The 72,089-nt window shown below is 42.0% G+C and overlaps 2 protein-coding genes across 5 annotated transcripts; one reads left to right on the top strand and one right to left on the bottom strand.

Annotated features, from left to right (window-relative positions):
• The first annotated feature begins 8,174 nt into the window (after nt 1-8,174).
• GOLGA7B (golgin A7 family member B) lies at nt 8,175-18,610 on the top strand. Its single transcript, XM_063306133.1, has 5 exons — nt 8,175-8,360; nt 12,396-12,521; nt 13,557-13,709; nt 14,071-14,172; nt 16,020-18,610. The coding sequence occupies exons 1-5, from the start codon at nt 8,349-8,351 to the stop codon at nt 16,122-16,124; spliced, it is 498 nt and encodes a 165-aa protein (XP_063162203.1). The 5' UTR covers nt 8,175-8,348; the 3' UTR covers nt 16,125-18,610.
• Nucleotides 18,611-35,184: 16,574 nt separating this feature from the next.
• Nucleotides 35,185-70,564, bottom strand: CRTAC1 (cartilage acidic protein 1). Of its 4 annotated transcripts, XR_010068194.1 has the most exons (16): nt 70,402-70,564; nt 64,190-64,392; nt 57,060-57,256; nt 54,879-55,009; nt 53,612-53,768; nt 52,432-52,566; nt 51,685-51,830; nt 51,081-51,217; nt 50,341-50,423; nt 49,447-49,547; nt 49,150-49,318; nt 47,345-47,493; nt 40,044-40,086; nt 39,688-39,831; nt 36,904-36,993; nt 35,185-35,886 (listed from the first exon to the last, which is right to left on the bottom strand). XR_010068194.1 is itself a non-coding variant. In XM_063307001.1 (15 exons), the coding sequence occupies exons 1-15, from the start codon at nt 70,453-70,455 to the stop codon at nt 35,843-35,845; spliced, it is 1,893 nt and encodes a 630-aa protein (XP_063163071.1). In that variant the 5' UTR covers nt 70,456-70,564; the 3' UTR covers nt 35,185-35,842. The 4 variants fall into 4 exon arrangements, 3 of the variants coding, with proteins under 3 accessions (XP_063163071.1, XP_063163070.1, XP_063163072.1); XM_063307001.1 differs by lacking the exon at nt 36,904-36,993; XM_063307000.1 differs by lacking the exons at nt 35,185-35,886; nt 36,904-36,993 and adding an exon at nt 38,096-39,118.
• Between the last annotated feature and the right edge of the window lie 1,525 nt (nt 70,565-72,089).

Here is a 72,089-nt window from a genome sequence, read left to right as displayed (position 1 = left end):
GCCACACTATTGCTGCTGCTAGAACTTCAGCAGTCACTTCAGATTTTGAACACAAGCCCTAGCCAACATGGTCAATGGGCAGTAATGGTGGGAGCTACACTCCAACATCTTCAAAAGGACTGCAAGATACCCCCCATCTAGTTTTAACCATAAGCAAACAGAAAGTTTCAGGTTGGAAATAAGATTGTAATTACGGGATCCACATTATTGACTACAAAGCTTATGTAGGTATGGTGATTTTCAGTCTTGTGAAATCTTTTTTTTCCCCTTAAAATCCTAACATTCATCAGATGGATTAGAAGGATTAGAATTTATTTTGCATTCTGACACTGGATAAATTTATAGTTCTTTCACAGAAAAATCTAAGTTTATTATGCCATTTTTTTTTCATTTCAGTAACATGTCATGAATTTTTTTGCTATCAGTTTTAAGCAACTGGTAATTAGAATCCTTTGCAGATTTACTGCAGTACACACAATAGGGCCTTTCCCCATTGCCAAATTACAGTTCTCTGTCCATCCTCAGAAAATTGCCCACATAAAGTCTGCTGTCCCAACTGCCAATCACCATCTTTACTCTAAAGCATCTGTTCTGATATGTCACTGAATGGTGGTGTTCTGATTTAGGGTGTGTAGAGAATGTTAAGGCCATTGGTTAAAACCCTCCATTCTTGCTGCTGTCCCCTTCCTCAAGACTGCCACCTGAAGGGAAAACATCTGCTACTCACTATTCTGCGTGATTGGCAGTTGGTTTTGTTAGATGGTTTAAACCTACGGGTTTAGCTATCTCTCAATAGCCATTATCCAGACAGCCAATCGGCCAAGTGGTGAGAGCTGATCCTGCTGTTCTGGGCAGCCTTCCCCTACCCTGAAGATCAGACTCTGGCCAAATGAGCCAAATCCAAAGTATCACAAATACTGTATACCAGGTAGAGCTAGATTTGGCTCATTCCTTCCTTCTGAATATTGCGGCAGACTCAACTGAAGGACATCACTAGGCTTTATTAGCATGAGGTGAAAGTTAGGAGAGGCACATGACATGAAAACAGTCTAAGTATTTGCCTTGGGGTTCACATTTGTCTGACAACAGCAGATGGATGGGGACGCAAGAATTATTCAAAATGCTTTAAATCCATCTGCTGTTGGAAATCTGACCAAAATTTCTTTTGCGTGCCCTGATAAATAGTTCTTGCAATGGATTGATGTCCTGGCTGTGTCCACAAAGTTCATCTGCATGTGACTTATTTTTAAATTAATCTATCCACTTCTGCTACTTGAAAAATGATTATATAAACAAAATAGTACTGGAATTAGTGAAATACGGACACAAAAAACATTACAGTACTCTTTCTTTCATAGCCCTATGGATGGTTTAACTCATGCTTGCTTTGTAGTCATTGATGTATAGTAAGTGATGGATGGAATAATGAAATGAGCAATAACTCTGGTTAGAATACAAAAGTTCCCAGAAGAGACTTTAGCTTGGGATAATTCATTGATAAATATTCACAATGCTTATGTTTCACTGGCTTTGAGATAATATTCTGTCTCAACAGATTGCACCTGTTTTAGACAAGAACTGGTTATTCAGTGTGGCTAAATAGATTCCCACCAGTCCTGCATCCAATTTTTTGGGAGGAAAAAAATGCTGGTGAAGCTTTTAGGAAGCAACAGAGTGATTTTTCTCCTACTGATCTCATACACACTGATTCTCAAGTTTTTTATTAAAAGATTAAGAATTGTGGGTTGTTTTTTCTGTGAGAAGCCCAGATAGTGGAAAGACATATATCAGTATATTGCCTTGCATGTAGAAGACCCAAAGTGGGGTTTCTGGAATCTCCATCAAAAGAATTAGGAAGAGCTCTGTCTCTGAACAGATAATACTAGTTTTAATAGCCCAGCTGTCTGAAGTTGGCATAATAGCTTGATCTGTTCAGATGCAGTTCTATTCTCTCTCCCCTGAGTAGAGGCTGAGATCACCACTTGGCCCAGCTAGATGGTGAGAGGGAAAATGCACTCTACCATCTGCCTGCCTGCCTGCCTGCCTGCCTGCCTGCTACCTGCGGCAAAAAGTTTCCTCACACATTCAGGCCTTTGATTGCATGCTTCCAGCAGAGAATTACCCAGGATTGCATCAGCTGCTAGAGCTCAAGAGATCAGCCCTGGTGGGCTTGCTGCCAAAATTTTGCTCTAGAAAGAGCTGCCCCTCTGGGTGGCCTTGGGGCCAAGTGCACCCCACTTTTTATTTCTGTATGCTTATGTACATGTATTTTATTTAAATAAATATGACCTGGGGTCAGGTTGTTTGTGGGACTGCCTCTCTCTGAGGGAATCTGCCCATTCTACTGGGTTAGACAGGGTGGGCACACTCCAGGTCTCTTCCCTTAAATGTTGCCATCTGGTGGGTTGGGCCTTCTCTGTGGCTGCCCCTACCCTTTGGAATAGCCTCGCCACTGAGATTCAGAGAACCTCCACCCTGTTAGCCTTCCAGAGGGCTGAGAAGACCTGGCTCTTGGCCCACACTTGTAGCTAGGATAGGAGTGATCCCAGCAAATGCAAGGGTGTGTAGAGTTTATGGGATATTGCAGTGCTGTGGTTGAGAAGTATGGTTTGGTTGGTTTTATTTATTCTGCTTTTACTGATTATTATTGTGAGCTGCATAGGATTATCTTGTATAAGATGGGCAGCCATATAAGTTTCTAAATAAATAGGAGAGTACAACTTTGCCCCTGCAGAAGAAGGGGAGCAGTCTGATGGCTAGCTTCACTTCCTTTCAGGTTGTAGCCTAACCAAGGAAGTCAAGGTGACAATGATGGTCCAACTTAAATGGTCCAACTTAAAAACAAGGTCAGTTGCTGGTGAAACATATTTTATCCGAGATTTAATCCTGGATGATAGTGCTGACCTGGTGTGTATTTCAGATGCCTGGTTGAAAGAAGAGGATGGAGTTCAACTCTGCCAGATTTGTCTTCTGAGTTATTTTATAGTATGACAGGCTAGCAGTGAAAGGTTTGGAAGTGAGTGGCCATAAACTATAGAAATTCCATCTTGCTGACAAGATGTTTGATTTGGCAATCTGCCAAATGCTGCTCTGGGTGGGTAGGGTAGGGTAGGGTAGGGTAGCACTGAGATAGCACTGCAGTCCTGGATATGCAGCCCTTATCAATAAAGAATAGGCTCACTTTTCTTCTCCTTGTAACAAAGTTTCACGGCAACGAACAAGCAAGGGGCTAGGAACTAGATACGTGGGGATGGTGTTTTGTACAAGTCATTTCTTTCTCCTCCTGGAAAAAAAGAACTCAGAAACTGAATGACAGAACCATATTTCTGCTTCAAGAAAGGAGTTGCAGACCATGGTGAGCGTGTTACTGGGAATCTCTTATTCATGGATCCAAAGGCAGAAGTGTTGCTGTAGACACCACAGAGCATATCCCTTTTTCCAGCTAGAGAAGACTTGTGGTTAACATCATGGATGGAATGACCGACATGTGGCACAGGAATAGATGTGCTCAGTGTGTCTATGAGATTGTTATAGAAAGAGAAAAGGGGGAAACCAGGTAGCTTTTGGTGGCTGCATTGGCACAACAAGCTAATTAAACTAGGGTATCCCAAGTACCCCAATTATTTGGGTTTGTAGAACACATGGAACCACATACCAGCCAAACACATTTTACAAAGCATAACAAAATCCTAAAATTAGCAGAGTTGAACAACTGAACATTTGGGGCTCTATATAGATTATGACCAGCCCTGCAAGGTATTACTAAAGCAAGAAATGGCGAACTTGTTTCAGTCCAAGGCCCAAATTAGCTTATAATGTTTATTGCTTTGGTTGGACCCTAGTCCCAAGTGATACTGGCATCAGTCAGAAAGATGAGTGTTACTTTACAGGTGAGATGTATAAACTTGTTCAATGCTTATCATCTTAATAACAAATATTGCACATATGCGTACTCTGAGAAACTCCTGGACCACAAATAGTTTCTCGTTGCCCTTATTCTTTTTCTTTGCTAGAGTTCCAATGATCACTGCATTCTTGGCTATCCTAGAGCTATGTAAGATTCCTTCTGTACATTCTATGAGAGTAGCTGCAATGAAAGTGTCTTGTAGTAGCAACTATAAACTAAACAGTGTAGCTTGAGCGCATTAGGCATAATTACTTGCTATAAAGCACTGCTGCTGGTAGATTCCCCTTTCCACTGAGTGCCATTGATTTGTGAGGCATACTTCCCAAAGGCAGCTTATATCCTACAGGGAAACTTGTTTTTAAACAGAAACATCTCTGGGGAAATGGTAGCAGCCAAAGAAAAGTCTTCTGGGTTGACTTTAAGTGTCCAGTGATCTGAGCTGCAAGAAGATTTAATTCTTGCCTAAACCATAATGGCGTGACTTAAGTAATAAAGAACTTATATAGCCTCTTGCTAAGTATTTTCCTGTATCTCTATCAGACAATACACTTCCTAGGGTAGCAACCTATCATTCTTATGTTGGTCTCTGTCAGTGAAGAATGACTGAAAGTTACCTGACATAAGGTATATAGCAGCCTGACATATATAACATATAACATAAAACACAATAGGGTATATAACATAAAACACAATAGGGTTCTGAGTGTCCAAATGATAAAGATCTGAAAACCATAATCAGTAGTATAAGGATTTTCCTTTCTCATTCTGCATTCCACTGAGTGTGCATTGCCCACAGGGCCTGTCCCAGCAAAACCTTTAATAATTGCCTCATAATTAAAACACACAGTCTTTCCCTATGGCTGTTCCCAGACCAGTTTTCCTTTCATGAGCATCCACAGGGATAGGGGGTATGAGGGATGTCATGTGCATCATCATACAAAGGACACAAATTATATACTGTACATCATTTGCACCATGATATAATTCATTCCATTTGTGTGATGATGTCATGGTGCATGTGACATCACTGTAGCTTCTACTGTGCACCCATAATAACTCCTTTCCACTGAGTTCAAGAAGTCCCAGTCGACCTATTTCTCCCTTTGTTCCCAAACTCTGGTCTCTGAATATGTCCTTTAAGTCCAGACTTTTTTGTTCTGCAGTTTTCTTGGCAACAGCAAGGAAGCAGTTTGCCATTGCCTTCTTCAGGGATTGTTTTACTTCCCAAACTAGCCTTCAGCTCTACCATACCTTGGTAGTCTCCCATCCCAAAATTAACCAGACATGATCCTGTTTAGCTTCTAGGCCCAAAGAAGGCAAACCATTTGTGGCCACCAGCTGAGATATAGCTAATCTAAAATCTTGGCATTAGTCTGTACTACACAGCTTCACATTAACTTTCTAAATGTTTAACTTTGAAAAATAGCATTAGATCTGGAGATGTAAGCTGCACTGTACAGATTCCTGCCCCAGAACTGGTAATGTTAAAATCTCTCCTGAGCAAAAGTACATCATTAATAAATGGAGATTTCAATCCTCAGGTAACTCTTGCTTTGACCAGACATTGCCAGCATCTACTCAGATAAACACAGGATTCTTTTCATGCCTGCAAGCAGTTGGATTGCCATTGGCTTAAAAAATCTTCTCTGTTGATGGAGAAATGAAGAATTCATTCAAAAGTGATAGACTTCTCAGCAATCTTTTTTGCTTTTTGAACTGACCTGAATTATAAGGCCTCTGAAGTAATTTGTCATGTTGCTTTCCTAGACTGGTAACTAGGAGGCAATGTGTGGAGAGAAAGAAAAGAAAGCTGAGTGGCAGATTTGCTTTCATGCTGAGGCAAGAAGCATGTTCTAGGCTTGAGAACTGGTTGAACTGTTTCTTGAGATGTATATTGGATTGAATGAAACATGAAGCTGAGATTATTTATGTAAATATGTGTCTGTGTTTAAATATGTACAATTATCTAGAACTTCAAAAAGCCACATAATTACCTAAAATGGTTAGGTTCATCATATTCTCTTTCTTTTTTCTCAAAGTAACATTGCATATCTTGCTTACTCATGCAATATACATACAAATCATAATGTAGTTTTGATTTGGTTTGGTTTAGTATGTTACATGGATGCCATTGCAATTATTATTTAGTGCACTGTGCAATGTTCACCAATTGTGGCATATTAAATAATCCATAGTTAAATTATGGCTTAACAAGATGTGTGAATCAGGCTGTAATGTGATTGGTTTGCATCTGACTTTGTGTCTCTCTCCTGGATGCATCAGAGTCGCCTTAATACTGGTGTAAGAAGAGTATCTTTTAAAAGCAGGCTGAGTCCAGTGAGTTTAGAGCCTGGTCAGATTTGTTTTTGGTTTATATATAAAACAGGATAAACAGGAAGGAACAAAAGGAATAGAAGAGCAGTTTTAGAGCAAAGTTCTCAGCATAAGAAATCAAGAGAAAGTTAAAAATAACATACTTATACATTATACTCAGAGTATGCAACATGTGGCCCAGGGCCATAAGCAGCTCATAGGTCCCTATTTTGTGTCCCTTGAAGTGTCTCCTGGCTATGATTGCTGCAAATCAGAACATCTACTTTCTGCTATTTTGAGGCAGAAAATACATGAAAACCATAGCATAGCCTCTAAATAAAGTTTAACAGATTGAAAATCAACAACAGTTCTTTTTCAACTATACAAAAATAGAAGACACAAGTCTCACTCACATGTGCGGTAAAGCCCTCCCTTTGTCCTGCCTACTGCTGCCCTTCCTTTCTCCTTCCCTCAAATGTTCAAGGTCGTCCTTAGCCATAGGAAGCTTTTCTGCCTATGCAGAGAACTTCTAAAGCCTTTCTTTGGCATCACTCACTTCATAGACAAGGTGGAAGCAGAACTCCTAATGAGATGTACAGTACATCTAGCTTACATATTAATAATGTGGTGCCCTGCCATAACTAGTCAAACAACTATGAGATTGTGGAGTCCTTGGTGCTCTCTGAACTTCGTTGTTTTCTTGCAGACATTTTATTGCCAGACTATGCAACATCTTTGGTGCCATCTTTTGCCTAGTCTGGCAATGAAACATTTGCAAGAAAACAACAAAGCTCAGAGAGCACCAAGGACTCCACAGTTCAACCCTGAGCTACAAATATTCGCTTCGATTGGTAACTATGAGATTTTAAAACTCTCAAAAACATCCTATATTTTCATAACAGAAGTCACAATAATTTAAACAGTTCAGTGTCTGTGAGGGAACAAAATGAATTGCTTGACTAGACAGAAAATGAAAATAGGTAGAAAGAAGTATATAAACCTTATGATACTAAACAATCGCAGGGAAAAAAGTGTGATGTTGAATGCAGATTTCCACTTTCTGAGAACCTCAGTTTTCATGTTCAAAGAGGGAAAAATAGTCCCTTTTCATGTAAAAATAAAACTTAGAAAACAACAGATAACTGATGAAAATTCCAAAGCCATATGGAGGTTACAATGAAGTTTAAGGGAAAGAGTCTTCAGTATCATACACAACTATTATTCCATTCCACTGTCTGCAGAATAATTATGCAAACTAAGCAAAGACATTAAAATCACTTAATTTGCACAATTTGTATAGACTGCAGAATTAATCATCTTGTCTTATGGAATTTTGGTTTCCTTACTGTTTCTGTGTAAGCTTAAGACACCATACCTTAGATATACGCTAGCCCAGCAAATTAATCAATCTGACATTCTTTACCAGTTCTTCTTTGGCAGTGAGGGCAGCTATGCGTCAGCGGGTAGAGGGCTTTCATCTGATCAAAAAAGAGTTCTGGAAGTGGAAGCAGCCACAGCACCTTCCAGAGAAACGTTGCAACCCAAAGCCTTAGAAATAAGGGTGAAAAGTGCTGCCAGGTAGCTTGCTTGCTTGCAAGCTCCTGCAAGGCAAGCAGGAAATGAACGTCAGCCGAGCTCTTTTCCTTGCTTAGTGCAGCTCCGCCTCTCACTGTCCCTCCCCTGAGTCAGAGCTGGATCTCGTCCTTCCAGCGTGGGGGTGCAGGGGAGGGGGGGTGCAGCTCCCATTTAGAGCTGTTGATCCCCTCCTCTTATGGTGCCACTAACTGAGCCTGAGCAACGAAGCTATTTACTGGGGGATCAGCTTAGGAAACGGGTCGTCAACTCTAGAGGAGGTGCTTGCCTCCAGCTCGTTTTTCAAACACCAAGTTTCAGGACCAAGGGTAGCACCACACGCTCTGCGTCTATTTCCCACCACAGGCGCCACCTCGACGCAGCAGACGAGATTCCGCCCCCGCTGGCAGCAGCTTCGGGATTTGAGCGCCTCCTCCCCTACAGCACCAGGGACAGCGCCTTTCCTGGGAAAGCAGCCTTCTTCCTCGCCAAAGTGCTACCGCCGCAGCTTCAGTCTCCCGTGTGGAGGAACAGCATTGGGCCACGTTGGTAAAACATGGCAACCGAGGTGAGCAACGCCTGCAAGGTGGAACACACATGTACTGGAGGTGATGGCTGTGTCGAATAATTGGAGCTGCAGCCAGATTTTCCTGGTCTGTGAGTGTTTGTTCTCCCAGATGAGGCAGGAAGCTTTAAATTAGGCTCCCCAATGCTAGCTGTTATTGGTTGTTGTAGCCCCATGTTCCTTGGTTTGTTGTGCTGAGGGCCCCTTGCATTTTCTGAGTTTCCAATTTTTGCAGCAATTGTACAGGTTAAAGAAAGGAAGTAAAGAAACCTGAGGCTCTTTGAAGGCTAAGAATGCCATCACTCACTCCAAAGCTTATCACCTGATTTTTCCTCCTTACCATGGAATTGTTCCTGTTCAGCAGTCCTGGACAGAAACCAAGGCAGGCTATTGTGATGAGGGGCAGGTGTCCTTTTGCTCAGCTGTGAATCAATGGGTTTCCCTGAACACATGGTAATATTCACCAGGGATAGACAGACAGGACTGGGGGAGCACTCCTCAGCTGGACCGTGCTAGCAGCTTGACCAATAGTCATGCTTGTGGGATGATAGGTATTGTTGTGTTATGAACCGGGAGAGAACCAGGTTGAGTAAGGCTGCCTTATGTCTTGTGCTTTGAATTTGGTTTTGTGAATAGAGAAGAAAAAGATACATGTGCCATGATTTTCTAGAATAAATGAGGGCTCCATTATTCAAATTGATGAATTACAGACTCATAGGCAGGTCCCCAGAATGATTTATTGTTTGGTATAAGGTTAAAAAATACAGAGGGTGGGGGAGGAAGGGAAAGAGATTTTGCAGTGTTTTCTCTAAAGGTGCCATGTCCTGTTTTCAGAACTCTTTCCAAGTCAGCCCCTACCAAGAGCACCATCCCTCGGTGATTTTGTCACAATCACTGTTGCTCTTGCTCCATATTTCCCACCTTCCCATCCCAGCCAATAAGATCCTGTTTGTCAATAGAAGATGCTTCCTTGAGCAGGAAAATCAATCTTAATCAGAGCAGAAATAGCCAAAAGCTTGCTTGTTGCTAAGGGAAGGGCAACAGTTCCTGGGGGCATGTGGGGGGGTGGCAGGGAGAAGAAGCAGCTTGTTAAAGACTCACATCCTTAGACTATGAAATAGGAAAAGCGCATAAGTTCGTGAAGCACACTGAATTCTCTCTCTCTCTCTCCCCACCCCTTACAAAAGAATAGGCAAATGTTTTTACAGTCATCTACTTCAAACTCTCTTCCACTCCGAAAGAAATTAATTGCAATCTTCAGTTGATCTTCGAAGATTTCCATCTAAGCTCAAAATAAGATAAACATTAGGTCCATTTCCTATTGAAGGAAACCAGGGTTGCTCTGAAATCCAGTACATCTGCTAGTTTTCTAAATACCTCAAAAGTTTTATTGAACTGGATGACCTCATATTTAGACTAATAAAACTTGTTGGAACTTTAAGAGCATAAAAATAGCCTTCCTGGCCCATTTTGATCCAACATTATGATCTCATAGGCTTTTATTTTATTTTGAACCACCTCAACTTCTAGGAGGAGACAGCATATACTTTAATGTAAGAAATAAATAAATCAAAAAGCATTATGTCTTCAAAACTGATAGCTCTTAAACTGTCCTCATGAATTGATTAAATAGCTTTTTAAAACCACCTAAAATATTACCCATCATATCATGGTAATGCTGATGAATTCTATACAGTTATTATCAACTTGGGGAAAAATAGTTGTATCTGTTCTAAATCTCTTTCCAATCATCTTTGCTGAATGTTCCCAGACCTTAACATTATGAGACTCCCTGTCCACTTTCTCTATACCATGCCTGTGGGGGAGAAGTCACACCACAAAATTCCATAACAATCAGAGTGATTTGTCCATGACAAGGGACAAAGTTCAATACATCCCACTTTCAAATCACATTGCATGTGCTCCAAGTTTTTTATCATCCACAAGCTTAGCCAATTCAATGCTTTTAATGCAGCCACAAGCTAAAGGGTCTTATTAAGTGAGCTCTTGCAATGCAGAAGTATCCCTTTATGGATGATGGGAAGTAGTATAAAAGGAAATAAGGTTTCCCCTTGCCTCTAAATAAAACTGACAGCTGACTGGAAATGATCAAGTAAATGAAATGTTACCCAGCTTTTGCAATAGAGCAGTATATCTTTACAGCTTTAGATCTGGGTGAAAGAATTCCTGAGCTATAAATTTGGGCAGCTACAGAAGTTTGGCTCGTTGGAATTCCTCAAACCTAAGTTGGAATCAATGGGACGCATACTGAAGTGTAGATGCATTCTATAGTAATTAATTAACAAAAAGAAAGAAAAGCTAGTGACAAATTCTGCCATTTCTTGGATTATCAATCACACTCCTCTAATACTGAGCAAATCCTGTTTGGTAGTTTGCAAGTTATCTGCTTTCATTTATCACTATAGATTGTTTTTCCTGTTCCTTCAGTTTAGGCCACTATCTCTGTGGTGTGATCTTTGATATTTAGGCTTGTCCTGTTTTAATCCTGATTGTATTTCAATAAATTGTACTCACTTGAAAGCAAATATATACATAAATAGACAAAAATATAGCTGTCTTTATTTTTTAATGTTTATCAAAAGTGAAATATCCAGTAACATCTCATCTTCTATAACATAATGCCTGAACATCTTCATTCAGCTTACTAATTTATTTTCTGTTGTGTGACATTAGTTAAGCAATGAACCCTCCCATCTTAATAACAATATACTAGACTAAATGTAGTTAGCTAGTGCATGAGCCAGTGTGTTGTGAGAACATGATCTTTACATTGGGCCCAAATATAGATAACTGAGATTGAAATCCAGTTGTGTCCCCATTTAGCCATGATACATACTGGATGACTTGGGCAAGTCATACTCTTTCAGCTTGACATACCCCATGGTTATAATGAGAACCACGTTCTGATGATCCAATCAGGACTGGAATTGGATCACTCTGTGCCTGCTATTTGAGAAAGCTAGAATTAAGGAATCGTGGGATCTGGTGTTCTCTTTCACATAAAGGATCTTTTAATGCTTTGGGGGGGAGGTGTAGTATGGAAATGTATAATTAATCTGTTAGCCAAAATGTACACAGTGGAAGTAGTCTAATTAAGGAGGTATTTCTCTAAGTAATTAGATAGTAGAGTAATATTTTTCATATAAAAATGTGCAGATTCTCCTCCTCCTCCTAACTGAAGTACATACTTAAAAGCACCTGCAGATAGCAGTCACAAAAGGTATCCTTGCTTATATAAAAAGAAACGCCACTTTGAAGGTGGTGCCTACAGTGACTTATGAAACATCATCTAAAAACCGTTTCAGCTTTCACCCATATCCCAATTACTATTATAATTAATATGCATTTTAGTGCAGATGGTGCTAGTTAGAGATGGTCCCAATCCCAATTGTCCCTACTTATATGCAGTGATCAGTGACTGTGTAACTGGGATACAGTTGAATGGCCATCCATCTGAGCGGTGCTGGTGGTGTGAACCTTCTCCATGGAAGCAGAAACCATTGCGTCTGCTTTGTTAGGCCACATACACTTTTTCCTAAACAACTCTGATAATTAAGTAGCTTCTCAGTGGCTTCAGCAATAACTGATGATTCTTAAATGGTTGAAATGTATAAGATTAAATGCTCTAAGATGTCTTTAATTGGATAACACCCTTACTCTTTTGTGATGCTGTCCATATTGCATTGCTCCCTTACTATATTATAGAACAGCATGTTTCCCTTGGACTTGTCCATTTACTCTTTAGCATTTCCCCTCTCAGACAGCAAACAAAACAAAACAACGTATCAATGGATAAATTATCTCGGGCAGGACTTTAGTGTGCCATGTGATCAGGGGAAAGTTATGTCTTGTCTCTGTGAGAAATGAAGGGAAGTTCACAGTGAAGCACAGAGCAACCCAGGAATGAAAAGAAGTTCATGCATTTGATCTGCAAGTGCCAGGATACAGTGGGAGCTCCCACCACTACTATAGCAGGGTTTTCCCTTGTTGTAACCTCCTGCCTTTAATTTTCTTCAGGTTCACCATCTCCAAGAACTGCGGCGGAGTGCTTCATTGGCTACCAAGGTTTTTATACAGCGAGACTATAGTGATGGGACCATCTGTCAGTTCCAGACCAAATTCCCTCCTGAATTGGACAGTCGGGTACCAACTGTTATTTCATGTGGTTCTCATGGCTCACACTCCCATACTCTATAGCAGACTTTTGTATCAAACCAGTATCTAGACTGGATGTCAGATTAAGCTATGATGTCCCACTAATGTTCTATGAGTGTCTCAGTGGCTTTCTAACTTTATGTAGTTAAAGAACTTATATGGCTGCCTATCTCACCCAGTGATCACAACAAGCCATAAAAACACATTGTACCCTTCCCACCAAGGGGCCATAATCATCCATACTACTGATGCCCTGACTCAACTCCATCCTAGCCCAAAGTTTGGGGGAAGAGCCAGGTCTTCATGGCCTTCTGGAAGGGTACTAGGGTGGCACCCCCCCACACACACCTCAGTTGGGAGGCTATTGCAAAGGGCCAGAGCAGCTATGGAGAAGGCACACCTCCAGGCCCCACTGGACTTAGGTGTACATTACTTCTTTGTGGAAGGGCTGAAGTGACAAAGTAGGAACCGAAGAATTTCAGACCAGACAAGACTGTTGCGTATGCAGGAGGCAGGTTACCTCCACATTCCAGTCCGAGAAAAAGAGCAACAAAATCTCTGTTGCCACAAGAGTTCTAGGATTTAATCCCTGGGTACGTGCACCCACACATTCACACAAGGTTGGATTTCTGAATTCTGTAGTAGTTGATCTTTTGCATAGACAGGGTGTGTAGTAATGTTCTTATCTAACCACACTGAGTCCTTGAAGTTCTGCTGTTAGCTAGTAACAGAGTGCAGGGGGTGGGGCTGAGTATCTGAAGAGTTGCCTGACACTTGGAGGGATTTCCCCTAACTTGTTAACTGTTGCAATCATACATTAACTACACAGTAGCAACGCAGTTTGTTTCAAAAGTATGAATGCTCACACAAACATGAATGCTTTTTGCAGCATGTCTTCTTCTGATCTACCAATGTCTCTGTTCTCCCTTTTGGCATTTGCATGAAGGGAAAACACCAGTAGTCATTAAAACGACATCCTGCATCTCACTTTTATGTCGCTTCTTCTCTTTTCTCTTTCCAAAGATTGAGCGGCAACTTTTTGAGGAAACAGTGAAGACACTGAACAACTTCTATGCAGAGGCTGAGAAAATTGGGGGCAGCTCCTATCTGGAGGGATGTCTGGCATGTGCCACAGCCTATTTCATCTTCCTTTGCATGGAGACCCACTATGAGAAGGTTTGGAGGACATAATAGAGCAACTACAATAATTAATATCATGTTTATTATGCCATATTAAGGGGCCCCAATGTAGGGAGATGTAACAATATGAAGATAACTATTTAAATTTTACAAAATTATTGAAATCAATAATGCACAGTGGCATACTAAAAGGCTGAAATAGACATGATACAGGAGCTCTGTGATTAAATCTATCAGTGAGCCAGGAATTTTTTTTTCGTTCTTATAATAGTGCACAATCTCTAAGGGAACTTGTTTAATATATCTTCTTCTCAACTTTGTACTACTACTTACAAAATCTGGGGACATGAAATGGGCATTCAGTTGGTTGTGATTGGCTCACTAATTATTTCTTCAGGTTCTGAAGAAGATCTCCAAGTACATCCAGGAGCAGAATGAGAAAATCTATGCTCCACGGGGGCTTCTGCTGACAGACCCAGTGGAGCGGGGCATGAGAGTTGTATCCTTCTTGGTTGATGTCGGAAATGAAAACAGAATACATAAGTGCCTAAAGGTAGCTAGCTAACTAACTCTGATTTATGTAGCAGACACTCATTATAATCTATGTGCTTATTTTTCTATCCCTACTGAGATTTGGAGTCATGGTGGATATTTATTTATTTATTTATTTAACAATCTCTGTAAAATATTGTGATGATTTTAGTGATTCTCAAAGGTGCTCACAATAGGACAGATCAATGTTTCTCAACTTTAGCAACTTTAAGATGTGTGGACTTCAACTCCCAGAATTCCCCAGGCCAGTGTTTCTGGCTGAGGAATTCTGGGAGTTGAAGTCCACACATCTTAAAGCTGCAAGGGTTGAGAAACACTGGGATAGATGATGTCACCAACACAACAATGTCTGATGTAGTGGTCTAGGAATGGGGAATCCTGGGTTCAAGTCCACCCTCAACCATGGAGGCTCACAGGGTGACTTTGGGCCTATCACACATGCTCAGTCCAAGCTCTCACAAGGTTGTTATTGTGGGATAGTTAAGGAAGGTCTCCATGTAATCTTCTTTGAGCTCCTGTAGGAAGTGGCATAGAAACCTAGCAATTAAATAAATATTGTTCAATCAGTAATGCCATAAAATGCATAGATGTGACACTGGGGGAAGACACATACAATAAGCAGGAGACAGAAATTACTCAGGTTCCAATAGAAGAGGATATCTGTAGTTCAAGGCTGAACTGTGGAGTCCTTCATGCTCTCTGAGCTTGGTTGTTTGCTTGCAGATGTTTCATTACCCAACTAGGTAACATCATCAGAAATTACTCAGGTTTTTCCTATAGTTTACCATGCATTCCTCAGGCCTGATTAAGAGTCTAAGTGGGACTCTTCGGTTTGGAAAAGAGATGGTAGGGAAATAATGAGAGGTTAGGGTGGTTGAAAACATTTTTGTCACTTTCTATCATTTTAGTATTTAGCATCTTCTGGGTGAGCAAGACTATAACTTTCATCACTATAAGCAGCCTTGCCTGGCTATAGAGGCTAACACATCTGGAGGGCATGATATTGGGAAGGGTTATTTCAGAAGAAGGCATCTGTTGATGCCAGATAAAACATATAATGTACATTTTCACACAGTGCACAGCTGATCTGAGTAACTATTGCCTAATTTACCATGAAGTGAAATGGAGTGTTGTGCCTCTGAAAGATTCAGGATTGGCTTATCTTTTTGTTTTCACTATTCTTGCCCCAACTTGGCTCATATCTCCCTTGCACAATACATTTAAGTTGGTTGCTGAATTAAATTATTTTCAGAGTTTGCAATAAAGTTAAAACTAACCAAGGTTACCAAACTGTGTGCATGCAACTGCTAAGTCTTCAAATATGTTGTGTAAATCCAGAGGTTGAGTTCCTAGGAGCTGGACAGACTACTGTAGTTCTGTAGCTCTTCCCACTCACCTGCATACTGAAGAGCAAGGCAAAGGAAGACGGACTCCATGTTGACTGAAGACTTAACTGTGCACTGGCTTGCCAACCTTGGGATTTGGCTGTGATGTGTGTGTGAAAAGACACTGACCAGCCAGGCTTGGAAACAGAAAAGAGGTAAGGGGATCTGCTCTGCTCTGCTCTGTGTGAGTGTGTGTGTAAGAGCAAAAGAAAAGGGGGATGAGAAGAGAGAGCACAGTTGCATGAATGACATAACGTCTCCATACCTGCTTAGGCAATAACTTAATTTGACTTACTGTAGCTGAATTCCAGTAGAGTGAGTCTATTTGAGGGACAGTCTTCTTGGCTGAATATGGGGTGGAGCAGGAGTTTCATGCATTTGTTTGGTGTCCTTATCTTCTTGCTCTCAGATTGAGATTTCTATCTATGAGGATCGTTGCAGCAGTTCCAGCTCAGGCAGCACCAGCAGCACCAGCAGCAGTGCTGGGGGAGGTGGGGGACCAGGGGGCCGGTGACTGGCACACAGTCCCGGTAGGGACTTGTACTGCCGGGACGATGGAGTCTCTGAGATTCGCAGGCTGCGCTATCAGAGCACCCGTTTCTGAGCTCCTCCAGGGGGTCGGGATGCCAGCAAGGAGTATCATGACACCCCTGGGATCTACAATGGCTGGTGAGGGAAAAGTCATTCCCAGGGGATTCCTGACTTTGACTTGAGTGGCTGTTATCCCTGAAGGAGCTCACTTTCTATGGCTGAGTCCTTTATATCCTGAAATACTGGCACTTCCTGTGAGTTCAGACATGATGGCCCCTGATTTTCCCAGATAGATAATTACTTAAGTTCTATCCTCCCAAATGATGGGTGCATCATCCAGATTGGTTACAACTGCTAGCTGAAGGTCACATGGTCAGCAAATAGCAACCCAGCACAGGGAGGTGGGATGGGGTGGACTGAAGGAACAGGAGTGATTTCAAACCATGTAATAATCCTCTCACTGAGTGTTTCTGCCTTGTTCCTTAACAGGCTACCTTAGCTCCTGTCTTTGGGTGCTATGTATATTCCTTTCCTGAACTTCAGGCATACTATATGCTTTGAATATTCAGTGTCCACAGTGCTTCCACTTCAGTTGCCTGCATCCTCTCCTATACCTTTAGTGCTGGTACTTCCAAAACACGTCCTTTCACAGATGCTAGGATGGCTTCTATTCTTGGAAACCATAGAACATGCCTTATGCTCTATTTCTTTCAGGGCACTAGAAAAGAACATAGAGCCACAGAATGGAGCAGCTACTTGGTCTCTTTCTCTGGGACAGTAGCATGAATACTACTGGGGAATAACTTCTTCCAAATTTGGAAGACTGCGCCTCATTGACTCTGGCAAACTCCAAAAGATTTCAGTACAATGCTGGGATCATGGAGAGCACTAAGATATTCTGAGGCTTTAAAGGTGCATTGTGGGTAGAGGGGTGGGATAATGATTTATTTGCTTAACTTTGTCCAGCCCAAAAAGCATATTTTGTAAATATCTACTATAGCGTTAACCATCTAAGCTTCATGCCACCTCTTCCCCTGAGTTGGTACACAAAGTCACAGGAAGGAAGAATATTTCTCCAAGGCTGATACAGTAGGTGTTTTTACCTACAACTCTTAACTTACTTCCCAACACTGGTGTTCTGCAATGTCACCTTATCACTCGTATGCATAAGTTGTTCCTTGCGGCATGTTTCTCATCCTGTATATAGCTGTTTGGGTCCTATGAATATTTAAGAACCTCTGGGTATTGGTGCTTCAGTGCCACTTCTCTGAGTCCCCTGGTGCCACTCTGTGAAACAAGATAGACAGATAAGAGGATGCCAGGTTGTCCAATGAACCAGTATCCAAATCATGGATGAATTTTGTCACTACCTCCAACAATGAACAATAGATCCTTAAATACTTCCAACTTCTCACGTATCACACATCTGTCTCTGTGTGTATTGTACGCATATGTGTGCTGAGATCCTCAAACAAATTGTACACATATCTAAAGAGGGGAAAGTCTTGAGCCGAGTGCATACTAGGACATTATTATTCACTGAATGCTTGGCCTGAGAAGCTTTGCTATAACTTACCTTCATTGCTCAGGGGCATGGTGGGGCATCTGCTGAAAGCCCAGGTGCTAATAAAGACACATTGCCAATCATGCCATACCAAGCATCAGAGCCCTGTCTGGTGCTTCTGCAGCATAGTTCCTGCTGCATCAATAACTGTTTTTCCACTGTTCTCATCCATTGCTCCCCTTGACTCTCACACTTCCTTGACCCAGTGAACCTGCTTCCCCCCATCCTGGTAAAGTTTGAGCCATGCCAACAATGGCTGCTTGCTGTCATTGCTCTCAGTCACCCCTCTCTGAGTGTGCTGCTTATTATGGATATAGAATGATGGTGAGGCCAGGCCTGTAGCTTGTCCTAAACGTTGGGGGAGAGGACAAAAAAAAATTGGGAGAAGCTTATATGGGCTTTCAAAACTAAGATAAAATATAGGCTACAGGATGGGATGGAAAGATGCCACATTAACTTTCATACTTATTGTAAGTACTCATGAGGCACAAGAGTGAAGGAGACCTAAGGGAGTGGGGGTGGCCATGAGTAACCATCAGTGGGGCACCATACAGAGACACTGATGATAGAAGTTATAGGAGATACGGCAACAGCATTCCAAGTTGAGACAGGGACTCTTTAGCAGTGCCGTATTAAGGGTCCACTAACATCTGGAGTCAGTCTTTTTATTAGTATTCTTACCACCTTGATTTCAGGATTGGATTTCCTTGAGTGTGAGAAAAGAATTGGAGATTGACCAAACCCTGTTCTGTGGGACTGAGAACTGCAGAGGCTATGGCAGATGCATAGAAATTAGGTCAGATGTATCCAGTTGCCTCCTCATGCCATATGTTGGGTATCATTTTTGCCACATGAATCTGGTAATAACTCAACCCACTATGTCTCTACATGGCAATTTCTAACAATAAATGACAAGTGAGAATTTATTTGTGTTCTTTTCTTTTTATCCCTCACCTTTAGAAACAGTATATTAATTCCCACATCTATGGCTAGTTGTTTCATGCACAGTCATTCTGTATCATCATTGTGTTTAAGTGTGTGCATGACATGACTACTTAAATGAGCATCAGTAGTAGGGCTGTGTAAAGCATTTAAACAAAATGCTTCATAAAACTTAATCAGCCAATATTCTATTAACCTGTTGTCCAAATTGCCTGTGCTGGTATATAGCTACCCAGGTCATCTTTCCAGGAAGGAGAACAATCTTCCATATGGAAACGGTCTCACCAATGTGACTTGCGCACACACAAAAGTTGCTGACTAGTATGGAAAGTCCTGCAACCTACCCTCAGGAGCACAAATGGGTATTTATCTGAATCTCAGTTCACATTAATCTAGAAATTATGAATTAGTCTAGACAAAACTTGGTAATTTTTTTCAGAGGCAATCAGAGTTTCAGGAGGAAAAAAAATCTCCTAATCTATCCTGCCCTCCAATATTTGCAACGCCTGTATGGTCCCTCCACCAGCTTCCCCCTTCTTCCTTCAATTTTCTTAACTTGAAGCTGCAGGGTTAAACCAGAAAAAAAGGGAAGGAGTCTTATTCCCCTGTCTCCTCCTCCTCCTCCTCCTCCTCCTGTTACTTTTGGTGACAATTTGTTGGGCTCTGGAAATGGTGAAAGAGGTACTTTAAACAAGGAAATGGATTGTGTAGATTTTACTTAATAGTCACAAGGCATGAGCATTATGGATTACTTGTATTTTACATGTCTGAATGAATCTACACTACTTCCTTTTCCCCCACCTCAAAGAGATGACTAGTAATAAACCTGATACCATTGACTATGGAGAATGTGTTCATAGAGTTGCTGCTTTCCAGCCACTACAACACACATGAAAAATGGGGATCAGTTCCCTAATGAGATATAGATTAAACCAAAGTAGAAACAATCTAAAGGTGAGTTTAAACAGTCATGTAAAAACAAACAAAAATTGATTTCTAATTTTGGGGTTATAAATCCCTACAACCTCCTGAGATTCGTAATTGTGTAACAGCACCCCCAAGTGTTCAAGTGATGAAAGAAATATAATTAGAATGGGATGTCCACCTTCCCTTTAACTCTCAAAGCAGAGAGATACTTGAGTCAGATTATGTCATGACCCTGTGTACAGGGTCTTCCACCCCTCCCTCTTGGTGTGGGGGAGATTTCTCTATTTTTACATGGTATATATCTTGTGTAGTGTTTTCAGATACATTAACCACTAGGAGGCACCACGGGACCAATTTCATCTTTTTTGGATTCATCAGACATGAGCAGCCAGATGATGTTCCATGAGGCTCAGACCTTTTGCCAGGATTTGAACTCATGGACCGTTGCACTTTAGATGATCATATACAGTGCATTAGCTTGTCCAGATCGTACTGCTCAGTGGTTTTTGGAAGGGATATATAGAAATTCTCAGGATGGTATACAGTCCGCCTTCTCTTAACTACTCAGAGCACAGAGCTGCATATGTTGCATCATGTCATGGCGCAAGCCCCATCTGCATATACTGTACATGGTCATCTGAAGTGTGAAGGTCAGTGAGTTTCAGTTCCTGGTATAGGGTTTGAACCCCATAGAATAACATGTTGCTTCCTATGTCTGATGAATCCCAGAAAAGAGAAAACTGGCCATGTGGTGCCTCCTGATGGTCAATGTAACTGATAACCAGAACTAGGTAATATGCAGGATTTCTGCAGGCTGCTGTACTTGGCATAGGATGAAGTTCCCTTATAGTTACAGGTTATTGTACTTTCAGAGTTACATGGGAAATATCTACCTCTCAGAAACCAAGAAGAAAGCTGAATAATATTTTTAGTAGCATGGAATGAAGGGGAATTTCTATTTTCACACACCCTTGCTACTGTAGCTGGAACAACCCTAGACATCTCATGATGGAAATTGCCCAGCAACACCCTTGACTAATCAGCTGGGAGCTTAATTTGCTTTTTGGGCAGATTTGAAGCCTCATCAGTAATGCCTGTAGCGTTGTAGAAATCTGGCTTTACTTCAGACAGACAGAAGTGCCTAAAAAGGTGCAGAGCCTTCCTAATGTAGCCAAGAGAACATCTTTAAGGAATCTTTTGGTTCTGCCTTCAGATTCAATGGTAATATTTAGTGCCATCTGCTAAGGGAAGCTGTTCTGATGTTCAAAGAATGCCATAGTGCATTTAGAAGATGGAAGAAAACAGACAACATCTGTGTGATTGTCCCTTGCAGAGAAAGGGAAGGGTTGGATGGGACTTTGGTTTGAGACTCATCACTCCTGGCATCCTGTTGATGGAATGCTAGCAGGAGACTATAACATGAATTGAGTTAAGGATTAATTGGAACTCGGCCCTTTCCCCACTGCTGTATTAAAGGGCTATCCACCCATCCGTGAACCACAGAAAACTACTTCAACCTGAAATTTGCTGGCCCCATTTCGAATCTCCATTACGCCTTTATAGTCTCTGTTCTGAGCCAATACTGAATGGTGCGGTCGTGATTATGTGTGTGACAAATAAAGCAATTAATTGGTTCTTCTGAATTTACTGGGCTCCTGCTTCACTGATGGTATGATTCACAGTGGGGGTCACATGTTAGATCTGGTTTTTGTCTTGGGTCAGTGGCAATGTGGTTTGGAGTTGGGGGTGTTGTCATCAGTCCCTTATCATGGAGAGGTAATTTCCTGTTAGCCTTGGGAATTTTCAAGGACTGCCCCTTATTACAGAGGTGAAGGACCTATTTGAACAGTCCACCGTAGGTGTCTGATGGACCCTGAGCCATGGTTAGGAGTGCCTTTGCACAATTACATCTTATACACCAGTTGTACCCATTCCTGGATTGGGAGGCACTACTTTTGATCACAAATGCCTTAGTCACTTCTCAGCTGGACTATTGCAACATGCTCTACGTGGTGCTGCCCTTGAAGAATATTCAGAAGCTTCAACTGGTTCAGAATGCAACAGCACAGGCAGTACTCTCATTGAACACTGTTGCTTCATGAGCTGCACAAGTTCTCAGTAGGCTTCCAGGTGCAATGTGGTGGTTGTCACCTTTAAAGCCCTACATGTCATGGGACCAGGTTACTTGCAGGGCCCCCTTCCCTGATGGTTTCTACCCATCCCTGCGGATCAGGAAAATTAGGCATGGTCTGAGTCCCACCAGTGAAGCAAGGTTGCTTGGTTGGTCCTTGGAAGCATGCCTTTCCTGTCATGGTGCCTGTCTTGTGGAACAGTCTCCACCTTGAGATATGGATGGCCCTAAACCTGCTGGCCTTCCTTAGGCTGTAAAAGACCTGGCTACTCCTCCAGGCCCTGGGGCCAGGGTGTTAATGGTGCTCTGGTGTGGGTGCAGGTCTGTCTGTCTGTGAGATGTTTTAGGGGCCTCGACTACTCTTGCTATTTCATTTCTATGCCATTTTTTACTGTTATGGATTGTGATTTTTGTTTTTATTTGTTTGCTGCCCAGAGTGTTTTGCTAGATGGGCAGCCATATAAATATGTTAAATAAACAAAATAAATAAATGTTGCCAGCTGATGGCACTGCAGCAGTCCTGGGGTGGGTCAGGCTGCAAGGTTCTCTCACCTCTAACTTCTTCCTGTGCACCTCCTCTTTCACCTCATTCTTGGCTTTCATAACCTAAGCTGAATAAAGTTAAAACCCAAAACAGATCAGAGTCATGAAAGGAGCTGGGCCACAAAAAGCGCTTTTCTTTAGGATTTCTCTCCCCTTTTTCCCTTTCTTTATGTAGATAACAAATACTCAATTCCAGATTCCTCCAGTTTCTTTTCAGGAGGGAAGGATCAGCTCTATCATTTCAGGGTTATGTTATTTCAACCTGTTATATCATTTCAGGCTGTTCACTGGCGCACATTTCAAGCTCCAGCAGGTAGTTTTCTCTCTGCTTTATGCTGGGTCCAGTGCTTTGAAAGACAAGGTGGCCGATAAGGCTGACCAGGCGCTGGAGGGAAGGGATAGGCCCACTTCAGCCTGAAATGGCCAATGCGTCTCTTTGTTCCCATCTAGTGTTTCACTTCCAATTTAATGGCTGGTGGAGACCATCAGATTTTATACTTTCTACAGCTGACTTGGTATTATCATTTCATTTTGACACCCGTGCATCTAAGTATAACATCATAAGCCTTTCTCATCACTGGCTGGATATAAAATGATGGCAATGTTACACAGACCCAGCAGCAGGTCTGGTTTAAGGAGTTGGGGGACCCAATCATCAGGTTCGTAGCCCCCCACCTCCCAGCCCTAGATTAATATTGCAAATGGATTCCTGCGAACTAAATTGTTAAAACACTGCATTCAGAATGAAATACAGAACTTTGAACTAAAAACTAAAGATGTACCTAGAAGAAACCTATTGGATTTTTAAAAAATCCTGTTTATTACCTTGCTGACCCAAAATTCACTAACCCTTAGCTGAACCTGAATAGCTACCACCAATTCCTTTTTACTATTAAAAGAAAAAAAAGGAGAAAAGGTACAGAAAATAAAGAAAAAAAGGATAGTTAAAGAAGCGACTTCTGCCCTTCTTTACAGCAGTTACACACAAACTCATTATCCCTCCTTAATGTTATAATAATGCCTTCAGCCCCTTATTCAGTCTTTTTTCAATCATCAACTCCAGAAATCACCATTTCACTTTTTTCCATTTTCAGCAAAAAGTCCACAAAAGGTTTCCAGTCTTTTATAAAAGTACTTACTGTTTTGTCCCTGACAAAACAGGTCAGTTTTGCCATCTCTGCTAGTTCTGTCATCTTTACAATCCATTCCTCCATTGTAGATATTTCAATATTTCTCCATCTTTGTGCATATAAAATCTTGCTGCAGTTACCATATATAAAATTTGTCTTCCATAAGTCTTTTCGAATTGACTACCCACGAATTCCAATAAAAAGAGTTCTGGTTTCATCTCAATATTAATCTTCAAGATTCTTTATATCATCATATGTATTTGTTTCCTTTTTCTTTTCTTTTTTCTTTTTCACAAGTCCACCATCCATGGTAAAATGTCCCTTCACGTTTTTCACATTTCCAACAATGAGTAGAAGTACCTTTATGCATCTTAGATAATTTCTCTGATGCCATATACCAATGATACATCATTTTGTAAAAGGTCTCAAACTTTAACACAATGTGAATTTCAGTCCCTTTGTCCACATTCTCTCCCATTGATCCATCTGTATGTTGTAACCAAAATTCCTAGCCTATTTTATCGTGCAATCTTTAACTTGTTCTTCTGTTTCAAATTTCAACAAATGTTTATATGTTTTTGCAATCATATGTTCATCATTTGTACACAATTCATTTTCAAATTCCATCTAATGTTGTTCAATCCCCATTACCTTTTTATCTATATTAAATTTTCTCTTAATTGTGCACATGAAAACTATTGAAAACTAAATCCCTCTGCAGTTAATTGTTCTTTTGACTTCATCTTAAGCTGTCCATTTTCTGTATTAATGAGTCTTGATACGTTAACCATTTCTCTTTGCCTGCTGTATCTTTTCTATAAAATACTTTCTGTGCTGAGACCAGTAAAGGTATTTTTGGGCACAACCTGGGTTTATATTTATTCCATATCCTTAATATGGCACTTCTTACATAATGATTTTTGAAATCTTCATTAACTTTAACTTTATCATGCCATTAAAAACCCATGCCAACCTTACATTGGATACTAGAAGGGACTAAAATCCAGGCAAAAAAGAAAAAAACAGCAACTTGCCTTTAGGATTGGGATTTACAAAATGACACAAAATACTATAACATTTGAAATATTAAAGGAGATCTTTGAAGAATGGGGCCACAAATTAGTAGCCAAATGTCAACAATATCAGTAATGATGTCTGCTTCTATGGATAGATTATGTCTAAAAGATGTTAATGAAGGAATGACAGATGTGAAACAAATTTTGCTTGATGCAGAAACAGTGGAATCAAAAATAGTGGATAAAAAAAAAGTGTGGATTACGAAATAGACAAGACATTCAAATTGGAAATACAAATGAGAGGAAAAAGTGTGGATTACAAGGTAGAGAAGAGCCAAGAGAACGACTCTGATAAGGACTTTTTACTGGATACACAAAAGAAGTTGGTTAAGGCTTTGAAAATCAAAGGGGAAACACAATGACTGAATAATGACTTTCTACTGGATTTACAAAAGAGGTCTGTTAAGCCTCAAAGAAGTCTTTGCACTGGGAAAAAGAAAAACATCTGAATGAATTAAAGATCAAGATCGTTAGAAGTAAAAAAAAAAGCAAGATAAAGTTGGTTTGTTTGATCAAGATTAAAACAAGACATGTTTTTATAAAGCTCTGATAACCCTTTACAGACTTTTGCTGACACCAGGACTGAAAAGTTATTGATTCATGGTTTTGCATATAAAAGGGATGGATTATGGGAAGAAGAAATACATGTTTGTAATGCTATAGGGGGTGATGAATTACTAAATTTGTTTCTACTTGTGATGAAGACTGGAAGTCACTTCCTTACATATTTCTTTTCTTTTTATTTATTCTACTTCTTTGTTCTTTCCTTTGTTCTTTTTCTTTCTTTACATTTTTATTCTCTTTTTCTTTTTCTGAGTTTAATTTGTATTTGCTTTTACTATTGTATTTAAAATCTTTAACAAAAAAATAAAGTAAAAAAAAAGACCATGCCAACCAAACCTCAGGTTGTGTTCTTCTAATTCTAACATTCTTTTATATCTCAGCAAAACTCATTCTTTCATCCAAATCAAACAGCAGGCTGCAAAATACAATTTAAAATCAGGCAATCCTAATCCTTCTCTTTCTTTTGCATCTTGAAGAATTTTATATTTAACCCTTGGTTTCTTACCCTGCCATATAAATCTGGATATGTCTTTTTGCCATTGCTTGAAAGGTGCATCATTTTTCAAAATAGGTGTTGTTTGAAGGAAAAACATCATTCTAGGTAACACATTCATTTTTACCACAGAAATTCTTCCAAACAGTGATAATTGTAACTTTTCCCATCTTAATAGATCTTTCTTAATTTGATGTTTTATTTACCTTGACATAATTATTTTGAAATAACATACAATTCATATTAGTCATAATAATGCCCAAATGTTTTACTTTTTTCTCAATCTGAAAACCAATTTTTGCAATCAATTCTTTTTTGACCTTCCTTCCTCATGTTTTTTGTTAACATCTTTATTTTCTCTTTATTAATTTTAAGTCCAACTAATGCACCAAATTCCTTTAATTTTTGCATTAATATATCTATTCCTTCCATAGGATTTTCCAAAATTAAAAACAAATCATCCCTAAATGCCCTTAATTTGTATACTTCTCTTTTAACCGTCACCCCAGCTATTCTCTCATTTTGTATTATATCTCTATTCAAAACTTCAAGTGCCAGAATGAACAGCAGTGGCAAAAGTGGGCATTTGTCCACTTTCTGTATTTCACAGGGTTTTGTCAGTTCACCATTAATTATAATCTTTACCTTTTGTAAAGTATATATCGATTCCACCCACTTAATAAAATTTTCTCCAAATTCCATATTTTTCAAAATTTTAAACAGGAAAATCCAGTTCAAGTTGTCAAATGCTTTCTCTGCATCAAGAAATATCAATCGAGCTGTTTTTCATTATGATGTTCCAAATATTCTAATATGTTAAGAATATTTCTAATACTGTCTCTTAACTGTCTTTTAGGGAAAAAGCCACATTGATCTTCAAGTATAAAATCTTGCAAGACACTTTTCATCCTTTCAGTTAAAATCATAGTAAATATTTTATAATATTGTTCAATTTAATTGTTTAATAAAGATATTGGTCGGTAATTTTTTTGATAAAGTCAGGTCTTGACCTTCTTTAGGAATTAATGCCATATTTGTGCCTCTCCAACTTTCTGGTATCCTTCCACTATCCAGAATCTAATTAATCATTTTTTGAAGAGCTTGTAACAGTTCATCTTCAAAATATTTATAATAGCAGGCTGGCAATCTGACTGGGCCAGGATTTTTCCCTATCTTAGTCTTTTTTATGCCTCACAGACTTCCCTTATTGTTACAGGTCCATTCATCATCTGCTCTTGTTTATCCATTATCGCTGGTAAATTTTGTTTCTTGAAATATTCGTCCACTTTTGCCGGGAAAATTTCTCCTCCTTTATAAAGTTTTGTATAATACTGATGGAATATTCTTTGCATATTTGTATTATCTGTTACCATAGCATTCCCATTTTGTCATTTTAATATCATTTTCTTCTCACTTTCTTTTCTCAGTTTATATGAGTTTATATTATGAAAGCTGGCTGGGTGACCTTGGGCCAGGCACACACTCTCAGCCCAACCCACCTCACAGGGTTGTTGTTGTGGGGAAAAGAGGAGGAGGAAGGAGTATTAGGTATGTTCTCTGCCTTGAGTTACTTATGAAAATAATAAAGGCGGGATAGAAAAAAATAAAAAATATTAAATATGCTAATCATTTTCCCAGATTATTTGCTAACTCAAAATTCTTCTTTTTGCAAAATTCATTTTTATTTCCATTTCTTTGATCGTTAACATAGAAAGCTGGCATTGTAAAAGTTAAATTTGCTGTGAGATAACTTTTCCTTCCTGGAGATCTCTTTAATTCCTCCTCTTTAATTTTTATCTCCATGCTGCCACCAATTCCCATTGGCCTGATTGAACTCTTGGTTAATATGGAGCTGTATCAACTAAAGGGGAGACTGGCCCACCTGAAACTGAATCGAACAGGAAGTGTTCTTTCAGGCTTGTGTATGAGAGGCAGGCACCTGTACAACAGTCTCCATCCCTTGCCATAGCCCACTTCATCAGCAACTTTGCTTAGAGGGCCCAATGCAGCTGAACATGATGTAATCCCCCTTACACTAGACCTGCACAACTGAAAACAAGATGTTGCTGGGGCCTATTTTTAAAGGCATTTAGATTTGTATCATGGCAAGAATCATCCAGAGTGAAGAACTAATTAACTATACTGATTACATGTTGCATAGCAATCAGGGGAGCAAGGAAGCATCTTTTTGATCTGGGCTTTTCTCGGTGCATAGAATGTACATATAAAGTACACTTTTACTTTGGATCTGTTTTGCTACACCTCCAGAGGACTGTTAAAACTGACCTCTTGCTTTGAATCTATGGTCCTATTTGCTTTTGAATCAAGTAATTAGCCAAGTTCTTAAACTCACTGGATTCAGCTTGCATGTTTATTCAGGCAGTCTACTAATAACTCCCCCCTGCCACCATCCTGAGACAATTTCAAACTTTTCAATGAAAGTCTGGAATCTGGGCCCAGCAAATCAGGCAGATAGGAGTTGTCCCTATGAGCTTAGGATCTGTTCCTTCAGATTTTGAGCAGGAAGTCTCTGAAGAGCCTCTAGGCTATGGGAGTGAAAGTATCACTGGGTAGAGAATCAAAAGGAGTTGCAGTTGCTGCTGAGTAGATTCTCATATTGGAAGGAATAGATGAAGAACAGCTGCATGGAGGATTATAGCCTCTGGGATTTCAAAAGAAGCTAGTGCTGGAAATAATATCTATACCTTGTAAATTCCTGAGCTGGGCTTCCTGGCATTCTTCCTGTTTTTTACCTTATGACAACATTTTGGGCTTACACTTTGATGTGTATTCTTACCTCCTTTGGTTTGGGGGACTTGTGGTTTGCTGTTTTTCCACTCCATTCTCTGGTTGCTGCTGATTGGATAAGAGAAAACTATAACCTAGCAGGCCTCATTGAGCCCTTCACATGAGATAGGGTGGAATTATGCAGGGAATTATGGGAGTAGTGTGTTTTTGAAACTATAGGGAAAGGAAGCACATCTAGCATCACCATGTAATTTTTATGCAATTGACTATGATACAATCACAACCTTTCTGGAGATATATTACATCCTTCAACACTTCACACTGATGGGATGAAATATGACAGATGAGATGGGTACCTTGGGCAAACATAAGATAACAAATGACTCTGTCATTTTGTAAACACAGTACAGGATTTACTGCTCCCAACTGCTCTAAGATGCTAAATTAAAGCTATAGGATCATGTGACATCACTGAAAAGATATTAGCATTATAAGCCTGCATTGATCTGATCTGAGTTGAGAATCAGATCACTTATCCCAGTTAGATTGTCTCAGCTTCATCTATTTACATTGATTTTAGGTGATGACTGACATCAGATTAACTCCAAATATTTTATCTTAAATATATTATGTGTGATAACCACTAAATTTTTGACATCATGACAGTTTCTGTGACCTGATGCCATACATGAAAGACCTAACAGTGGTGTCTTAATTTAATATGGTATCACCATTAAGTTCCAGAAATTATATAATTTTCATTGATTCACATGCAAGCTTCAATGACTAATATCTGCCATGTGTAGGGAAATTACAGTGGTTGCCTGAGGAGAAAAAACATGACAGAGATTATTGTGCTAAATATATTGTAATGTGATATGCTTGTCCTGTCTGAAGTAAAGGCCGTTATGCTTTTAATAATGTGTTTGATTTTTATTTCTCTTTTTTGTTTGTGGGGTGAAGCTCTTCTGCCTTCAAAAACTGCATGACAGGGCAAGTTGCAATACCATGCTAATGCCACTTACTATATAACATTAAGAAGCAACGTATTCATTAAACAAAGTCAGTTAAACATAATAATGATTTTATATATATATATATATACATGTGTGTGTGTGTGTGTGTGTGTGTATTCAGGAAAGTATAGCTATAGATACTTTTGTATTTATGATATTTTGTATGGGTACTGTATTTGCTTATGTATTTTTTATATTTTTTTAAAATAATGCTGATGTTAACAATTAAAGCAGCAACTCATTTCTCATTGCCCCCCAAAGCATGGACTAATTGCAAATTAATCAGATAAAAGCAGAGATGTCTATAAAATAAGAAACTATAGGGGCATTTGAATTTGCAAGGTAGTTCTCAAAGCCAGTGTTTCAAAAACATGTTGAGTGTTTTATAGTTGAGATCCTGTGCTAATGGAAGTTAGTGCATAGGGATATTCCCCCTTGCTTCTGCTTTACCACAGATGTATGCATGGCTAGGGAATTCTGGGAGCTGAAGTCCACACATCTTCATGTTGCCAAGGTTGAGAAAAACACTGGATGTATGTATAATTTCCCTCCTTCCTTGGCCACCCAATTCCATTTGGTAGTGCAGTGCTGGCCATGTGGAATCAGTAACAGTAGGTTCCATGACCAGTCTTTTCAATAGCTTCCCTCGTCTGTTTTTTGTATTGATGGGAAATGATGGGAGAGACTATATCATGGTCTTCTAATTAGCAACTAGCGGTCAAATGAACATGGAAAGGCATGGCTGGATGATATGAAGTTGTCTGAGCAAAATGTCAGGAAGCTTGCAGAGATCAGAGACCAATAATTAATCAAGGCAGGCTATCAGGCAATGCAAAGGTGAGGTCAGCATCACCGGAGAATTGCTGTCTCTGCTGCAGCATGGACCACTACTGGCACAGGCCAGAAGCAAGCATCCTAAAGCCTTCTGCTGACATCACTTTGAATTTCTCCTAAAATACAATCTTGCAGCATTGGAGTGCCAGGTTGCTTTTTCCTTCCAAATACCGAATATTCCTTTGCCCAACAGAAAACACTTGGAGGTTTTCTTTTCACTTCAATAAGAAACAGGCAGTGGGTAGGGGACTTGGTAATGATAAGCACCAGAAGCTAGGCTGAGAAATTTAAAGGTGGATAATTAAATCTTAGAGATAATTAAGTCATCTTAGTGTGTGATCTGAGAAGCGCCATGTTCCAATCTCTCCTTGATAATAACCTCAGTCATTGCTCTTAGACAAACCACGATCCACTCAGAACAACATTGCTAGGCTCCTGTCCATGCTGGATGTTGCTTTGGGCAGACTCATTTTAGGGAACAGGAAAATATATGCTGCATGGTTATTGACCGATTTTTTTTGATATTATTATTATTCTGCAGATGCCCATGTATGATCACACGGGGAGGATTACTGAGATAATCTTTGTGAGGGTTATATCAAAAAATGCTATACTAATGTTTTAATAATATTCCACTGCATGTAGTATTTAGAATTAAAAAGTATATTTTTCTTTCCTTGTCTGGCCATCATATTTAGCTTATTCCTATAAACAGATCTACTTGTAAGGGAATATTTTCCTTCCTTTTGCTTCTTCTTCAATAAATCCAAAAGTTGTTAGCTCATTGACTTTTATTTTGCCCTAGCACATAACCAAATGCACTTAAATATGCAAGTAAATTGTATTAGAAAGTGGGGCTTAAATCAGATATAAAAAGATATTCCTTACCATTACAAATTTCAGTAGGTTGTGTGTGTTACTAAAAATCATTTCCTGTTTGATTATAAAATAAACATTAACATGACAGAATTTTTAGTTGGTCTGAGCAAAAAACCCACTAGTTTTGTAATTCAGAATAAAATCATAACAATCAAAATAAAAACATGATGGGTTTCCAGAGTAAAAACAAGGATCACTCTTTCTGCTTGACTATCATGTTCATGAAAGTGATGTGATAAGGTCATAAGGTCAGCAATGGGGATGAGGATGGATTTCTCCCAGCTCTTCTATAGATCTGGATCTCCTGTATCAATTCTTCCTGCTAACATAATTGATCTTGTATTTCCTGCAGAACATTTTATATTGCAATACCACCCCATGTCATCTGGCACTTGTAGATTGAGAAATTATAAACTGAAAACCGGTCAGTTGATATAATTTGCTTTGTCTTCATGCCTAGAAAAATAACTCTTTGGGGTAGCAGAACTCTCTTCATCCTTGCTGCATTGCCAGGAAAAAAGAGAAGAAGCAGGAAGTACCTGAGGATATAAACTACCACATTCCCAGTGATGGTCAAGCAGTGAGTAGGCAAGCGTTTATTTTGGACTCAAGTAAAAAGAGAATATCTCAGTTCTTCAAACTTTAAGTCTGATGGAAGAGGAATGACTACCTTGAATTGGGAGTCAGAAATGATTGCCTGTACCATTTAGTAACTGGGGACAGTTGATTTGCCACATATAAGGGTTACATGAGTCAGTGCATGCTATACATTTCGGGCAGAGCACAAGGCAGTGTTCACTGAGGAACCTTATCGCCACTGATTCTGCAGACAGTGGTGTCTGTTTCCAAGGAGAAACCTTGCAGGCAGTGGCAATGAAAAGTTACCAGTTCATTGTGGCAGGAACACATGGGTTGATCTCTCTCACCCACATTTGAACAACAACAGGACTTGTCACCTACTGTGAGCACTAAGATTTGAGTGGCACTGTACCTTGGCAAAGAAAATACTCTCCCTGCTCTTTCCTTCTCACAAATTAAAAGTTATGTCTAATTAGAACTGAGAGTTTTGCTCTCTGAGGTGAAGTACAAGGTGGTGCTGCCTCTGATTCATATGCCAACTGGACTTGCAAACTGAATGTCTCTTTCACACTGGTGATGAGGTTGTATCTTCCATTGCACAAACTCAACAGAGAGGTATAGGGCAGGCTCTGCATCAAACATCGGCTTCTCCATTGCCTGAGGCAACTTCCTCAGTCTAATGGTAGGACAGACCATGAGCCTCTTAATGGTCCTCCACCCCTCCTCCTCTCAAACAAAATGGTATCCTAACCAATTTCCATCAATCTGTAAATGGCAGTTTTCAAACCACTCCTTTATATACATTTGTGGCAAGAAACATCTCAGGATGATTTAAAGGAGGAGATTTGGGGCCACAGCTCTAATTTTTGCAATGTTTGAAGTACTAAATGCTGCTGCCTTGCTGAGCCAATGCCAGTTACATACCTGATGGGCATCAGGTAACATCATGGTAACATCAGCCTGGGTGATAGTAACGGAGTGCCCATCCTATGTCTTGACACAGATGTGCCCATGGTTATTCATCCCATTCATTAATGCCTGGGCAGGGAAGGGACGGAGAGGTATTTATAAAAATGTGCTGAAAAGACCTATGATCTCTTGCTGAAACATGCCAGTAAAATCTTGGCCAGGGCTGTAACAATATGCAAGTAAGTTACATGGAAAACTCTCATCAGCAAGCAGGCTGACCATACACCCCAATTCTTTGGGCAAAGAAAAACCAAATCCCAATCAATCCCTTAGGGCAGCCCTGGCATGGGCTTACTACATGGCAGTTCAAGATGGCTAACTGCAGCAGCCATAGCATTGTAATGAACTTCATCTATTTTTCTGTGGTCCCTTTTTTAAAATCTAGACTTGTGGTGAAGGGATGGAGAATTTGTGGTCTCCTGCATTGTATCACCTGTGTTTGCCAGGCTGGAATGAATTAAAACTCAACGTATCTGGAAGGACGTGTCTGCCACTCCTTTTGAAGGCTTTTTTTCTCATTCTTCAGGCTGAAGCTTCAAACCAATTGTTAGTCTGATTTTGCTTCTGTCCTCTAGAGGGCACTAGCTTCATAATTGATTGTTGTTATGAGCTCGCTAATGATATTATGCATTGCCGAGGGTGGGGGGGAGGACCCAGTAATTATTTCTAAGCTTCTGGACTTAGTTGACCATGTAACCTGTCTCTCTATTTTTTGTTTCATAGAAGCTGGATGAAATCACATGCCAGGTATCTTACACAGCTGAGCAACATGATGTGGCAGACAAGGAATTCAGCAGCATTAGCTGAAGCAGCATCTCAGAGCCACTGCTAAACCAGGGTAGGATGAAACTGAAGACCTACCCCCAACAGCATTTATGACTCATTTGACACATATGAGTCATATGTGCCAAAAGAGTCATAAATCCCACTTTCATCAGGTATTCTTTAAACTCTTTTTACAATTTCTCCTTGTTTTCACACATATAATTCTTTCCTTTCAGTAAAAGGTAAAGGTAAAGGTTTCCCTCGACGTAAAGTCCAGTCGTGTCCGACTCTAGGGGGCGGTGCTCATCTCCGTTTCTAAGCCTTAGAGCCGGCGTTGTCATAGACACTTCCGGGTCATGTGGCCAGCATGACGAGACGGAACGCCGTTACCTTCCCGCCAAAGCGGTACCTATTGATCTACTCACATTTTGCATGTTTTCGAACTGCTAGGTGAGCAGGAGCTGGGATGAGCAATGGGAGCTCACCCCGCCGCACGGTTTCGAACCGCCGACCTTCCGATCGGCAGCTCAGCGGTTTAACTCGCAGCGCCACCGTATATGCTTGTGAATGTCCATAATTATGCATGTGTGTATTTTCTTCAATTTTAGCTAGAGTGATTTGATGAATTTCCAATACTTTTTCATAAAATATCACCACTTCCAGCTATTTTCAGTTCATGAAGTACAAGAGCACAGTCCCCCCAGGGTGTACTAAATTTTGGGCAGAAGCACAGAGTCATAGAAACCTAATGGATCAAATAATGGCCAGTTGTTTCAACCTCAGGTGAAGCCTAGACTTTCTCTACTTAAGCTTTTGCACTCTGGAGCCCTATGACTTCGATTATTTCATTGTGGCTTTGAATAGTTTTGTTAACTTGTCCCTCTGATTTCACCTGAAAAGCAGCATTTTGTGCTTGGACTTTCATTAGCCAGGCTTGAAACAGCAACTTAACCCTTTGCATGCTACTTAAGCCAGTACCTCTTAAAAATGGGGGAGGGCTTTGCATTGCTTTTGCCTTAATTGAGACCCTTTTCCCCCAAAATGAGAGAATGATGGCTAAGCACTAAGATGCCAGGAGGGATAGTTATGAGCTTAGAACGAGTCCCTTTTCCATTTAGTAAGGGGAGAGATTGGCTATTAGATGGCCATCTGGCTCCAAATCAGAGATGGACACCTGGATCTTTTGGGTGGCATGTGGCTGCTAGGCCCTTGCAGCCTCTAACATCTCCTACAGCCAGTAACAAACTTCCTTATAATAGCAAGATTTTTTCTAAATTTACTTGGCCAAATAAAATGTAAATACTAGCCTCTGATAGATTTAAAGCACCCATTTTATACTTCCTATTCCAGAAGGCCAAAATGAAGAGAAAGGGTTGAAAAGTCCATCTTGACAGCTTCCAGTTATGTTATCACGTCACTGTCAAGACCCCATGGCCCATGACTCAGCTGCCAGAAATACCTTGAACAAACTGGTTGCCCACCCCTGTCCTCAGCTAACTTTCCAGCTTAACATACAACATCCTATCTTTAAATCATTGCTGAAAGATTCGACCCAAGCTGCCTTTTCTACATGCTCAAAATATATTTGGGACTCTCTAAACTGCTACAATTTGCACTGTGCTGAAGATGGAAGTGTTCCTTTTTAATCATATATAGCCTGGGTTCTTGAAGCTCTCTCTTTCTCTATGTTTTAGGTCTCTTCTGTTAGTTATTAGAGTCAGCTATGTGATAAGATAGATTCATCTTTTATGCAATAACAAATCTTTTTATTCACATAGCAGGAACTAAGTCATTCAGCTGTAAGTGGCAGAATAGCTGTAAAAGCACCTTCAGATCACAGCTTCCTGTACGTTTGCCTTGGAACTAAGAAAGTGCTAGATACCTTAAAACTGCAAGTGGCTGTTTTATTATTGTTCATACAATTTCATCCCATAGCTCCTAGAAACAAAGAAAGCTACCTAATATTGAAGTTGACCATGGGTTCCTTCAATTTGGCATTTTTGTTGTTCTGTCATTCAGTTGCTTCTGACTCTTCAGGATTCAACGGACTTCATTTTGTCACGATTGTCTATCCAGAATGGCAGTGCTTCCTCAGACCTCAGGTGGGAGTTTTCTAGCCATGCAGACTTCATTGTACATATTCAGTTATGGCAATCATGTGAATGGTTAGGAATAAGAAATTAGAGTGAAATGATACATCCCGTCTTCCACAACCTGGTGCACTCCAACTGTGTAGACCAAACTCCCAGAATTCTCAGCAATTCTGGAAAGGCTGGTGTAGTTTGTAGTAACAATATATGCTTCTTCAGCATTGTTTCATGAACCTTTAACAAGCAGCCATTACATTTGGTGCAACAAAGACATATGCAGAGAGAAAGCACCTCTACTTCTTAGGATGTAGCTTGCACTGCAGGGTGAGGCTAACTGGGTTTTCCAACAAGGTGATGTAAGGTCTGCAAACAATGCCTGACCTATTCAAGGCTGCAAGCAGAGATGGTTAAACAGAAGATACCAAATCTTCTAGAGTTGCACCAAGGGTGTTCAAATATCTCGATCTGATTCTACATTACTATGAAGAGAAAGTTCTAAAAAGAATGAAAAAGCAAATTAATCTGTGCTGTCCCCTAACCTACAGGAAAGATGAAGATTTATGTAACAGTAACAGTAGTTAAAAGTGACCCTTTTCATATGTATTGAAAGCTGGTAAAAAGAGAATACCAAATAAATGTATATAAAATATTGAATGTTTTTGTTTCAAAATGGCACCAAATTTGCTCAGGAAAGGACGGCATCTTCCTTGAAATTTTGATTTCCCCCCCTTTTTTAAATATCAAGAAACCCCCCCCCCCCCACTATTTTTTAAAATTTCTTTCTTTCCTTTTTTTTAAAGGATAGACAAACTTGTTCCTGTTAGGTTCAGAAGCAAAAAAAAAAAAACAACCCTCTCAAATATCCCCAGTCCACCATTAAAAAATTATCTCAGCTGCAGCTGAAGTCTCAGTTGTCACTGGAACTGTAACAAAATCTGATCCCAGCATCACTCCTTTCTCCACAGCAGGCAGAAGAGAGAGATGTCTTGACACAGCCCTCCAGGCCACTGCCCAGCCTGCCACTGTGGCTGCATGTCAGATGGAAGGTTGGCCCAGGCTTCCCTACTGACACATGAAGAGCACTGGAAAATGTGCTCATAGGTGGCACTCAGGTATCCAAGAACAGACATCCTTCCACCCCTGCTGAAATGTAAAAAAGGAAGAAGAGGGAAAGATCCTGGAGGATACAGATACTTGTAAGAGAGACTGGGATGCGGGAGAATTCATCTTCTTTCTGGCTTCTCATTTACTCTAAGCTGGAGAAAAACTGGCAGGGTATGATGTTTGCCTCATATTGTAATAAGAGCCCGCCTGGATTTGTGTTTCAATTGAAGTTAGGTAATGTCTGGATCACTATTAATTTTACTTAATTAAGTAATAATAATTTTACCCTATGAGAAAAAAATAAGTGACAGTCTTTTCTTTCAGTAGGGACTAACTGATCATTTTAGAGTTTGCGAAGGAATTCCCAGCCATCAGCTCACATTGGTTGACACCAATAGGAATGCTTACCTCCCCCCTTTTTTTCCTCTGATGTATGGCATGTGCCTTCTGGCCTTTCTTCACGTCACCCTTTACATAGCAGTCATGTTTTCAGCGGATCTAAGTCAGCACAAAATAACTTGTGAATGGAATATGTACTTGTAAACACAAAGCAGAATCCATTGTCTATTGCAACTCCCTTGGCACATGTGCATTGTGTGTTTACAATATAGGTCCCCTACAAAGTGATAGTGTTTACTGTGTAACAAATAGAAGGCATGCTCAGAATGTCTCCTCCTTTGCCTCATAACCATAATGTTTGGTAAAAAGTGTCTTGCCCACATCTAGTTTGTGCTTGTGACAATATATGCTTCTAAATCATGGATAGGAAAACTTTTGGAGATGGAGAAATGACTTGGCCCCCACAGAACACTTCATAAATTGCAGAAGTGGACCAAGTTTGTAGGTGGAGTCACAATACACACAGACATATCACACACATATATGCTCACTCCTGCTGTCTCATTCCCATTTGTGTTCACACAACATCAACATATTCATACACTCCCCAACCCCCACTTCATTCACCAGAGAGGCTCCAGCCTTTCTCCCACCATGAACCTGCTCTGCTCTTAACATGAACTCTGCTCTTCCCAACGTGAAGCTGTTTCTCTGCTGCCACTGGCAGATGGAAAAGAACAAGTTGGAACAAGCTGGCTGAATTTAATTCCTCCCCCCACCCCCAATTCTTGCCATTCAGCTAATGATTATAATGATCATGGCAGAACAAAGTGGGTGGAACTCTATTGGCTGCAGAAAAGGCATTAAAGAGTGCATCTGGTCCACAGGTTGCCTGTACCATGTTTGTTTGTTTATTAGATTTATATCCTGCATTTCCTCCCGGGGCTCAAAGCAGCATGCATAGCATCCCTCCTCCAATTCCACCCCCTGCTCCCAACCTCCTGAAATAGGTTAGGCTGAAAAACAGTGACTGGGCTAAAGTCACCCAGTGAACTTCCATGGCTGTGGACGGATGGACCTGCGTCCCTCTGGTCCTAGTCCAACACCTTAACCACTACACTAACAGGATTCTGTCAGTTCTGCTTGCATATGGTAAAGCAGAGTTTCTACCTTGGGAACCTTCCAAATGCATGGACTTCAATTCCCAGAATTTCTAAGCCAGATTTAACCGTGCTGAAAATCCTAGAATTTGCTATTTACACATCTGGAATGGACTCAAGTTGGAGAGGGCTGTGGTAAAGAAGTAAAAAATACAAATATAGTAGAAATGTTGAAAGGCAAATGGGAAATGTGCTGCTGCAAACTGGAAGCAACTTCTATCAGAGATTCTACCAGGACAGGACTTCTGATCAGCTGTGCAGGGCCCTGTAGAGCAGAATTCAGCAGGACTGGCTGCTTGCTTGTTTTAAAATGAAGTAAAACCCAGAATCTTATGACTGGTTACCCAACTGCCCTTAGACATTCATACGTCTGCCACACAGGAAACAGGCACAAAGCTTAACACTAATTTTCTGGCCAATTTTCTTCTGAATATTAGCAATTATCCGCAATCTCACCCACATCCCAAGCATAGTTGCAAGCATATGCTTGTCAACAGTGTAGAGTTTATTGGTGGTGGTGGTGGTGGGTTGTTAGGGGAGAGTGATACTCCAGTGGAAGATTGTTTATTTAAATTGCAGACAAACCAAGATCCAGGTTTGTAATTGGGCTGCAGGGGAAGAGGAGGAGGAGCATGAGGAAGGATGGGAAACAATTATGTCATAGGCCAAACCAGCAGGCACAGAGTAACTGTATTGATTTTAACCAAGCAAGCAACTACCATCAAGAGCTACCTTCTTGGTTATAGGCGAGCTCCTAAGAAGACGGCCACCATATAGAGGTGACCAGCATTGGTGGCGCATCTGCCCTCTCTGTTTTCTCAGAAAACATGCAAAGGGTGTGTTGCTAGTGCCAGTGTCATCAGCTGGGCTGTACAGTGGATGCCCCACTTCAGTTCATGTTTCCAGGGACAACCATGAGAAAACTGGATGAGAGGATGTGGAGGGAAGGAGGAGAGGGAGGCCAGGTCATCCATAAAGGCTGCTTCTGTCCTTTATTGGCAAGGCTTAAAGTGCATAGGAGTAAAAGCAGAGTCCAAGGCAAAGTGAAAGGAGAGGGGCTGATGGCAAGGTCGAGCCCGGCCAGCTCCCTGAAGAAGGGTATCCACCGAAAAAGGCCACTTGAGCTACACACAGAGAAAAAGAGAAGAAGAAGCAGGAAGGACAGAACGCTTGTTAGTGGCACTTGGCAAGGAGCAGGCCTGCACGGTGAAAGAGGCAGGGCTACATAGAGAAGTCCAGAAATCCCAGCCACCATCCTCTAGCCATGGACCAGCTGATAATATTTGGGAAACAATAGGTAGAAGAAGAGGGAGCACTCTTGTCTCCACCCGCCATTTCCCTTTGGCAAACCACAATTGCCGAATAGCTGCTCAACAATGGGGAGGAGTTTCCAGATGTGTCTGATATCAAATGTCTACTCTGGCCTGGAAAAATCACCTATCATTCTTCTCCGCTGCCTAGCAAGGGTACAGAACAGGAAGTAAACTCTACGTTACCCTCCACAATAATTTGTTATTGAGCTTAGGACCTCATTAGCTAATTTGCTTCCCACTCCAAACATTCCTTCCCTTCATCTGTATACATAACAAAGAACGTCAGAATTTCACTGCCTGACGGTTCCCAATGAATCTCATTAGCTGGCATCGGGAAATCACTCCAGACGGTGCTCTCTTCTACCCATGTCATCACTCACCAACACAAGCAGTGCCGTCCTCATTGGGTTCAAAGCCCCGGTTACAGCGCTTGTTGCTGCGGCAATGGTATCCACCATAAGTGTTGATGCAGATGGGTCTGCCTCTTGGACACACAAAAGGAAATTCTGCACACTCATCCGTGTCTGAGAAGAAAGGAAGCAAGAGCGAGAGAGAGCGAGCGAGCGAGCATGGGGAGTAATAAAAGACAGACTCAGTGCCAGCAGTCTCAGAGATCAGCCACCCTGGTGGTTTCGATACCAAAGAGCTGTCATTCTATGCCATGGAACCCAGTTGTGGGACCCAAGAAATGACACCCCAGGAGCATTCGCTGACCTTCTCTTGCCAGGTGACTCACCAACACAGCGCCCATTCTTGTGCTGAGAGAATCCTTGGCCACACTATGAGAGAAAAAGGGGAATATGTCATCAGTAGACCATTAGTTCTTAATCTCACTTCTGTCGTACCTATTTTGAGGGATTTATTCTGCAATTTGTGTGGTTGCAGTTTCTGCCTCAGACCACACTGTACTATCTAACATACAGCTCCAAATCTTGAGCTTTTTTTGTTATAGTATCAGTTTTGAGAAGTATACACAGTGAAGTTTCTGTATGATTTATTTACAACTACAGAGGAGGAAAGTGAGCCAGACAAAATTGCCCTAAAACTGCAGAGCTGGAGGAAAACACATTCTGTTACCGGTCTGGGGACAAAGCGCCATTGGGAAATTGCATTCACAACTTTCTAGGAAGAATATCACACCAAGCCCTTCCACTGGCTGGAGAAGGAGTAGCTGCAGCGAACTTCCTGCAAGAAAGAACACCACACTCCTGCCGGTTTGGCCCGTGACCCTCCAACTATGAGTTACCTTGGGCTGCCAAAGTGAGCAGCTGTTGAGTGTTAGAAGAAGGACCCTTGGCAGCATTCATCAGAATAATGAAAGCAGCATTGCAGCATCACACGGCAAGCTCTGTCTGTTTAGGTTGTGTGTGTGACATCACAACATATGTAGAAAAAAAGTGGGAGGCTTGCACTGCAATACCATGATGCTGCTTGCATTACTCTGAGCCCCCTTACTGTCCTGCCCCTCTGCAACTGCTGAGGAGCACTACTAAGTCAGTTGCAACATCTCTATCCAAGAAAGAAAGATCAGCTTGATCACACCTGGATGTCAGTTCCTCTACCTTTTCCTTCCATTTCCCTTCTCTTGTGCATTATGTGTTTTACATTTATAAACCTGAAGGTGAGGCCTTTCATTTTCTTTATGGATGTGAATTGTCTTGGGGGACAAACAAAAGGACTAGTATTATAATAATGCAATGCAATGCAATGCAATGCAATAATTTTTATGTGCATAATTTGTTCTCTTTCTGAAAATGGAGAAGATAGTTGCAGAATTATTTTTCTCTTCAAATTCTCTGCCATCCCACGCTTTTTGTCCTTTTGTCAGCATATACTTTCTTACTGGTCATCCCACTGCCTACAGTAAGCTACAGAGGAACTTAAATGTCCAACCCCCTCCTGTTTCTACTGACCCTGGAATCAATGGCTACAGTTACAATTAAATTACAGCCAAATTATTCAATCCAAAGCCCTCTGTTTGCAAAGCATATTTAGAGCCTTTGTGCATGCAGCCTTCTTTATTCACTGCATTGGAAAAGTGAATTCTCTTGTGCAATAAATGCAGAAGCCCAGTGCTTCCTCTGTATCAGCAAAGTTTCCATATGGAAACCAGGGCGCACAGTAGATTTCTGGATAAGGGTATGACAAGAGGCAGCCGCAAGAGAATAATCCGCAGTGGGCAAGTATCAGCCATTGCAAATCTGAATCTCTTCACTGTTTACTGATGAATGTAGTTGAGAACTCACAATACAGCATTTGCAAATGGGAAGGTTCTGTAATTATTATTATATACACAATGTGAAATCACAGCTGCCAATTCTTTAGCTAGTGTTGGCCTTCATTCTCATCAACCTGTTCCCAAGAACCCAGCATGTTAGAATGTATCCGTGCAGTATATCTGCAGATCCAAGCAGTGTGGCCTTTAGTAATTGCAAGATGGAAATTTTGTCAATGCACAGGTTTTCTAAGTGCCATCCAAGGTTTTTTTGGTACGCCACCCAGTGTGCCAATAACCACTGGGACCATCATGGCCGGTTTATGCCATACTCCATCAACTTTGATTTTCACATCTTGATACTTTGTGATCTCCAGTTCTTCTATTCCCTGGTATTGCCACATCAATTATCCACACTTTCTTCTTTTCAACCACAGTTAAACCTGGTGTGTTATGTGTCAAGACTTTATCAGTTTGTATTTGGAAATCCCACAATATTTTAACCTCCTCATTTTTGACTACTTTTTCAACTATATGTTCCCACCAATTTTTCATTACTGGCACATGATAATTTTTACAGATGTTTCAGTGAATCATTTTGGTGACTGTGTTATATCATTGTTTATAATCAGTTTGTGTGATCTTCTTACATGAACTGAGTATATGATCTACTGTTTATTCTGCTTCCTTGCACAATCTGCACTTTGAATCATTTGATCATTTTTTAATTCTGGCCTTGACTGCATTAGTTCGAATAGCTTGCTCTTGAGCAGTCAAAATCAGAATAATGTAATAAAAACCTTCATTTCTTTTTTTAATGTTCCAGTTGTAAGCCATTGCCAGGTTTTATCCTTATGTACTTTCCCCTCAATCTTTTGTAGAAATTGACCATGTAATGCTTTTCTTTTCCAACATTCTGTTCATGTTTTTATTACATTATTTCAATATTCGTATTTTGTTTCCTGTACATTTGGCAAGTTCCAATTTTTAACTTGCATCAATGCTTGTTCTTGGCTGTCTTTTACATAATCAGCCAATGCATGATTTTCTTCTTCAACAGTTCGTTTGACTTGAAGTAAACTTCTGCCTCCATTTCTGTGGGGCCGGTATAATCTATCAATATCACTATGGTGATGTAATGCATAGTGAATAGTCATTAATTTTCTTGTTTTCGGTCCAAGCTGTCCAGTTCAGCTTGTGTCCAGTTAATAATTCCAGCAGTGTGTCATATCACAGGTATGGCCCAGGTATTGATGGCTTTGATGGAGTTTCTACCATTCAATTTTGTCTTTAGCAGTTTTCTTACTCTTTGGATGTATTCTTTACTAATCACATTTTTAACTTGTCCATGCTTGATGTTATCCAACTGTAAAATGCCCAGATACTTGTAGGTTTCATCCTGATGGCTCCTGATGGCTTGGCCATTCGGCATTTCAATTCCTTTACTGTTCATGATTTTGCCCTGATTTATTGCTACTGTAGCACATTTCTCTAGCCAAATTCCATGGCTATATCTGTGCTAAAAATTCTTACAGTATTTGTCAATGACTGGATTTCGATTTCTGATTTTCCATAAAGCTTCAGATCATTCATATAAAGCAAATGTGAGATTTTATTAGCATTTTTTGTTGTTTGATAACCAAGATTTGTTTTCTTCAAAATCATTGAAAGTGGAATCATAGCAATGACAAATAATAAAGGCGATAATGAGTCACCTTGGAAGATGCCTCTCCTAATGTTGACAAGCCCATATTTTTCATTTCCAACCACCAATTCTGTCTTCCACTGCTTCATTATTTTTTCTATAAACATTCTAATGTTTTTACTGACACCAGTTGTTTCCAAACATTTTATGATCCAGCTATGTGGTAATGAATCAAACGCCTTTTTATGATCAATCCAGACCACATGTAAATCTATTATTATTGTTATTGGATTTATTATAGCTGCCCCACTCCAAAAGACTTTGCAGATTCATACCCAATCTTTTCATTGTAAAGATGGCACGTTCAAATTCTGTTTCCAAATTTCAGCAGTCCTTTCCTAGTAAACTCCATTATCTCATTGTAGGCAACATCCAATATACTATTTTGAACAATCAAAAACAAACCACAAAGTATAACAGCCCAGACAAAACAGTTGTAACAATACAAAAACCATGACAGGGGCTCCATTAACATATTAACCCAGGCCTGGGAGCAGAGCCAGGTCTTGAGCCTTCTGGAATCCTAAGAGAGTAGGTGCCATACATATCTCTAGGAGGATGCTATTCCAGAGGGCAGGGGCAGCAACAGAGAAGGCATGGTTCCTTGGTTCCACAATGTGACACTGTTTAACTGAAGGGACCTGGAGTGCATCCACTCTGCCTGAACATAACCAGGCCCTGTGTCATGAAGGGCTTTATAGGTGATGACCAGCACCTTGAACTGCACCTGGAAACCAATGGGTAGCCAATGCAGCTTGTGTAGCAACATTGACATATGAGTGTAACAAGAAGTGCTTGCACCACTATGCTTTACAAATATACAGCTATAGCTTCCAGAGGGACTTCAAGGGCAGCTCCATGTAGAGTGCATTGCAATAGTCCAGTTGCACAGTGATTAGAACATGAGTGAGCATCTGAAGGGTCTCTTGGTCAAGGAAAGGGCTCAACTGATGCACAAGATGAACCAGTGCAAAGGCCTCCTGGCCACAGTTGCCACCTGCTCTTTGAGCAGTAGCTGCGAATTCAGGAGTACCTCCAAGTTGCACACCAGTCCCAAAATGGGGAAGTGTAACCCTATCCAGCCCCATCTAAGACCAGCAGTGAAAATGTCCCCAACCCTGGGAGCCAGGACAGCCACAGCCACTCGGTCTTGTGAGGACTGAACCAAAGTCTATTCCTCCCATCCAGACCCCTGAACAATTTATGCTTTCCTGGCTGCATATTTTATGAACAGTGCATCTGAAAGAGAAGAACAAAAACCTGAAGATTTTGTTAATACTGCAGATTCCTACCCAATCATTTCATTATAGAGATGGCACATTCAAATTCTGTTTCCAAATTTCAGCAGTCCTTTATTAGTAAACTCCATTATCCCATTGTAGGCAGCTGAACAATTAGAGCAGTGAAAAGATAAATGTACACTGAATTTTTCACGAGAAGTAACTGCAGCAATCTAGCTGTAGCCACAGCTGAAAAGGGAAGGTAGTTGAGAAGATGGTTGTGCAGCAGCTTATAAGCATCCTGGAGGAAAAGGATTATCTGGACCCCTTTCAGTCAGGATCCAGACCTGGATATGGGACTGAAATGGCATTGTTTGCCTTTTTGGATGACCTCTGGTGGGAGTAAGATAGAGCAGTGCATCCATCCTTGCTCTTCTTGACCTCTTGGTGGCTTTTGATACCATCAACCATGGTATTTCTCTGAAGGTCAGAAGTCTCTCTGTAGTAGTTTTCTTTGTTTCATACCTTTTTAGTTTCCTTTTCTTTCTTCGTAGATTTTTTTGTTTCATGCTTTTTAGATTTTACTGAGATGTTAAAAATTTTAATATAGTTTTTTTTTAAAAAAACATGGTATTTTTCTGGATCAGCTTTTGGGGTTGGGAGTGGGTGGTGTTGTGTTGATTCTTTTCCTTCCTTCCTCTGGGGCCAGTTCCAGTTGGTGTTGACTGGGGGGAGAGGTCCCACTCTCAGCTGCTCCTTTGTGGGGTACTGCAGGGTTTGGTACTTTATCTGCTCCTGTTTAACATCTACGTGAAGCTGCTGGGTGAGGTTATCCAATGGCACAGAGTGAAGTACCATCAGCATGCTGATAATATCCAGCTTAACATCTCCACCCCAGGCCAATTAAGTGATGCTGTGGAGGTCCTGCCTCGGTGTCTGGAGGCTGTGGGAGTTCGGGTAAGTAACAACAGGCTTCAGCTTTACCCAAGCAAGACTGAGTGGCTTTGGGTGTTGAGACCCCCTGGCTCTACGGACTTTACACCTCTTGTTTTGGAGGGAGCTGCACTAACCCAAACTGTGCCCAGTTTCGGAGTCCTTCTTGGCTCATGATCCTGTTTGAGAAACAGGTGGCAGCTGTGGCCAGGAGGGCTTTTGCTCAACTACATGGTGTACTCCAGTTGCATCTGTTCTTGAACTGGGAGACCCTGCCTTGGTCACCTCCCATATGGATTACTTCAATGCGCTCTACATGGGGCTGCCCTTGAAGAGTATTTGAAAGCTTCAGCTGCTGCAAAATGCTGCTGTGTGGGCAATTATGGGCACCCCTCAATCAGTGCATGTTACACCTCTGCTCTGCAGGCTGCGTTGGTTGCCAGTTTCTTTCCAGTTTCAATTCAAGTTGCTGGTGATGACCTATAAGGCCCTTCATGGTATGGGACTTGGTTATTTGAGGGACCGCTTCTCTCCAATCACATCTGCCTGTCCCATCAGGTCTGGCATGAGGGACATGCTCAAGGTCCCATCAGCCAGGGAGTGTTGTCTGGCAGGGACCAGAAAGACAGCCTTTTCTGTCATGGCTCCCATCAGCCTGATGTCGTGGAACATCATCATCCCAGAGATCAGACTGGCCCCAACCCTGCTGACTTTTCACAAGGCCCTGAAAATATGAATTTGCCAATGGGTGTGGGAACCCAGGAGTGTGGTAGAGGCTGTGCAGTGGCTGTACTGACTGTTATGGATGGATGTGACTACCTCAGCTATGAATTTTGCTATATGGTTTTTGTATGGTTTTATATTGTTTTTAAATTGCTGTAGTGTTTTGGTGTTTTTAATATTGTTTTAAATTGTTTGTGAGCTCCCCAGAGTCATATATTGAGAAAAATGAATAACTAATAAAAAGTATCATTGCACAACTGTCTAACACTGACAGTTTGGCCATTCCTTACCTGCTAGTGCATTTTTAACACTGAAAGCCACTTTGCTGCCAATAGCAAATTTTGTAGCAATATCACCATTATTGCAGTCCCCTTAGCTATATTATACCCTTGAACTTCTCTGTTCACTTTTAATGTTGCTGTCACAATTCAGAGAGTCCTAGACTTGCACAGATGAAGTTACCTAGTTGGGTAATGAAATAACAGCAAGCAAACTACCAAGCTCAAGAGAGCACCAAGAACTCCACAGATCAACCCTGAGCTACAGATGTTCTCTTCTGTTGGACTAGAGAAACTGGCCCACTGAAAGAGAATAGATGTCAAGAACTTTGGAAAAGGAGGTGATTGAAAAGAGCAAGAAAGACCAAAGAAGGGACACTAAATTTGTTAGATCAGCCTGACAGTCCTTGTTGAAGCATTACATTTCCAGGTGCAACCTTCCTAGAATAATACTGTAGCTGCATATATCTGAACATACAAGTTTAGTGTACGAACAAAATTAACAATTGTAGGCAATAGCATCAGTTGCATCCTCTGACATCTGCCTTTCTTTTATCCAAATACCTTCCTTTCTTACTAGAAGCAGCTCCTGTTCAGCCAGTTACATCTTCCCCTGAGATACTAGGCCTGTAAGAAAGTCATACAAACCAACACTCCTACCTTTCTGTCCCAATGTTCCTGGGTCTTTTTCTTTTCCCACTGGGAGTCAATATTCCACAATCCTGGATCTCTGGATATCTTATTTAACTATTTTTGGAACGTGAAATTGGGTGGAAAATCACTCTCTTTTATTTTATTTTATTATTTTAAAATGATTGTTATAGTTCTGCTAAACAAGCATGCTGATATTGGTATCTTGTTTCTTGGGACCCATTTAGCTTCATTGCTTTCATTATGTGGGAAATGGGTTGATATTCCTTACACTGAAAGCCCAACTTAAATTAGCTTAATTGTGAAGCTTACCTCAAGAGGAGGTATAATGGTGGGTGACCCTGATGTGTCCTGGGGATAGAGAATTTCCAGTACAGAATTGGTCTCAGTGCTCACTACAGCCCGGCTGATAAACTTGCCATCTGGCCAAGTCACTTCCAGGCTGCTGGGCTCATCCTGCCCTACAAGGAAGAAGCACAAGGAATTGCTGAGTAATGGAGAAAACTGCAGCCAACATAAAAAGAGAGAATGGCTATTAAAAACCACTCTTCCTTCATGTTCATGCTTAGTTTTCCTCCTCCCATATTTTAATAGCTGCTCCCAACAGAGATGAAAGAACTTGAGATGTGATGGGGTTGTAGCCTTCCATCTACCACACTGTGCCAAGACCAGCAGGAATGTGGAATGTTTGGGCACATAGGACCTTTGAATTTCTGAGCTACTTGGCTTCACTTACAGCCCTGTCTAACCTGGCAATGCCCCACTAAACCAAGCCACCTTAAGGATGCAGAAGAGTAATGAGGTGTGGAGAAATGCAATGCCTTCTGCAGAAACAGCTGGAGGAGCAAACTCTGCTCTTTGGGAATGCAAATTACTATTAACACCCTTTATACTCTTGATGATATATTAGCTATAGTTAATACAAAAGACTATAAAATGAGCTTGCTAAATATTTCCAAAGAAACGGGTTATGGTCTGGCAATAGGCTTTATTGCAGCAGTGGTTTAGTATCCGTGGATCCCTGGAAATGTAGGGGGGCCCTAGAGCCCTTCAAAAACTTGCTGCCGAATTGGCAGTTTTAATGTGATAGAATTGGGGAATCATCTAAAAATATGAGTAACCATATTAACTGTCTTAGTTCTCACCACACCTACTTGGGGGGACAGACCGTGTGGCCTTTGGTCTGTGAAAGGCTGTGCACTGCTGCTTTATTGTAAGGTAGATTCTTCAGTATGCTTGATAGACCTTAATAGAATTGGAGGAATGCAAGGGTGAGGCCCTGAACTAAAAATTTTTGAAGGAGTAGAATGATAAGGATATAAGTTAGTGAAAGGTCAGAAGTGATGTTGTATCTAGTTTGCAGTGGTTCTGGCAAAGTTTGGGGAGTATTAGGAGGGATGAGAGATAAGGAAGATCCATAAGAAACTAAAAAGAAAACAAAAAACAAAGTCCATATTAAGGCAATGCCTTTCTTAGGCTAAGTTAAGATTTAGAAAATAGCATGCAAGCTTTTTTGTTTTCCAGAACTCTAAATTATCCAGAAAATAAAAAAAAGCCGTGGGGAACGGAGTGGGGAAATATTAACTGAAGTTTGCTGATAACCGACTCATGTTTGCAACAATTTCAGGCTCGTACGCAGACATGATACTTGGATCCTATCACATACAGAGGTGGTGTTAGGTTGCACCAGGCTTCTCTCTCTCAAATTTGGTTTGCAAGAAGAAACAAGCAAGTAATAATTAGTACCAGGTAGTCCCCGGGTTAAGAATGGTCTGGGCTAAGGATGACCCATAGTTAAGAACGGCGCCTATTGTAGCAAAATTTGAGTTAAATACAAAAATTCAAGTTCAATACAAAATGATTCACGTTAAATAAACAACAGTTCAAGTTAATTACACAATACTACTTATACAGTATTATACAATAATACTGTTCCAGCTTACATACAAATTTGACTTAAGGACAGACCTTGGAACAGAACTTGTTCTTAACCCGGGGACTATCGTACCGTACCGTGCTGTATATTATTGGGCTGGTTGGCAGAATGGCTAGGGCAAAGGAGACCTGGGACCACACACCACTCTGCATTCCAAGCTCTGCCTCTACTCCTCACTCACCCAGGCCGAAATGGGCAACAGGCTCCATCTCACACAAGTACCCAGACCCTCCATCAATGATGCGCAGATGGGCACCACTGTGCCGTGTGAACAGCGCCACTTTAGCACCACGAGCAAATGCCCCAAAGCGTGTACGTGGAATCACCCGCAGCCAGTTGTTGCCAGCACCCTGTGGAGATGGACAGACAGACTCAGCCAAAGGATGAAGTGGTCATGGAACTGAGGAAGGACTTTCATGCTTGTTGACGTGTAGATTTGATTTTAAACATGTTAAGAGAGGTACCTTTCTAAACCCACCTCATTGACTTTGAAGACTGAGAGTGGCTGTGCCATGGATTCGCCATGTGAAAGAACCAAATCCAGCTTCCCATCACCATCAAAATCTACTACCACACCTCCTAAAATGATATAATCTCAGTAAGGACATGTATCTTTGGTCGTCATTTTTGTGAAAGGGCCACATTACTTAGTGGCAATATTGAATGATATGATGCCCAACATGAGAAAATCAGAATATAGTTACTTCATCTCTGCCCTTGATTCCATTCAATTTCCCTGCAATGGTGTTTTCTGTGTCTCTTTACTCCATAGGCACCTTTTCTTTCTAGTGCCAAATCCTTTATTAATAAGAGCCCTTTCTCCTACTGATATTCAGGAATTAAGTCTCCTGGCTTTTGACAGGAATCATGCACAACGGTCACTCTTTTCTTCCTTCATATACTTTAAGAGGCAACCAATCATGGGAACAACTCATAGGCCTTGGGTTCAGACCACATGGATGTTTTGTCTCTGAGCCTAAAACAAATAATTGTGCTCTTGTTATGGTGCATCACAGAACCCAGGTGGCAAAATCTGCCAATCTCTCCCTTTCTCCCTCAAACACCTGCAGTATTTGCATATGTTCATTGAGTGTTTACAAAACACAGATCCCATGCAAATGTATTGTATAAATACACTATTATATAAAACCATTACACTCAGAATCTGACATTTCCTAATTGCCACTGCCCAGCAACCTAGATATCTAGATTTCCCTGGCACAGAGAGGGTCACTGATACACAATTCATCATTGGCAGAAGGTCTGTCCCTACCATTACCAATAGGTTACAGCAACCTCTTTTATATCTGTTTTATTCTTGCTAAGTGATGCATGATAATCATGCTCCACAAAAGACATGACAATGATTCACCTGTGCCACGCCCCTCTGGTTCCACAGCATCACCAGGGTTTAGTTCTTCAATAGCTGGGTCGGCATGTTCTCGGCGGATAACCCTGCAGAAGAAAAAGTCTGTAGCATTGAATGTTGTCCTCCCAGAACAGGGCCTTAATTTTACAAGCCTATTTCTGGTGTCACCACCCTGTATTCACAGCCTGCTTTTGCCACTGTTCTTTTCTCCAGAAGAGACCTTGCACAGTTGCAAAATGATAAATTTGGCACGGACTCCCTAGACTTGCCATATGCTGCTGCTATCACTTTATTAGTCAGAGAAATGTAAGCAACTCTGTTTAACAAGCCATTGATTGCCTACAATTAATGGGAACTGTGCATAAGTGCTAATTAGTGAAAGCCAGAACCTCCAGGGATGTGGTCTAGGCAGAACAGACTGCTGCATCAGTAGTGAGATAGTCACAACACTGTCAGCTGTATAAAGAGTGGCTGGAACTGAATGGGGCCCTTTCCATTCTGGTGGAACCATTTCACTCCTGTGGATTATGACACATGAGAGTAAATGGCACTGTATAATGGTTCAAGAATTATCCCTCCCAGCTCTCTCATGTCATGTTTTTGGTTAGCATGCAGAGCTCTTTAAAGATGTGACGATTTCCACCAGACTCTGCTGCTGGGAAACCTTTCCTCCAGTGCCCAGGGCCAAGCAAGATGGGGAGCCCACTGCCCCAGCCTCTGGTGGCCATGTGGCTCTCACCCACCGGAAGAGGCGGTTGGCAGATGAGCCACGATACGCGATGTTGTTGAAGAAGACCTCCAATTCCTGGTCATTGTCAAAATCAGCAGCGATGACGGTGCGGACAGGTGATGGCATGGACAGTTTGGGCGTGGCAATGTCCTGGGGGAAGGACGGGGATTAGTGGGGCAGGGCTTGGGCTTCAGCAGGACCAAGAAGAAGTAAAGATTAGGAATAGACTTAGGCGACTGGAGACGTTGTTGCTGGGCTGAAAAGTAGGGAGCTAATAAAGTTGCAGCAGGAGAGAGTAAAAGACTATATAGTTTCATGGAAAGAGTGTTCTTCTGCTGATGGGTAGAAACCAAGATGAGGAAAATACTGCCAGATCTACATTGCAGGAATAATGACCATCCTTGAGCTGTGAGATAATCTTTCAAAATAAGGAATTTCTGGTCATCCAACTGGGGTAGAGACATCAGTCTCTTTGGTGATTGGATCTAATCTATGTGCTCCATTCTTTCTTACATTATTTCATTACTGGAGTCCCCACATTCCCTTTCCCTGCTCAGAGCCCAGGACATTGCAGACATATGCCGGTTTTGGACTTCCCTTTTCCAGATGGCACTTACCCGGAAGCGGATACGCCCACCTGCATTAATCTGCAGATAGAGCCGGTGTGGTCCATTCCAGTTACCATAGATTAGGTCAACTTTGCCATCACGGTTGAAGTCAGCCAGTGCCACTCCACGACCATGCTGGTAGGGATCATCCAAGCCTACAGAGGATGACAGGGAAGTCAGCAGGATGAACATTCCCATGTATTATACTAAACTGAATCTTCTGCTGCTGTGGGGCTCAAGGAATTCAGGCTCCATAGTGGTGGAGGACAGAAGAGGGTTTTCTGGCACTTAGTGCTCCTCACTGAACCTGCCAGCGAAAACAAGGCCAGGGACAAAAAGAACTACAGGTTGTGTGGTATGGCTAGTTGAGTAGGTAACTGAGGGACTGGAAGTCTGCTATTTCACCCCACCCCCAGGCCAGATCTCCTCCTCTCCTTGTAGCCAATGTGTTCCTATTCCCTTGATGACATGGAAGGAATGTTTCTAAAGAGAATAGGTGTCATCAGCAGCATGGCAGTGATGGATGCCAGCCTGACATCTCGTTAAACTCCAGTGATCATCAGCCAGACGCTAAATAACTGGTGGCCGAGCCTGGGTGCACTTATTATCCCCCTCCTTTCCCAGGAGCAGGCAGGGTGTGATAGGGAAAAAAGAAATCTCAACTCTATTAGGATTTAGAGTGTCCAGCAGCTACATAATCATTTTCATCTAATAACACATGTCCCCCAAACACACTCACCCCGGCTGCATACTCACCAGTACTGGGTGCTACATCTATGAAGGTACCGTCACCCTGGTTCTGAAAGAGGAAGTTGGCTCCGTTCTCATTATCACAAAATATGTCAGAGGCAGCTTCACTGAGAATGGGACCCACCGCTATGCCCCGACCCCCTGGGAACAAGAGGAGTGAAAGCTCCAGAGCATCCCCAATCAGCTGCTCCCTGTGAAGTAGGTAGATGCACTGGGAATAAATTCTAGCTGGAATATAAGATCAAAACAGCCCCACCAGTGGATTCATTCTCCTTTGTCCCATCTCTATTAATCCTATGAATTGATGAACACTGAAATTCACTGTAAGCTTGGTGGTCACTTTTTATCATCAAGTTCCACAACACCTGCATAACTATTTGGTGAGAATTCAGTGCCATAGAGACCAAATGCAGATCCAAGACCTCTTAAGTGGGATGGGACTAGAATCATAGACTGGTCCAATATAGTGTGAGGCAAGTTTTCTCTCCAACTCAGAGGTCTGGTTTCTGGTAGCCACAACCAAGCTGGTGACTACCATTGCATTGCCCTAAAGCCCCAAATATTTATTTTATTTATTTATTCCGCCTTTATTATTTTTATAAATAACCCAAGGTGGCAAACATACCTAATACTCCTTCCTCCTCCGGTTTTTCCCCACAACAGCAACCCTGCGAGGTAAGTTGGGCTGAGAGAGAGTGACTGGCCCAAGGTCACCCAGCTGGCTTTCATGCCTAAGAACTCTCAGCCTCCTGATTGCTAGCCCAGCTAGAATATGCTGTTATGCTGGGCATTGTAGGGTTTTAAGAAACGTCCAATGGAAGCTACTGAATCAAAATGGTATCCATCATAGATAACTTCCACTTTTTTCCTGCTGGAAGCCATTTTATTTTTTCCACAATGCAATATGGAGAATTGCAGGAAAAACAAAAGTAGGCTGCTGTTCAGAGGACATGCTATCATGGAAAAAAACATAAATGACACTTTATGGCACCAGAAGATAATTTATTTTGAAACTTAGGGAAACACAACGAAAGAAAAGCCCCCGGGGGGCACTTCATAAGAGGTCCTTCAAACCTGGAGCTCATTCTGATCAAAGGCCTCCCCAGTTTATATCCTCAGGTTTGCTTACTGTCCTCTTCAACCCTCCTATGTTGAGCTAGCACATAACCCTCTGCTTCCCTCATACCTGTGAATTTATTGACTCCAGCATCCGCAGCCACATCATTCAGTGCCACAATGCCACGCTCTAGGTCACTGGCAGCTGTATCCATCTCAATGAGGGCATGAGGACCAACCCTTCCATTGGCATAGTTAGCTATGTAAATGGAATAGCGGCCAGACCCCTGCAGGAAGGAAGTGTCCTAACAGTCAGGAATCACGCTGAGACGAGGAGTAGGTCTCTAGTGTTTATTACTGCTACATAAACAGAATCCTAACAAACTGAAGAAGCGTGGGAAAAACCCAGACAGATAAACCCCGAAAGTTAAGGCAGGTCTGATCTGTGTCTCTTTGAATGGCTGCTTAATTCCTCAGTACTACGCATGCGTTTTCCCCCCTGGATAGAGGCCCCCTCCTGCTCGCCATCAGTACTCATGACAGGAAGGGAGTGGAACCATTGAGAACAGAAGCTCCAATGAAGCATTCCCATCTATCCCCCACATGTGGACACAATGGCTAGATTCACACAACACGCAACCCCCCCAAACCAGATGAACAAAACACAATTCCTATGTCCCTGTATTCATATTTTATGCCCAAATAAACTGTGATGGTGATGTAACTCAGTGATCTGATTCGTATAATAAAATGGCTGAGTTCCCAAAACACACTGAGTCGCAAAGGACCCAAGCCCATAGTCTGGCACATTGTGTGAGCGCATCCAACGGATAGCAGGTCCACACCTGTGGTAAGGATGAGTCTGGTATGGAAAAGCCATGCCAGACTCTTGAGCACACTAGCAGAAACAGTCCAGCCAGACACGGTTGCTTTCTTCCCCTTGCTAGGGCGCTTCCAAAAGGAACATGCCAGGCCTTTGCGTGCCTGTGTTTGCCCCAGGCTTCTTTGTCAGCCACCATCTGCCCCCTTTTCTTCTCCCATGGCACCCTGATTTAGCAATAATCATTGGAAAACAAACCATGCAAGGTAGAGAGAGAAGAAAATGCAGGTGACAGGGGCATAAATCACCCAGACAGGCGGTGTTTATCAGCAGCAAGGCACTCGCCTGGCACTGCAGCCCCTGATGGGAGTCCTGACAGCTGTGGGGGAGGGGGCAGAGCCTGGTCACAGAGGGGCTTGGTGGAGAACACGGCCTCTCCAAACATGTTTTCTCTCTTTATGCAGCTTAGATGATTCCTCTTCAGTTCCCACCTGCCCTCTTCCACATATGTGCCAGAGACCAGTCATTCTGAAATGACAGCCCCAGCAATCCCATCTCATCCTGCCCATGCACTCACCAGCCTGTCCACGCATGCCACAGAACGCCCAGCAAACCGGCTTGCCACACCCCGATTCACCTCATCACTCAAGATGTCCTCCCAGTGCCCGTTGCGGAACTTGAACAGTTTATCTGTATAGGTGGCTACACCTGGGGAGGAGAGAGAGGACATCAAGCATCTTATGGCCCCAGGCCGTACTCCATGCGAGCTCCTTCTCTTGTCAAAGATAGGGAACCAGGCAGAGCAGTGCTTTCTCCGGAACCTTAACCATGTCCTTAGGTAAAAGGGCTCTAAGATTCCGGTGCTCAGAGGTGGAAAGATTTGGCATAACCCCTTCCTGAAACAACACAGTTGCACTGTGCAGATGTGAAATCTGTATGTACTGTATATGAAGATTGTGTATGTGGCCATCAAACAATCCCCACCCCAGCCCATCACCACAAATGGAATCCTTCTTTACCTCATCTGCTTTGAGTGCCTGGTTCCTGATCGTCAGCTTTTGCAGCTTCTCCACTCCAGTGCCCTCACTCAGTGAATGTCTAATTGCTAGCCAGTATGCGGGGCTGTGACTGGGACTGTACTACCATGAATGCAGCAACCCCAGCAAAGCTTAAGGGTTGGTAAGGGAGGTCCAGAAGAATATACTCATTAAGGGAAAATGTGCCAAAGCAGCACGGAGCCATGTACATCATAAAGGGAAAAGGGAAAAGAAAAAATCGATGGCCAGATCTCGACACCAGGAGTAATGTGAATGGCTGATTTAAGGAGTGGGAGTCTTTGGCAGCTGCAAAGCAGTAATTAGGTGTGTCAGGAAGACAGATAAGCAGAACCAAGAGCAGCTCGATGAAGCAGGTAAAGGGCCCAGCCCAACCCTGGAAGCAGCAGGGACCCGGCAGTGTTTTTTTTCTAGGGAGAAGGCTACAGAGCCCCAGAGAGGGGCTTTGAGCAAAAGTACAGAAGTAGAGTGGGACGAAAGCCGATCGTCATTCCAGGGTTATCACAAGCTATACAGCAACAAACTAGAAGCAGCCAAAATCCAGCATGGAATCTTAACAGAAAAGCCAGTGGTCAAGCAACATTTCCCAGAAATTCCCAGAAACCCACCTGAAGCCAAGAGGAGAAAAGGGGCCTGTTATTCTGACTGCAATTTCTATTAAACCTTAAGCAAGGGCTAGGCCTTAGGATTGGGCTGGCAGGTCACAGACTTGAACTAGCTCTACATATGTGACTTTGGCAAGAGCATACAGTGAAGGGGTCTAGTTAGACAATCATCTTCCCAAAGGAAAAAGATAATGGCAGCAGAATCATAGAGGGTTAGATGTTTCAGAGGTTCACCATCTTTCTTCTCTCCTATTCACCTCAAGGAACATAGTCTCAGAGGCACTTGTTCATCCCCTGCAGTTCTAAGTTCTCAGAGCCGCAGTCACTGCTGGCAACTAGAGATGTGGCAAAACCCTGAGTCAGCAGCCAAGTCTCTCCATACACCCTCACCCCCCACTGTCTGCCAGGCCCGCTGCTGCCAGAGAATCGACAAAATCACTCAGCTGGGAAATTAACTCCAGGCTTGAAACATCCCACCCTGGTGGCCAGTGAAGGTCAGGAAACTAAAGTCAGTGGTACAAGGCTAGCAGGTGAAGTCCCAGGGTAAACTACGCAAAGGACAGCCTACACAGCACCACAACCAGGAAAGAAAGCTAGCTGAACAGACCCCTGGTCTTCACCCAATCCCATCACTAGGTGCCACCTCTGAGAATCACTCCCATGCTTTCTGTTGCCTGTTTTGGGAGGTTAAATAAATGCTGGGAACTAGTCAGTGCTGGTCAAGCTGCTACAGTGGGATGATTTCCAGAGCGATATAGTATGTTGTAGTGACAATGACAAAATCCTATTTTGGCACCAATAAGTGAATGTGAACTAGCAAGTTGAAGCCATCAGTTTAACGGGGTCACGAGATGGAGGTAGCAAAGCATGAATGAGTGAGGATAGCATATGATGGAGATGCAGTATGTAGTCAGCCCTAGAAAAACGAATATGGTGGGTAAGGTGATTCTGATTGGCAGGATTTGGGGGGATGGATATCAAAGTTGGGTGGATATCAGAAGATGAAGCGAAATGCCTAGGACATGTGAGATGCTTGATGCCTTAATTTGGTTGTCAATAGGAAGTTAAATGTCAGGGATGGATGGCTTTGACACACACCAGAAAAGGCATTATTGGTGTTTAGGAAGTAAATCTCCTCCCTTCCATCTCCATCAATGTCACAAGCTGTCACACCAATTGCATTGCCCTGGCGATCCCTCAGTGCATAGTAGGGGGAGCTGTGTTCATCCACTGCAAGATTCAACAGCTGTCCCCGTGCCTTGTCGTACTTCAGCACCAGGTTGGGTCCATTGTACCTGAAGGAACAGAGAGCAAGGAATGAAGCAAGAGTGAGGAGAGAGTGATTTCAGGTATCAGCCCTTCTCAATAGTTTTTTCTATCAAAGTGAAGTTTTCTATTGCTGCCAATGCAAGTTCCTCAATTTGTCAACCGGGCATTCCCAATATCTTCTATTCTTGGAGAAGAGAAAGGAATGGGCTATAATAAAGAGAACAGTGGTAGGAACCAATATGCTTTCCATATTTTCTAGTCTTTTCCACTGCTACGCCTTATTAAGAAGCCAGTAACTCAGCCTGAGTTCTAGCGTACTGGATTAATTACCTCCCTGCCTCTCTTCTGCCATAATGAATTTGTTAGATTTTAATGAGCCACAAGGCTCTCAGTAACTGCCACAGTTACCTTTCCAAAAAACGATCCCATTTTGTAGGAAAAAGTCAACAGAGAAAAAGGAATAAAGCTGTTGTTTCCCTCATGTCTGGTGAACACATCACAAATTTATGAAAAGTGCTTTGAAGGACAGATTTACATTAATCTGGTAAGATTTCAAGAAACGTAATTCACCAAATTTGATTAAAACCCTTCATAGGAAAATGTACAAAGTTTAGGAGGAGTGATGCTTATGAAGTTTAGGATTATATTTTTTTAATTATTTGGAAAGTCTATTTTCTCATCCAAGGCAAATGATGCAGGTAAAAATGTTATGCCAGAGTAATGCATGTTTACATCAACGTTTTGTTTCACCACACAACTTATACTGTTACCTTCTTCCCTCTTCAGATTAGTGAGATTCATTGGGCTAGATAGGTTAAAGAAAAAAGGGTCTGGAAATGGACTGGATTTTGTGTTTCCTATATTTATGGAGGCAGAGTTCCATTTCTAAACCTTTTCTGACATGCTGAAGGATTTGGGGGTCAAGTGAGTCACCACTGGGGTTCCTTAGGAAAATGGAGACCAAATGGTAAAGGCCCCAAAGAAGTTTCTTTTTATCTTCTTTAAGACAACTAATATCTGCAAGATGCAAGCAGAAGTTTCTCCTTGTTAATTCAGGAATCAGGACTTACCTGGAGCTGTATTGTTAAAAGGCATATGACATGGGTTTGACCTGAAGCCCTTGTCAGGTAGAGGCACTGGGAAGATCTTTGATACAGAATTGACGAAAACCTAAATTACTGCAGTATCAGATCAACAATAGTGCTTTTACAGAGTACTTATCTGTCTTATTAATGGGTTTGGCCCAGGTATGCCCTTCCACATGAAACCTCTAGCTATATAATGTATAGAATTCTGTTTGTTTGATTAAGGGAGAGTTCTGAATTCTTTTAGACATCCATCCATGTTAACATCACACAATGCAAAGTTGCAGAAACGCCTGAGTGGTTTCATCTGGCAGCTAATGATGTGTGACTCTAATGTGGTTAGCATAGAGTTTGCTAAGGCTGAAAATGTACAGCGTAGAGAGAAAATACAGCAGAGAAGGAGGGCAGGGAGGGGAGTCCTAGGAGCTAGTAATAAATATAGAATTTGGTAAAACCTTGAGGGCAATATTTGAAAAACTGGGGGAAAATATCTGTCCTCAAAGGAGATCAAGATTGGACCCATTTAAGAGCCAATTTTCATCAGAGGCTGAATTTTGTAATGTGTCAGTGGGTCTACGAAATGTACTTAGTGACAGTATTTTGGCTACTGTTGCTGATACCTTCTGGAATGGGGGACTTTGTAATCTGAAGTAGGAAAAACTGCCTTCAGAAAACATGGTAATCCTATGAGGGTTGAAGAGGACAGTAGGCTGTGGGTCTTGTTCACCTTTGAGGCAATGTATACACTTTCTGATTCTCCACCCTTTAACAAAAGTAGATTCAGACAACACTGTGGTTTATATTATGGCTGAAATTATTATATAATAGAACTCTTGGAATCTTTTATCTGCTTGAACAACTCCAAGATCTCCCATATTCTACCTCTATAAAGATCAATGTGAAAAAAACTTTCACGTAATAAAAGCCACACGTCTGGCTTAACATTCTTTTGGGATGTTCCAGCATCTCTTTCAGCATGATATTCTTTAGTTTATTTAATCACTGCATGATTTGAAATGTGCTATATTAGAAAGCACAGCACTGGCAATCCTAGGGTAGAAATCTTTCAAAAGTTTGCACTGTGTTATCCAAAGCTGTCTAAATCTGGGCAGCTGCAGCCCATGGCTGGATGAGATGCTTTGTTATCCTTTATTAGGAGCAATATCAAAAGGAAATTAGAAATACTGAGTATATTAGATCTGCAAATGATACTTGTAAATTTTGCATAGTTTCAAGACTCTTCTGGTGACAGCAGTTCTAATCTATTTCTCATTCTTAAACTAGGAAAATCCAAGGTACAGGTTTTGAATGCAGTGGCATGAGAATATTCTGCTACAGCTTGTAGGGCCTCCCTTGTGCCAGCCTGACAAGGTACTAAAATCTACTCAGTACTAAGATCTACTCAGCTATGATCAAATCTCCCTCCCACAAAAGTGCCAGTGTTTTCAGTACTTTTTCAGTACCAGGTTACTTTTTTTGCCCTCAGGCATTTTAGATGACTTATTTGTTGTTGTCATCATTGTTTTTTAATATGTTGCCTTTTAAATGTGTTGTGATTACATTCCCTTTTGTTTTTTGTTTGTTTTTTTAATCCGTTCAGTCATGTCCGATTCTTGGACGCTGCCTGAACAAGTCCCTGCAGTTTTCTTGGCAAGGTTTTTCCAGAAGTGGTTTGCCCTTGCCTCCTTCCGAGGGCTGAGAGAGAGTGCCTGGCCCAAGGTCACCCAGCTGGCTTTGTGCCTAAGGCAGGACTAGAACTCATGGTCTCCTGGTTTCTAGCCTGATGCCTGAACCGCTACACCAAACTGCTCTTGGTTTTATTGTATTCTGTTCCAATTCTGTAAAGGTGCTTCAAGCCTAAATACCAAAGAAGTCACTATTGTGCCCTAAAGATGTAGGTGTGTGTGCGTGTGCGGGGGAACAGTTATAGTGCATCTCAGACTAAATGTGAGGTAGAAGTGTGACAAAAGCAGAAACATGTCCTTTTCAGGCTACAAATAAATACACAGAATATCTCAGAAGCAGGCTCCAATTGCTCTGCTTAGCTCTGTTAAGGCCATAACTGAAGAACTAGCATAATGTTTCTACTTTAGTAAGAATACTAACAACTTGGTGACAGTTTAGGACAGAGTGATGGAGATGTCGGGTCTGGAATGCACATCCATGAAGGAAGGTCAGAGGAATGACGGGAATAAAAAGGATGGATGGATTCAGGTAAAGTACACATAGATGAATAAGTTTGCTGGGTATATTTCCCTTCTAAGAAATTTGAAGCGTCAGGGATTAATCAGAAATAGGTTGAACATTATTGTTATTTAGAGGAATATCTTACTGTAAAAAGCCTTCCCCCCGAATGCATTATCACTTCCAACTGCAGTCTGACAATTGGAGGGCAGCAGGTTGGGGAAGCCAGTATGCTGAAGTCTGCATGTGACAGCAGCCTAGTCAGAATAACCAGTTCACTACCAAAAACTTGTTTGTTCTTGACAGGACTATAGAATTCCTAGATACAGATTATGAGGATCCTTTAAAGTGCATCTGGACTCATACAGTTCTAACATGTCGCAGGTATTGTTTCCTGTGTGATAACTTGCCTCTTCTTAATGAAACATTAATGTACCCCTGGCAAGTATGCACACATTCCTGATTGTTCATTCATGGGAAACTTCCACTTTCTTCATACGCACATTTGTCAATTTGTCCAGCATGACCACTCTAAAGGCAAAACAGGCTGTTCCTTTTTGAGCAGCTGGCCAGGCTGGTTTCCATTTCCTTCTATCCTTCCTCTTCAAAGGACCGTCAGATTAGGGATGCAAGGAGCACACAGCTGAATGCCTGCTCACTCCTGTGCACCAACCCAAGCTAAGCACACTGTCAATAATGCGACGAAGCACTCCCTCACTCTGCTGCAGCCAATTAACACAATGTCAGGGTGCACACTGAGGCTGTCAGAACAGTGAGAGAGAAGCTTGCCCCTCCTCAGAGTGAGAGAAAGTTTGTTTTTCTTCAGGTCAAACCAGGGGGCTCCTTCCACACGTCTGGACTTGCCTAAACCTTTCCTTACCTATGTGAAATAGCTGCCTGTCCACAGTTGTCTAGGTTGAATAAAATAATCTGGATTCCAAAGGTTACAGCCTTTGTATAAAGCAGCATCCCCCAGCCTATTGTTCTCCAGTTGCATTGGGGTCACAATTCCCAGAATTTCCAGGCAAGAGAATTCTAACAGCTGTACTTACAAAGCAGCTGGAGGGTACCAAGTTGGGGAAGGTCAGCATGAAGAATGGAGTGTTATTGAGTTCCCCAACCTGTGTAAAGGGTTAACTAACCAAGACATATATACAATATTCAGCATTAATGATAGGTTGATGAGGGGAATGTTTGCATTTGATACAGGATTCAATGGTTCATTCTCTACTTCTGATGTAAGGGTTGTTGGTTGAGTAGCCAAAGGAATACCCTAAGACACAGACGGGAGACATCTGTGAATCTAAAGTACTGACAATCGGGGGGGGGGGGGGAGGAGAAAAAAATGACATAACTCAGTGATGATTTAACAATTCAATGTCATGGAATGCTAATTCATTTGGGGGATGAAAAGAGAGAAAACAGGAAGAAGAAATGTAATGAAGTGGGTGGCATCCAGACCTGTAGCAGTTCACACTTCAAAGTTTGCTGAAGTCCCTGTTGATTCCTGATTTTAAAGAATGATAATCAGGTTTATTCTGCATATTGGAAAGGCTCTGTTTGGGAGCTTAGGGAACTGCTTTACAATGTTCTCCTTTCTGAGTGGCTGGTTCCAATCAATGTTGATGGGGGAGGAGTAGTCAAGTCTTCTTCTGCATTTATTTGTTTGTTTATTTGTTTATTTATTTGTTTATTTATATATGGAAGAATGAAAGAATGAATGAAAGAAAGAAAGAAAGAAACTATTGGGAGAGGTCATTCTTCACTTAGGAGTGGGATATTATCAGTATGAGTATGATATCTAGTTGTATGGTGCTACCTCAACCAAGAAGGAGATATAGTAGAAGCCTTGATCTGGTGCTTGGAGGCTATGAGAAGGCTCCAACTACAGTAATTTATGACCTTGTCATCTCCTAGTTAGTTTGAAATATGCTCCAAATGGGCAGCCCTTGAAAACAACAGAGTACAGCAGAGTAACAGCTTTCTTACATTGGATATATTGGTTCCCAGTTGGCTTCCAGGCCCAATCCCGATTCTTTATGGCTTAGGTCCTTGTTAACACTGGGACCATCTACTCCAGGTACCAGCTGTCCATCCAATACATGCTGGCTGATATGATATGCTGCATGTCCCCCCAGGACATGAACGAAATGGGTGCTTGGAGGCAGGCCTTTTTGGATGCTGTCCCCTGGTCTGGAACAGCTTGCCCACCCAGTCTGGATGGCTTCTTCTCTGTCAGAAAGGCTGTAAAGACTGCTCTTCACAGAGCCTGTGTAGCAGCAGGCAGACTGCAGTGTGTGGAGTAGTTTTATGTTTTACTGATATGAGCAACCTTTGAGGAGGTGGCATACAAATGGATCCAAATAACAAATTACTAGCCATGGAGCTGTGAATCTGTTAATGAAAGACCCTGTGAAACCACTGAGACAGGATACGGCTTCAGGCACCTGAGGTCCCTAGCAGCCCAATGGGATAAAACAGAAAAATACGGGACTCCTGAAACTATGGCCCTAGTAGTCCATGTGTTTAAAGTAGCCTTGCTGTCCTGTGTTACTGCTATAGGAATGGAGTAAATAGACGGAAAATAAACTTAGCAGGAGTTAAGATTTGCAGGGAAAATCAAGGCCAGGAAGAGGTGAGAGCGCTTGGTGAAATGAATTTAGTTATAGAAACAAATTCCCCCTTTTCTAGGAAATCCTAGACAGAAGAGCTTTTCAATGGATATACGCTCTTTCCAGCTCAGTGCAGCTGAGACATGTTTTATGAGCAGTACAAGTTATACAAGTAGTGGCCAGGTATAAAGAGACACCTATTTCCTCTGGTCATGATTCCAGCCTGGCCAGGTGGTGGGAGCTGGGGTGGGGGCTGAGAAGACTGCAGGCAGAGGCAGTTAATCAGGGAAATGACATGGGAGACAGGTAAGTTGTCAGCTCTGAGGATGCAGCTCTACAGTAGTTCCACTGAGACTGCACATTCACATCTGCAACTAAACCATTGCACAGATGTTACCTCTGGTTTATTTCAGGGGTTCCACAGCAACCTTTGCATGTCCTAAGAGCAAAGTGAAGTATGCATACACATACTTTTCCTTCCTTTTACAGCCTTCCACAACTTAATGCCCTTCAGAGGTTTTTGATGACATTTCTCATAGACCTCAACCAGCAAAACCAGATCTTGCTAATTGGGAATGTTAGGAGTTTTAGTCCAGAACATCTGTAAAACACCACAAAGGTAGCAATGCCTGAATTCTTCTGAGAAACAGGGTCTGAGTTCACACACTGTATTAAATCTTAATGTGGTTTGTTTGGTTTTGAATTAATACAATACATGCATCCAGCTATTGTGGTTATAAGGTGGTGTAGGGCTTTTGTTATATGTGAATTGGACCATTATAGCTTATTCAACTAACCAAAGTTAAAATAAATAATAACTTGTGGCATATAAACCCATCTGTATATTTGATTCTTACTTTGGATGAATTCACATACTGTAAAGCAGTTAGCCAAAACCAAACTATCAAATTACACTGTGTTTTTTGGCCTTATATGTGAACCCAGCCTTTGGGATGTACCCATCTGGCTTGCATCCTGGCAAGCCTAGCCCATTCTTTCTCCTCAAATATGGCTCCTTGTGTGATGTCACCCCGCTCCCTTCCCAGGCACCTAGCAATACATTTTCCATAGTACCCACCCAGCCACGACAATCTCGAAGTCTCCATCTTGGTCTACATCAGTCACAGCCACACCATAGTTGAGCTGAGTTGGGTTGCTGTCATAGTCAGGGGGAAGGATTTGATCCGTGACTGCTGTGAACATGGGTTTACTGCGCTGGGATCCTTCACCAGGCCAAGGCAGAACCAAGCTCCACAACAGCAGTAGCAGCAGCCTTGGCACCTACAACAGAGAGGCATGTGGCTACATCACCCATTCATCCAGTAACTGGAAAGTATTTTTTTCTATGCAGGAATCCTGTAACAGACCATAAAACTATGGAAAATCTAGCTTGTTTTGCCCATTTCACTGCTACTTACCCATGCAGGTAGTCTTTGGCAGGGATCTGTTACAGCCATCCTGTTAAATTCTTAGGGTGGGACTGCTACCACCCCTTGTAGAACTTGGCAGGCAGTTTTGGAGACTTTGGTTTGGTTTGGGATTGGTTAGCAATTGTCTACTGCTCAAATACCAATACAGGTGTTGTTTTTTTAATCCGTGTAGGCAGGGAACTTCTATTTCTTAATCTTCTTTGCTTTGGGGGGGAAGCGCTGGAATGCTAGATCTATGGCAAATTTGAGCTGGTGCCAAGAGCAGGATGTGTTGTAACTATAGTTCGTACCAAACATCTAGTTTCAGGACCCAAAGTGAATTCAACTGCCTCAGAATTCACACTGGGATGTGAAACCATATTTGCTTCAGAGTTCCACATCCCTACTAAAGAGAAACAGAAAGACACTAGATTAGACTATTAGATCTCACATTTACCTTTCATTCATCAGAATTAAAAGGAAGAGAAAGGCCCTTAATCCATTCCTTTAGGAAGAATGTCCCATCTCTCCCCTTTGATCAAGTGGCAGGAGCTAATTTTCTTACTAGCCTGAGCTAGAAGATGGGAGGGAAAGCAGCTATAAAAGAGTATCAGGCAACATAGCGTAGATTTAAACATAGATGCAGTGATGCAAGCAAGGATTTTGATATCATCACATTTCTGTTCTAAATTGATCACGCCCTGCTTCATAACTTTCCAGGAACTCTGACTAAGCATGATAAGGCCAGAAGATATTGAGGGCCATCTAGTCTGCTTCTTGGGGCAGGATCCTCTCAACATTAAAGTGCTTCCACAGATTGTGTGTTGGTCTCTCCTATGGGATAGCCCATGCAAAAAAGAGAATGGCAGCAAATAAAGCATCTAGTGCCAGAGATCACCTTTCAATTCAAGGTAGACTCCGAGATAGGATCAGCCTCCTTTACCTCCTGAGAGGGCATTTTCGCAATGAGATTAGTTAATCCTTAAAACAGATGAACATCTTTCCCCTCATTTGTACACACAACCAGAGTAGTTAAAGCTTAGCAAAGAAGGCACTTCTTCATTCTGTCAGTACTCACATATGGAAACTTTTATATCTTATGTTAATAAGTATCTGTCCTCCCCTAGTCAGGGCTGTCAGCTTAGAGTATTCTTATAATCAGTATTGTAGGATAGAATCAATAGTGCCTTTAGAGTCCCTTGCGATGAAAGAGTGGAGGGGGAGAAGTCTACCTTTCCATCATGTTTTATCCATCTTGATTGTGTGAATAAAAAGGTTGTCAAAATGCATTATAGAATAGGTAATCTGTCTTGTGATCACTTCTACAGATAATATCTCATTAGCTCTATTATTGGCCTTTTGGGACTGCCCCAACCCCTCCTAGCAGTACCCCATTCACACTTCTAGAAAACAGATCTTGAAATAACTCTTGCAAATCTTCCTGCTGAATCCAAAACCAGAGGTGGGCTTGAACTCTTGGGAGTATCCAATCTACCTATACTGACAGGCAGATGGTAATACAACTAGGCACATCCCAAGCTTTTTCTCCTCCTGCTCTAAGATCAGCTAGATCATATTATCTCCAAGACTTCATTGAAATCACCATATGCTCAAAATTATTCTCTGAAGAGGTAATGGGTGAAATTTATCTATTTCAATATGCTTTGCAGTACAATAGAATTTAGGGCTGCAGAATTCATGATGTGGCCTGAAATAATGGAAAACTACCCAAAACAAAAACTGAAAACTAGTACTGGACTAAAAGCCTCAGTAAGGTCAAACTTGGTTATTCCTGTTATATAGAAGAGGAGGCACTTGGTGCAAATAATTACAATTAATTATGATTATTATGAGTAGTTATGATGTAATATATCAGGAAATATCAAGTTCAGTCCTCTTATCAGGAAAAACTCTACCTACACACTTTAGAAACAATGAAGGAACCATTAGCCAGGTGGTAGATAACTATAGACCTGATGATTAGATGGGAAGTACAAGAGCAAAATGCATCTTTCTTGTGTTCTTCCACTGCAAAACAATCCATCATACAAGCTGGTAGCTGGTATTATCCTCCAGTTTAGGCTCAGATTAACTCTTCATTAAATAAGTTTCCATAAACATAGGGTGGTAACAGGCGCCTGGTGACAAAGACAACGTATTCTTCTGTCGGGCTCCCAGCATTTGGCTTGAGCTAATTAAACTCATACATCAGTGTGCATTTCTAGATAGATCATTAGGGAAATGGCCATTAATTAAGTTCCCTTCCTAAACATGCACAAACATGCACTCAGAGCTTGCACCTGTGCACAGGCAATCAAGAAAATGTATTTGATCATTGTAACATTGTTCTTCCTCTTGTGGGATTTCAGCTTTCCCCCCAGACCTTGGAAGACCTGATTTTTATGCTCCTGGTGCTATCAAATTACAAAACCCTTATATGGAAAATAGTTCTCTTTAGGCCTATTTTGAACAGTTTCCAATACTTATGGAGGAAAACTGATTAGGAATCATGATCATATTTGTGGGGATTACCCTCCAATAAATTTCACAGGAAAAGAACACACATTAGAAATAAACCTCACTCCCCACCCCCAAATTTCATCTTTGCCATGGTCCTGCATTACAATCTACACACTATTTTCCTAGAGATTCTAATACAAATCTATTCAATTTGTGCCCGGCATTTGCATAGTTTACCTCTTCCAAAGGTATTGGAGTATAATTCTCATTAACTTTAGTCAGCATGTCTCGCTGGATGGGGATAACTGGGATTTGGACCCCATACACCTGAAAAGTATCAGGTAGGGGGAAGTTTGCCTAATTGATACTATCTCCCCTTTAAAGCCCTTAGAGCTTTCAAAAGGGAACGGAATGCATGAGGGAAAACCCTTAGGTAATCTAGTCCAGGATGGCTGGTGGTGTTTCAGTCCCGGGATGAACGACATGACATCCAACTACACCACTGAACCTGTGAATGTCTCCCTTAGTCCTACTGGGTTCCCTGACTCAATGGATATCACGATCATTAATTGGTGTGTGTGTGTGTGTTTCAATTAAAAAATTGAACTGAGACGCTGGCATGGGGCAAAGCAAGACATCAGCCTCCATTTCCATGAGTGCCTCGAGTCACCTATGATCTTCAAACTTACTTAGAAAATAAAAATGGTAGGTGGCAGCAGCCCAGGGCTTTGTTTAGAAATGTACCTCCTGGACAAAAAAAATCCCAAAGCAAAAGTGAAACTGAGGGTGTGGAACAGAGCATTCTGGGTTGGTGGGTGGGGCCAGAGGGAGTAGTGGGGAGCAATTTCACATTTGTCTTTTAGTAAACTGACTGATGAAGCTCACCGTGGCATCCATTTTGTGATATTATTCATAACATGACTCAAAATTTCCAGTGTGACTATTTCCAATGTGGCCCCCAAAGGTTGTTCTGTTCCTAGGTTTCAAGATTTTATTCCCTGGGTTGTGGGCAGCAATTCATTACCAGCTGTTGATATGCCTGCAGAAGTTGCTGTAGGTTGCCCATGGAAAGGTTGCAAGGTTCAAGAGAGCAACATGACATGGTAAAGGAAAAGCAGGGACGTATTATGAAAAGCAGGGAGAATCCCCCCCCCCAATGTTCAAACAGGATCGTATAGAAAAGCAAGGGGCTGAAGCAAGGAGTTCATCTGCTGTCTACTGTGTTGTTTTTGATCCCTTCCCTTGCCTCTTCAGGTCAGTTCTGAAAATGGAAGATATTGATAGGTTAAGAGGATTCAAGACTGAATCCAGTTTCTTCTTGAACCAAACCAGGGTCAGAAACAGTCTTAGGTGTCTGCTAGGGTTCCAAGGTTGCCATCAACCCCTTTAATTTCTGCATATGCCAGTACAAATAGCAGTGGGGGCCACATTGGAAATAGTCACATTGGAAATTTTGAGTCATGTTATGAACAATATCACAAAATGGCTGCCGTGGTGAGCTTCAGATATGGTTTTAGTTGCCCTTGACAGCTGGAAAAAAAATAGTGGACGCCATTTTGTTCTTGCTGTGGACATTGATGGAAATCACCTGCACGACTTCATGCCCTATACATTACCATTTTCTATTATACCAGGAGGTCATCTCTTACATGGAAAATGCAGTCTGGACAAATATGCCCATTCTGAGCCCACATGGCAGCAAATTTGCCCCAAACACAAGACTGTGATAATAGCTGGATCCCGCTTTCTGTAACCTGCTGGTCTCTAGTTTTCTAGTCATGAGGTTCCAAGTGCTGTGTGGGTGAAAAGCTTCTAAAACATTAGTGTTTGGAGTAGGGATGTGTGTTGCCGAACTACAGAGAAGGCGCTTCAGGAGGGTATGTCAGCAGCTGTATATTTCCATGACTTTCATGATCTCTTAGGGTGTGGCTGATTACACTGCTATTTGTACCCACATATGCAGAAACTAGAGGGGCTGACGACAACAGATTTCTCTATGTTGGGAAGATAGTGGGATTTGCATAACATTCTAACACCATGCAATAATCCCCAAATAAATACATGCTTTGATTTCTCGCCATTGGCTGGGGGGAGGGGGGGAGGGGGGGAGGGGAGAGGAAATTGCCTGTGATTTTCTCACTTGACAGCAAAAACAGGTTCTCCTAGCAAATCCTGGGCTATCAAATGAGTGCCCATAGCAGAACCAAAAATTTAAGTGCACCATTGCTCTGCATTAGTAAGCAGTTGCTATTCCATACTTTCTGCTATTTTCCTAAGTGATAGTTGAACTCCTATGGAACCACATCTCCAATATAGTATATATGCTTCTCCAAAAGCCTAACAGTGACAAAGGGTTTCCTGCCGCATTGTGGACTAGTGACATCACTAGTTCACAGAGTCGTTATCCAAATGCATTCCTACATCCTTCTCAGTGACATCATGACTGTCATCAATGACATCATGAAGCCAACGACTTGTGCTGACATCAACTGAGCTAATAAACCTCACAAGATGCTAACCAACCATATTCTTGTTCAAAGTGCAGACTGAGTGCAAACAGATTCAGCCAAACAAAAGCATGGCATCATAAAATTCGAGTTTGAGCCTTGGTTATGGCCCAGTATAGCTTCTGATTCCAATTCTGTTTTCCTGGAGCCATTGACAAGAATAGACTACTGTCCCGGCCTGCATTGCTGTCTTTCCAGAGCTTGCTATTCCCAGCTCAGATCCTGCATTAATACTGCAGGCAAGTGATACTCTTTTCTCCACAAAAGTCTAAGGAATTGGAACCAGTCCTATCAGATCTTCAGGAAGCAGCCGAGCTCCAAGGCCCACAGAGTTACACTTCAGAGTTGGAACCATGCCTCTCCTCGCCCATGTCAAACTGCAGGGTGTCCAGATAGCCCCAACACTGGCACTACCACTAGCAGCAGCTGCCGCCACGAGCGACACTAGTGCAATCTGGAGAGCAGCAGTCACCTTGGCTCTTGGCTTTTGTTCACTGCCGCGGGGCCAGCACTCTAAGAAACAGCTCCCTGCTCAGGCAAGATTCAGTGTGTCACTGAGCAAGAGGCGATTGTCCCCATAGCAGACCTTCAGCATATGCCCAGCACAGAAAAGGGCTTCCCCATCCCCGTATCTGTCCAACCTTCACTTCCACGTCTGACTCCCTGGCTTCCAAAGCCCAGGCTTCTTCACGCGCCCCCCCTCTCTCCCAGAATCCCACTCCTCAATCCAAAATTCCTCCCGCCCGAGTCTCACGTGGCGCTCGACTGTGCCCACATAGCCCCCCCCCCCGCCCAGCCTCATTCGCCAACAAGCAACTTTTCTTCCCCACCCAAAGTCTCCACCTCTTTGGGAATTTGGGAAACTTTGCTCCTGTCGGTGTGTGCACAGCAGGGCAGGGAACAGTTGTACTCACCGGGCAAGTGGGTTGCTGTGGCAGATCCATGCCTGCCAGCTGGCTGCGAAACATCCCGGGCGGGCGGGCAGGCGGGCGGACTGCCCTGATCCCGTTCCGATGCCCGTAGTGTCGGTGGCCGCTCGCTGGCCACTGCTGCTCTTTCGGTCTTGGCGTACCTGAATGTGCGTCTCCCAAGCTCTATCAAGACGGCAGAGCGAGCGCCTCCTTATGTAAAGGCTTGTGCCCACGAGGCGACCAATCACTGTGCCCGAGCACAGCAGGCACCCAATGGCAACGCCGGGAGGTGGGGCCGCCTGGCACTGATTTACTACCTGGAATTGCAGGGGAAGCGCGGCCAGGCAGCGCCGATCAATACGGAGCCAAACTGTGACGGGCGGTGAGGCTGGTGTGCGCGCGTGTGCGTGTCTGTGCACGCGTGAGTAACGGTGGGGGGAGCAGCTTTCAAGAGCAGTCGTGTAACCTTTACAAGGGAGCAGGTTTGCCTGATCGAGTTGGCAACCATTAAAAGAAGCCAGCGGGCACTGACCCGACGACACCAGGCCTGTGGAGAGGGCTACAAAGAGCAGGGCACTGAGTATGGGTGGGTATCCCAGCTTTCGCCTGTCCTGCGCCTTCTCGAAGCCCATTTTGGCCGGACTATCTTCTATCCCGTTTCTTTCACGCGAAGAGAAGACCGGCGGAGAGGTGCCGTGGCTAGAAGACTGAGATGTTGCCTGCGAGGATGAGCGAAGCACGCCGGGACCCCCCGCATCCCAAGGATGGAAGAGGGAGGTGGGCTTGCCAAGGGGGCTGTGGCCTGGGGGGAGCAGCGCTAGCTCCTCCTCCAGTAACAGCAACCTCCTCCTCTCCCAGGCGGCACCCTCCGCTGCGCCCAATGTCCCCGAGTGTTCAGTGTCGCCGCCTCGTTCCCTATTGATTCTAACACCCGTCGTAGTTGTCCCTCTGATCTTAGTCACCCATGAGCTGTCGCCGTGTGTCTCCACTGCCTCACAAGTTTGGTTGAAGATGGGAAAACTTCGGTCCCTCACTGTTAGTGAGAGAGGAGGGAAAGGGTGGAAGATAGGACCGTGGAGCTCGCTCAAGCTTCCACTCGTCCGTCCCAGCTAGAGCGAGGTTTCCTTAAGCAACAGGCTCGTATACATTTCATCCTGATGGCCAAAAGGGCAGATGCCTATTTTCTTCCTGAGCCCTTGCCTCCCTTGGCAGCATCCTGATAGCCAAGTTCCAAGCTCTGTGGGCACCATACCCAGTAACCGGGCAAATGTGCTCTCTTTCAGTTCCCTTATTTTTGGCTTCTCTGTTTAGGCTGTCTGAGCACTTGATTCTCTGGCTGGAAAGTATATTATTCAACGCCCCTGCATCATGCTGTGACATGGTTAGGTTAAGGACACTGGAAGCAGTTTTTCTAAGATCCCCATAGCTTGGTGCTATTGGTTGGAACCAGCCATGAAATGTTCACTACTGGAAACACCATTTCTCTCTTCCCAGTGTGTAACTGGTGAATAGGAAAATTTTCATCTTGGGTTTTTGAAATGGTCTCCTGATGCCAAAGCAGCAAGCATTCTTGGAGAGTGCATTGGGCTAAAAGAGTATTTGAAGGAACTCTTTGAGGTCACATGTGCAGCTACTATTGAAAAGCCTTTCTTAATCTGGCACCCACTAGATGTGTTGAATTATGACTGCCT

Source organism: Candoia aspera, chromosome 6, assembly GCF_035149785.1.
Source record: "Candoia aspera isolate rCanAsp1 chromosome 6, rCanAsp1.hap2, whole genome shotgun sequence".
Lineage (NCBI taxonomy): Eukaryota > Metazoa > Chordata > Lepidosauria > Squamata > Boidae > Candoia > Candoia aspera.
The sequence above is the reverse complement of the archived record's forward strand: the minus strand, read 5'-3'. Positions and strand labels throughout refer to the sequence as shown.

Coding starts and splice junctions, on each gene's coding strand:
- GOLGA7B (XM_063306133.1), top strand. Junction 12,522..13,556: donor CTCCTGAATTGGACAGTCGG/GTACCAACTGTT, acceptor CTCTTTCCAAAG/ATTGAGCGGCAACTTTTTGA. Junction 14,173..16,019: donor TGGAGCGGGGCATGAGAGTT/GTATCCTTCTTG, acceptor TCTTGCTCTCAG/ATTGAGATTTCTATCTATGA.
- CRTAC1 (XM_063307000.1), bottom strand. CDS start 70,455: ATGTTTCGCAGCCAGCTGGCAGGCATGGATCTGCCACAGCAACCCACT. Junction 64,393..70,401: donor CACAGCAACCCACTTGCCCG/GTGAGTACAACT, acceptor TCTCTGTTGTAG/GTGCCAAGGCTGCTGCTACT. Junction 53,769..54,878: donor TGGCATGCGTGGACAGGCTG/GTGAGTGCATGG, acceptor TCCTTCCTGCAG/GGGTCTGGCCGCTATTCCAT.